Here is a 72089-nt window from a genome sequence, read left to right as displayed (position 1 = left end):
AGGTAGAAAAGCGCTATACAAGGACAACCCATTTATAATTTTTTTACCTTGTGATTGACTGCTCACTTGGGAGTAGTGTGTGTATAAAGACCCGAAAATGGCACCTATTAGCGACATTATCTGGTGTTTTGTTTTGCAATATTATGCAAACTCAACTTGTTTTACCTATTGTTTCCTGCTGCGGTGTATTTGAGATCTGCATAGGTCCGGAAAATTTGGGCGAATCCGCCATTGTAGTCCATGGCGTGGTCAATAAACTCCTTTTTATTTTATTTTTGTTGTGGGGCATTCATCCTGCGTTGTTGCCATTCCCAAAACGAATGTAGATTACAGTTTTACCTTATATATATCAGTAGATTCTCTACGGAAGCACTAAAAACTAGCGGTACTACGGGGAAAAGACGCTGTCGAAGTGGAGCCACAACCGGCGCATACTGAAGAGACGGTCACAAAGCGGCTCGAAGATGGTCTGTAAAACATAATCTATGCAGCATTTGGATCGAACAACTACCATTTTACATGTTCTGTAGACCAGTGTTTTTCAACTAGTGTGCCGTGAGATACAGTCTGGTGTGCTGTGGGAGATTATCTAATTTTACCTTTTTGGGTTAAAAATATTTTTTGCAAACCAATAATTATAGTCTGCAAATGATGTGTTGTTGTTGGGTGTCGTTGCTGTCGAGAGCTCAGCAGAGTAACCATGTAATACTCTTCAATATCAGTAGGTGGCAGCCGATAGCTAATAGCTTTGTAGATGTCGGAAACAGCGGGAGCCAGTGTGCAGGTAAAAGAGTGTCTAATGCTTAAACCAAAAATAAACAAAATGTGAGTGCACCTAAGAAAAGGCATTGAAGCTTAGGGAAGGCTATGCAGAACGAAACTAAAACTGAACTGGCTTCAAAGTAAACCAAAAGAGAATGCTGGACGACGGCTAAGACTTACTGTGGAGCAAAGACAGCGTCCACAAAGTACATCCGAACATGACAATCAACAATGTCCCCACAAAGGAGGATAAAAACAACTGGAACATTTTTCATTGCTAAAACAAATTAGATGCGGGAAATATCGCTCAAAGGCAGACATGAAACTGCTACAGGAAATTACCAAAAAAAGGGAAAAAGCCACCAAAATATGACCGCAAGACAAGAACTAAGACTACAAAGGAAAACTCCAAAAAATTCAAAATAATACACGGCGTTATGTGACAGGTGGTGACAGTACACCTACTTTAAGACAAGAGCTATAGTGATGTATGCTTGGTTATGCTTCAAAGTCATATCCAACAATTTTCACTTTTTACTTTTTACCGTCAACGGAGTTTTGTTTTTTAATGATTTCTGCTGGTGGTGTGCCTCCGCATTTTTTCAAAGCAAAAAATGTGCCTTGGCTCAAAACAGGTTGAAAAACACTGATAAAGACCACGAGGAAGTGTTTTCCATTTAGAAAAAAAAAGAAGTCATATCACTCCTTTAGTGCACCTTTTGTATGAAATTAGCCCTTTAGACCAGTACGCCTTACATTCCAGTGCACACTGGGGTCCGAAAAATACGGTACTTGCAAATTATTATGCACTCACCAGCACTTGTGTTCTAATCAGATCCAATACAAGGACCAGAGCAAACATTCAAAAACGATTCAAACAAAATATTTTTTAAAAGGACTTTAATATTATGTTACATGCTGCTCCAGTCCTGTTGGTGGCAGCACTGTACATTTACACATGGTGCCAACTGGATAAGAACGGAAATTTAATGTGTCCCTCCAGGTCACTACTAGTCACTACTAGTAGTGACCTGGAGGGCTCCGCCTCCCCAAAACTGCTGCGCCCTACTTTTTGTCTGCAGGCGTGACACAGAATGAATGACTAAATTATGCGTTTGTACGCAGAGGAATGGTTTGCACGGATGAATACTTGGCTCGATCTAAAATTGTGTAAATAGAAACGTTTTCAAATAGAAGGGTTCTTAAAACGAGATTGCACTGTATTCATATAAACTAAAATCAATTGCAACTTGAGGGATTAAAGTTGAGGTGGGAATCTTTGGGCACCTCACGTTCGATTCTAATTCATTGAGTTACGATTCAATTCAGAATTGATTTTCGAATCAACACGATTCTTCTAATGTATATAAATGATATTAAAACATTTTTAAAACAGGTTACAGGTTAAAAAAGCTCCTCCTGGCTGCTGATAAACGACTTATACGCGCAATGTGGGGTCTGTGCCGAGGATGTTGTGCAGCCCTTTGAGACACTTGTGATTTAGGGCTATATGCATATAGTGAGATTGATTGATTGACGAATGTTGGCCTTAAAATCTTATTTTTAAAAATATATTTAAAATATTTAATTTACAAAATGCACGTAATGCAAGCGGTAGAAAAAGGATGCATGGACGTAATGTTTATCAATGCAATAAAAGAAAATGGAGCAACTCCAACCTAATCCCAGCTTTTCAATACTTAAAGAAAATTAAAAAACAAATGAGAAATCCTACAAATTGTCACAAAACTGGAACGCAGCTTAGTGGCGAGACCCAAAGATGCATGGAGGCAGACAGTGAGTAAAATTATATTATTTTATATATTTTTTAAAAAGGGCGCACTTACACGGAGTGGAGAAAAAAACTGAAAACTCACTCACAAAATCAGTGGGACTTCTTTTGTATCAGGAACATGTGCACGCCAAGCATGAGGTAATGATCTGACTGAAATAGGAGACTGATTGGCCACCGGGTACAGGTGTGTCCCAGTTTCCAATCAAGCACCAAGTGTGGAAGCTGCTACAAAAACCTACAAAATAAAAGGGACAGGACAGGAAGTAAAATACCACGCACCAAGAAAAAGCAAAAACAAAAGTCCTAAACAGTTACAAGGATGTAACACAAACACAATACTTCTTAAATACAATACTAAAAAAAAACAACCTTTGTGACAGAAAAGCTTCTTTCATCTGACCAGAACTTATTTATGTCTCAGAAACATGGATCCAAACGCTGTAACCCGCAGAAACATGTGGTTCTATAGGTGTGTGTTCAAGATTTCTTGAATAGAATGAGTTACCAATGACCAAGTCCGACACCGAGTCCAGATAGAGAGACAGCTCCTCCAACATATAGAACCTGGCCAGAAAGCAAGTGTCTGGGCAAATTATCCGCAAGGAAGCCATAGAAGATCTCTGGCTCAATGGGAAAATTCCCGGTAAGAAAGCCAGAATAGGACAAAAAATGACAATCCCTGAAGCAATTTCAGCGCCAGAACCATCACTGACACAGCCTCGACCGTTCAAGTTCAAATGTTGTGTAGTTTGTCACGGCCCATATCAGGAATGACAGAGAGAGGCCGAAAACATATTTTAAAAAATATATTTCAAAATGTGTTTACAAAAATAGTTTTTTTTATACAGCACAATCCTAAAACAGACTACTGTCCCCGAAGTGATGTTTACATTAACACCAAGTCATATCAAAATACAACAAAAATCTAAATGTCAATAAGCACAGAACATTCTATATATAAAAGACAGTTAAAATGCATAAAAAAGTGCAAAAAAAACTCAACATATTTTTTTTAAATGTTGAAAAAATAATAATCACAGTAAATACAAAAAATATAAATATAAAACAGTTAAAATGCTTAGAAAAGTTCAAAAACACAAAAGCATAGAAGATAAAAAATTAAAAAATCACAATAAATACAAAACATGCTGTGCAGTTAAAATGCATACAAATAGTGATTAAAAAACTAAAGCGTAGACGATTTTAAAAAATCACAAATACAAAACATTATAAATAAAAAAAGTTAAAATGCATAAAAAAGTTCAAAAACCAAAAACATAGAAAATTTAAAAATATTTAGAAAATAATAAAACTCACAATACAAAACAGTCTATGTATAAAAACACAGTTAAAATGCATGAAAAAAAGTTCAAAAACCAAAAACGTAGAATATAGAAAAATATAAAAAACAATAAAAATCACAAGAAATACAAAACATTCTATATATAAAACAGTTAAAATGCATCCATCCATCCATCCATTTACTACCGTTTTTTCCCGTTTGGGATCGCGGTGGGCGTTGGCGCCTATCTCAGCTACAATTGGTCGGAAGGCGTTGTACACCCTGCACAAGTCGCCACCTCATTACAGAGTTAAAATGCATAGAAATTGTTTAAAAAAAAAAAACTAAAGCGTATAGGAGTAAAAAAAGATAATAATCTAATACAAACATTCTAGGTATACAACAGTTCAAATGTATAAAAAGGTTCAAAATAACAAAAGTGTATACCATTAAATAAATAACAAAAATCACAATAAATACAAAATGTTCTAGATAAAACAGTAAAAATGCATAAAAAAGATCAAAAACCAAAAATGTAGAAAATTTAAAATATATTAAAAAATAATAAAAATCACAATAAATACAAAAAATTCTATACATAAAACACAGTTAAAATGCATAAAAAAGTTCAAAAACCAAAAACGTAGAAGATAAAAAAATATAAAAAATAATAAAAATCACAATAAATATTAAATATTCCATATATAAAAACACAGTTAAAATGCATAGAAATAGTACAAAAAAAACTAAAGGGAAGAGGGGTAAAAAAAAGAAAAATACAAATCACAAGTACAAAACAGTTAAAATGCATTACAAAGTTCAAAATAACAAAAGCGTAGACGATTAAAAAAATAATACAAATCACAATAATACAAAACATTCTCAATATAAAACCACAGCTAAAATGTATAAAAAAAAAGGTTAAAAAGAAACAAAAGCCTAGATTTAAAAAAAAATTATACAAATCATAACAAATACAAAACATTCTATATATACATACAACACAGTTAAAATGACAAGAAGGTGTCTTTGGAGGTGGGCGGAAGGGAACCCTCACAGTCACAAGGGAGGACATGCAAACTCCACACAGAAAGATCCCGAGCCCGGGATTGAACCCAGGACTACTTAGGACCTTCATATTGTGAGCCACATGAACTAACCCCTGTAACACCGAATCGATTTAGAATCGGAATAAATGAAAATGGATTAGTCAATTTTTTCGAGCACCCCTAATATGTATGTTGTTTTTTTTTAGCTTTTAAAAAATTGGATGCACATGCGCCATGGCCAAATATACAAATTAGACAATGAGGTCATCTTTATCTGCCTGGGTCGATGTGAAAATGATGCACGCCTCCGTGGGCTGTCATGACTGATGTTACCATGCCAACGCCCGTCCTCCCACTCCTCCTCCCCCTTGCACCACCACCATCATCATCATCATCATCATCGCTCTCTCAAGTCTCACGTCCTTGCCTTCATCCTTGACTCGTGCCGAGACCTCATCAGTGCCACACGCCAGTCCCAGCTCGCAATAACCCCTTCACCTCCATTAGCCCGCCAGGATCGCTGCTAAAGACTGTGGCTAATCTGTGTCTCCCACTTCTTTGTACACAGGTGAGCGAGGACTGGAAGTACGTCGCCATGGTGATCGACCGCCTCTTCCTGTGGATCTTTGTGTTCGTGTGCGTGTTCGGCACTTTGGGCATGTTCATGCAGCCGCTCTTCCAGAATTACACGGCCAAGAGCATCCACATGCCCGGATGAGCGGCGCCTCACGCGCATACACACACACCTACACGCACACACATGGCGAGCACGCTGACGGGACAGTGCCCCGACCCGCCCCCGCTCCACCCTTTGAGTCAGAGGTGCGAGAGGGGGCTTTTATTTGCTCAAAAAGGGACAGGATGTGAACGGCAACTTTCCAGAAACTTGCTTTTGTCTCTTAAGAGAAAAGGTGGTACTCTTACCTTTGATGACCCCCCGCCCCCTGCTCGCTCTTCCTGCATCATAGCCCCCCCCAATTAGGGAGAAAAGTTGGAAAATGTAATTCAATTGGTGAATGAATCCACCATGAAGTGACCAGCAAACGCGATACCTTCTGTCTATATTTCAGAATAAAAGCACGACAGATTGTTGTTGAGTCTAAGAATGTTAGCAGGAAGTAAAAAAAAAAAAGAAAACCTTCCAACCTCAGGACCACACCTCATGATGATGATGATGATGATGATGCACACGAAGATGAAGCTCAAAAATAATATAGAAGTTATTTACTTAAGTTGTCATCGTTGCTGTCAACTTCCTGTTGCCATCTTTCTTTCCTTGCCATGTCTCCTAACTCCTCCACTTGTCCTATCCTCTTTCTTGTCTTCCTTTTCCTGCAACACATTTTCCTCCTTTCCTTCCAAATCAGGGGTGTCCAAACTTTTTTTTAAAGGAGGGTGTTACGGTTGCAAAGGGGAAGAAGACGGCACAGAAAGGAGGGACGTCATTTTAGCTCTCTGTTTGTTTACATATTTGGACAGTGTATATAATAGGAAATAATAGTAATAATAATAATAATAAACAAGGGAATGGAGTGTGACTAATGCAAAAGTGTATGGTGTGCAACTATGCGTAGGAATTAAATGAGCAGTCTGGGGTCTGTGAGCAGATGTGAAGTCGAGGGGAGGAGAGAGGCGTCAAAGTCCGTGTCCAGGCGGAAGGTCGAGATCCAAGAGGCAGCCAGGGAAGTGAAAGGGAATACGGGGAGACGAGACACACTGCTCGTGACGTGGGAACGAAGGTAGCCGGCAGGGAGGCGACAAGGAGGAACAGGAGACAAATGAACACATCAGGGGAGAAAGACAGAGAGGGAAAAGGTGCATAGAGCTTCCTAGGTTGGGCTTACTGTACAGGACAGGTCGCTACGTTCTGGCCCAGAATTGCTGGTTGTGCTGGCTTAAGAAGGCAGGTCTTCTCATCAGTGACGGGTGTGTTGATTGCTGATGATTGAATTCAGCTGCTTGCTGCAGCCGACATGGAGCCCCTGGAGGTGCGCCCAGCGCAGCGCACAGATGAAGGTGCAATGCAAAACAAAGCATGCGGGGGCCATTTTGATATTTTTCACTTTCAAAACCAATATGTAGATTTTTCTATAACCTTTAGGGCTCCCCTTAACAATTTCCCTTGGGAATCATTAAACTTAGTCTCAGTCTTAGTGTTGAAAATAAGTCATATATATATTTTATTTTTATTGATTTAATGCTTAAATCTCTAGATCAGGTGTATGTTCTACAATGTTGTATGCCCTTTTCGTCCAAACCCTGTTTTTTTATGTCAAAATTACAAACCATGCAATATTTCCACCTAGAAATAATTTCCAAGTGGAATGTTTAATATCATGTAATCAGAGCTTTGAATAGGTCAATGAATTATATTAACATTGATTATCAATTAATTATATTTGTTTTTAGCAATGACAGTATCTACAAAAAAATGTCCCACGAGAATTCTTGGGGATCCAATAAAACGGCCCACTCATAAAAGTGTTAAATATGATATTTTTTTATAAAACATTTTTAATATATTTTTGTTTGTTTAATGTCCTTTTTGTCAAAGAAAAAAAATATCACATTTAAAATATGCAATGTTTTAAGTGGAATGTATATGTCAGGTAACTGGAGCCTTGAATAGGTCAATAAATATTTTTTGATCAGTGACAGTATTGACAAAAAAAAGGCCCACTAAAATTGGTGGTTATTCCAAAAAACAGCCCACTTATTAAAGTGTTAATAAGGATCATTTTTATTTTTTGTGTCAAAGAAAAAATGTTTTAGACTCAAAATATGTAATATTTTAAGTGGAATATTTGATGTCAAGTAGTTGGAGCCTTGAATAGGTCAATCAATATTTTAGATTTTTGATCAATGTCAGTATTTTGAAAAGAAAAGTCCCAGTAAATTTTGTGTTGATTCCAAAAAACGGCCCACTCATCAAAGTGTAAAAAAAATTTTTTTTTAAATTGTTTTTTCATGTTTTTGTTTGTTGTATGCCCTTTTTGTCAAAGACAAAATGTTTTAGACTTAAAATATGAAATATTTTAAGTGGAATTTATTATGTCAAGTATTTGGAGCCTTGAATAGGTCAATACTTATTTTTTGATCAGTGTCAGTATTTACAAAAAAAAAATTCCCACAAAATTTGTGGCGATTCCAAAAAACGTCCCATCACAAAAGTGTTAGAAATTATACTTTTAAAAATATATATTTTTTCATGTTTTTGTTTGTCCCATGCACTTTTTGTCAAAGAAAGAAATATATTCGATTTAAAATATACAATGTTTTAAGTGGAATGTATATGTCAGGTAATTGGAGCCTTGAATATGTCAATAAATATTGTTTGATCAATGACAGTATTGACAAAAAAAGCCCACTAAAATTGGTGGGGATTCCAAAAAACAGCCCACTTATTAAAGTGTTAATAATGATAATTGATTATTATTATATTTTTGGTTTGTAGTATGCCCTTTTTGTCAAAGAAAAATGTTTTAGACTCAAAATATGTAACGTTTTAAGTGGAATATTTGATGTCAAGTAGTTGGAGCCTTGAATAGGTCAATCAATAGTTTTGATATTTGATCAATGTAAGTATTTAGAAAAGAAAAGTCCCAGTAAAATTTGTGGTGATTCCAAAAAACGGCCCACTCATAAAAGGGTTAAAAATTATATATTTTTATTATTTTTTCATGTTTTTGTTTGTTGCATGCCCTTTTTGTCAAAGAAAAAACATTTTACACTTAAAATTTTAAATACTTTAAGTGGAATTTATTATGTCAAGTATTTGGAGCCTTGAATAGGTCAATACATATTTTTTGATCAATGTCAGTATTTACAAACAAAAATTCCCACAAAAATTTGTGACGATACCAAAAAATTTCCCACTCACAAAAGTGTTAGAAATTATACTTTTTAATGTTTTTTTTTCACGTTTTTGTTTGTTGCATGCACTATTTGTCAAAAAAAAAACTGTTATAGACTTAAAATATTTTAAGTGGAATTTTTGATGTGACGTAATTGGAGCCTTGAATAGTTCAATAATTCATAACATTGAATTTGATTCATTATTGTTTTTCGAACATCCATCCATCCATTTATCCATTTTCTACCGCTTGTTCCTTTTGGGGTTGCGGGGGGATGCTGGAGCCTATCTCAGCTGCATTCGGGCGGAAGGCGTCGTACTCCCTGGACAAGTCTCCACCTCATCACAGGGCCAACACAGATAGACAGACAACATTCACACACTAGGGACCATTTAGTGTTGCCAATCAACCTATCCCCAGGTGCATGTCTTTGGCGGTGGAAACCCACGCGGTCACGAGAGAAAACATGCAAACTGAATCATAAGGTTCATGAATTTTGACGTGAGCTTGTGCAAACCGTGTGGTTCAGTCTTTGTTTTTTCTGTCCTGCCTAGGACTTATACCTGGGTCGCCGGCATGGGAGACGAGCGTGCTAGCTACCGAGATTAAAAACCTGTTTTTGGAACAATGACAGCTTAAAAAAACGGCAGCTTTGAGTTAACATTGCAACATTTTCTTGATACATTTTACTTGGTTGCTCCTCTATTCCACTTTTCCAAGCATGCATCACTATAGCTGGCTCCGCTGTGAACGGGACTCTCGCTGCTGTGTTGGATCCACTTTGGACTGGACTCTTGCGACTGTGTTGGATCCATTAAGGATTGAACTTTCACAGTATCATGTTAGACCTGCTCGACATCCATTGCTTTCCTCCTCTCCAAGGTTCTCATAGTCATCATTGTCACCGACGTCCCACTGGGTGTGAGTTTTCCTTGCCCTTATGTGGGCCTACCGAGGATATCGTAGTGGTTTTTGTTGTGGTTTGTGCAGCCTTTTGAGACACTAGTGATTTAGGGCTATATAAGTAAACATTGATTGATTGATTGATATAGCTCTTGTCTCAAAGTAGGTGTACTGTCACCACCTGTCACATCACACCCTGACTTATTTGGACTTTTTTTCTGTTTTCCTTTGTGTAGTGTTTTACTTCTTGTCTTGCGCTCCTATTTTGGTGGCTTTTTCTCTTTTTTTTTTGGTATTTCATGTCTTCCTCTGAGTGATATTTCCCGAATCTACTTCGTTTTTGCAATCAAGAATATTTCCGTTGTTTTTATCCTTCTTTGTGGGGACATTGTTGATTGTCATGTCATGTTCGGATGTACATTGTCTTTGCTCCAGAGTAAGTCTTTGCTGTCGTCCAGCATTCTGTTTTTGTTTACTTTGTAGCCAGTTCAGTTTTAGTTTCATTCTGCATAGCCTTCCCTATGTTTCAATGCCCATTCTTAGGGGCACTCAAATTTTGTTTATTTTCGGTTTGAGCATCAGACACCTTTTTTACCTTCACGCTGCCTACCGCGGTTCCAGACATCTAAAAAGCAATTAGCTACCCACTACCACCTACTGATATGGAAGAGTATTACACGGTTACTCTGCCGAGCTCTAGACAGCATCGACACGCAACAACAACACATCATTTGCAGTCTATAAATACTGGTTTGCAAAAAATATTTTTAACCCAAATAGATGAAATTAGATCATCTGAAAACACTGCAGTAGTGGACCATGGACAGTTAAAAATTTAGTGGGACACTTTGGACACCTGTGTTGTAGACGTTACATTCTGTTTTCTTCCTTTCTTATCTTTCCTTGCCTATTTTTCTCCTCTGTTGTCTCGTTTCCTCACCTACCTTTCGTTTCCTTTACCCCTCGCCTCCTTGTTTCCTTCCCTTAGTTGCCTCAGTTTCCTTGTTTTCCTCTCCCAGCTTTTTTCCCCTTCTCTGTCCTTCCTCTGCATCTCTTTTCTTGATCTTTCCTTTCTATCCGTACACAGTCCGAAACATACGCTCCCCGCCATCATCTTTCATATCCTCTCCTCTGGAAGAAACATTTCATTCTGTTGGAGATCCACACTGCTCACACGCCCTGCCGCATACCAGCCAAAGGCTTTTTTCGGGCTCGCGATGTCAGGGGGGAAGGGAGCGCGGCTGAATGAATTTTTCAATAAAGGACGAAGAGATGTGGACTGAGTCACTAGCATCAGCAGGAAAGAGGATGCAAATTGTATGGTTATGATACACCGTGATCAATGATATCATGCGGACCTCCAGCAAGAGCACAAGTCCGCTGTTGCTTATTTTTACACTCACACGAAATCTGAAGAATCGGACAATTTGCAGTCGGCCCCTAAAACGCGTCTCTTTGACCTCTGACCTGTCCACTCTCTGTCTTTGTCGTCTCACTGATGCAAACATGACACCCCCTTCCTCCTCCCCAACTGTGGCAGTCCAATAAAGGTTGTAGGTTCAGCAGGGATGTGTTTGTGTCATGGCCGCATGCAAGCTTACACCACACCACCTCTCCAAGTGCACGGGCAGGAAGTCGCTTTGGTGCGTCGCCCTTTAACCCTCAGATGCACTCACTGACCCCATTGGTTGTTATTCTTCAGAATCTTTCAAAGGAAAAGTTGCAATATATTTATATTCCAGGTGTTCCTCATCAAACATGTTTGTGACATGAGGCCATTTGCATGTTTATTCATTTTTTTCAATAATTTTAAGAAATGGAAGTTTTTCTGTCATTACCCCACTCTTACTCTTCAAAAATGACCCCAAGCTGTTCTTATAGAAACTTCGATAAAACCTTTCATTCTTAGAAACTCTGACTGTCCCACTAACACATCTTATGCAACTTTGACTGTCAATACTGTCACACATTTGATGTAATCTCTCAGATGGGATGCAACTTTGACTGTCAAAACTGTCCCACTTACACATCTGATGCAACTTTGACAGTCAATATTGTCCCTCTTACACACCTGATGCAACTTTCACAGTCAATACTGTCCCACTTACACATTGATGTCATCTCTCACATAGGATGCAAGTTTGACCGTCAATACTGTCCCACTTACACATCTGGTGCAACTTTGACAGTCAATACTGTCCCACTTACACATTACACATCTGATGTAACTTTGACCGTCTATAATGTCCCACTTACACATCTGATGCAACTTTGACTGTCAATACTGTCCCACTTACACATGTGATGCAACTTTGACAGTCTATACTGTCCCACTTACACATCTGATGCAATTTTGACCGTCTATACTGTCCAACTTACACATTTGATGCAATTTTGACTGTCAATACTGTCCCACTTACACATCTGATGCAACTTTGACTGTCAATACTGTCTCACTTACACATCTGATGCAACTTTGACTGCCAATACTGTCAAAATTTCACATTGGATGAAACTTTGACTGTCAATGCTGTCCCACTTACACATCTGATTTCATCTCTCACATCTAATGCAACTTTGACCATCAATACTGTCCCACTTACACATCTGATGTAAGTTTGACTGTCAATACTGTCTCACTTATACATCTGTCATCTCTCACATCTGATGCAACTTTGACTGTCAATACTGTTCCACCTACACATCTGATGTCATCTCTCACACCTGATGCAACTTTAATCGTCAATACTGTCCCACTTATACATCTGATATTATTTCTCACATCTGATTCAACTTTTACTGTCAATACTGTCTCACTTATACATCTGATGTCATCTCTCACATCTGATGCAACTTTGACTGTCAATACTGTTCCACTTACACATCTGATGTCATCTCTCACATCTGATGCAACTTTAATCGTTAATACTGTCCCACTTATACATCTGATATTATTTCTCACATCGGATGCAGCTTTAACTGTCAATACTGTCCCACTTACACATCTGATGTAATCTCTTCACATCTGATGCAACTTTAATCGTCAATACTGTCCCACTTATACATCTGATATTATTTCTCACATCGGATGCAACTTTGACTGTCAATACTGTTCCACTTACACATCTGATGTAATCTCTTCACATCTGATGCAACTGGCCATCAAACTGGCAGGAGTGAAAGATGACTAGTTGTGTTTGCGGGACATGTTGGCAGAGAAGTCATCTGGAATATGAAAATATTACAACTCTTCATTTTAAAGTATAACAATCCAGTTTATCACATTGATTTTAATTGGGTAGTGTAGACATTGATAGGTTGCGTATCCAACGGTTAAAAAAGAAGAAACATTTTCTTATGCTATTGATTACAAAGTTGTCTCTGCACTTTTGACTGACATTTCCTGTTATAATTTTCCATCTACACTCCTCAAACTTTACACAGCGCTTATTTCTTCTGTTGTTTCAAGCTTGTCTGCTCCTGCTTGCTCACGGTGTGTAAAATGTTTAGCACGGTCTTAATACTCAATAATGATACTTTAGATTCTAAGAAATGCAGCTCATTTTCTCTAATGGAAGTAATTATTATTAGCTTGGGGGAAAGGCTACACAGTAAGCTGCTAGTGAGTCAACCGGGGGACTATAAAAAATAAACAGTGTCAGCCGGTGGGTATCCATGTTTGTGTTTACCATTAAAAGGCATAAGTCGGCAATGGTGATCACATACATGAACATCTGTGGATACTGATCAGTGGTCAATCGTTCATCACATCCCGAGTTACCATCTGTGGAATTTGCTTTCCTGTGGCTCCTCCTGACCACCAAGCATCTCCAGGCGAGCCCGTTCCATGGTTTAACATACAGTTTTATTTTTCCGTTCAAGTCTCTGGTTTACTTTTTAGCAGTCTCTTTTTCAGCTCTCGCTCTGGCTCGTGCTCTCCCTCCGGATTCAACCCTCTCTCTCCTCCCGGTGTGCTGCTTATACAGAGCGACAGGTGATTAGATAAACGCCCAGGCAGGGCGTCTACGCACCTGTCGCTGACTTCGAGGCCGGTCCTGGCGCACCCCGCCCCGCTGCAGGCCCGCAGGCCACACACCCCTCCACACCATCTATTTGTTTTTGTTTTTTTGCTTTCAGCTTATTGTGCAAAGCAGCCTATATATATATATATGTGTATATATATATATATATATATATATATATATTTATTGGATTGGATTCCAAGATGGCGGCGCCCGGACGGGCTGCGCTATCGAGGAGCTCCTGCTAAAGATGGAACATTTGGCAGAAATACCGGACAATTCCACAAACTTCATGGCTGGCTCGCATCGTGGTCACTCCGTGATCACGTACGACCGCCAGACACTTCTGGATATGGACATATCGGGCCGTTTTGGACTGATAGACGCGGGCGTGCTAAACATGCTAACTAGCATGGGAATACAACGGCGGCTACATCCAGCGGCCTGTGAAGCAGGGGAGTCTAGTAGCAGCGGGGGCCGTCTACGGAGCAGACGCCAGCGGTGTGATCGGAAACGCGGATGCCGAGCGGGGCTAAAAACAAAGCAGAAGGCTAATCCCCACAGAACACCACTTTCCTCCATCCCGAAGACGGATTTAGATGGAAAATGCGAGACTACTGGTCTGGGTAAGGAGTCAGTTAAATTAGAACAAGTTTTTTCTGCTTTGAGTGTTTCAGAGTTGGACATGTGTGTTACTGAGGTGGCTAACTATGATGCGTGCAGTTTATCAAAGCAACAAACAAACAATCGGAAAATCCCCGTTACTGAGGTGGCTAACTATGATGCGTGCAGTTTATCAAAGCAACAAACAAACAATCGGAAAATCCCCGTTACTGAGGTGGCTAACCATGATGCGTGCAGTTTATCAAAGCAACAATCAAACAATCGGAAAATTCCTGTCGTATCAATTCCTAGATATGGTCGTAACTATACTAAATGCACTGGGCATAATAAACACAACATTATTAATATTGCTACTACGGATAATTTGATCAAAAACTCCCTAAAACAGCCCACTACCTATAATATAGGTTTTTTAAACATAAGATCATTGTCTCCTAAAACGTTGTTAGTTAATGATATTATCAGAGACAACAATCTTAACGTCATCGGTCTCAGCGAAACCTGGCTTAAACCAAACGACTTTTTTGCGCTAAATGAGGCATGTCCTCCTAACTTTACACATGCGCATATTGCCCGTCCGCTCAAAAGGGGTGGGGGGGTCGCACTAATATACAACGAAAACTTTAACCTTAGTCCTAACATAAATAATAAATATAAATCGTTTGAGGTGCTTACTATGAGGTCTGTCACACCGCTGCCTCTACACCTGGCTGTTATCTACCGCCCCCCAGGGCCCTATTCGGACTTTATTAATGAATTCTCAGAGTTCGTTGCTGATCTAGTGACACACGCCGATAATATAATCATAATGGGGGACTTTAATATCCATATGAATACCCCATCGGACCCACCGTGCGTAGCGCTCCAGACTGTAATTGATAGCTGTGGTCTCACACAAATAATAAATGAACCCACGCATCGCAACGGTAATACGATAGACCTAGTGCTTGTCAGGGGTATCACCGCTTCCAAAGTTACGATACTCCCGTATACTAAAGTATTGTCCGATCATTACCTTATAAAATTCGAGGTTCAGACGCATGTTCGTCAAACTAATAATAATAATAACTGCTATAGCAGCCGCAACATTAATACAGCCACAACGACAACTCTTGCTGACCTACTGCCCTCGGTAATGGCACCATTCCCAAAGTATGTGGGCTCTATTGATAACCTCACTAACAACTTTAACGACGCCCTGCGCGAAACCATTGATAACATAGCACCGCTAAAGTTAAAAAAGGCTCCAAAAAAGCGCACCCCGTGGTTTACAGAAGAAACTAGAGCTCAGAAATTATTATGTAGAAAGCTGGAACGCAAATGGCGCACGACTAAACTTGAGGTGCACCATCAAGCATGGAGTGATGGTTTAATAACTTATAAACGCATGCTTACCTTAGCTAAAGCTAAATATTATTCAAATCTCATCCACCGTAATAAGAACGATCCTAAATTTTTGTTTAGTACGGTAGCATCGCTAACCCAACAAGGGACTCCTTCCAGTAGCTCAATCCACTCAGCTGATGACTTTATGCAATTCTTTAGTAAGAAAATTGAAGTCATTAGAAAGGAGATTAAAGACAATGCATCCCAGCTACAACGGGGTTCTATTAACACTGACACGATTGTATATACGGCGGATACTGCCCTCCAAAATAGTTTCTCTCGTTTTGAGGAAATAACATTAGAGGAATTGTTACAACGTGTAAATGGAATAAAACAGACAACATGTTTACTTGACCCTCTTCCTGGGAAACTGATCAAGGAGCTCTTTGTATTATTAGGTCCATCAGTGCTAAATATTATAAACTTATCACTCTCCTCGGGCACTGTTCCCCTAGCATTCAAAAAAGCGGTTATTCATCCTCTTCTTAAAAGACATAACCTCGATCCTGACCTCATGGTAAATTACCGACCGGTGTCTCACCTTCCCTTTATTTCAAAAATCCTTGAAAAAATTGTTGCGGAGCAGTTAAATGAACACTTAGCGTCTAACAATCTATGTGAAACCTTTCAATCCGGTTTCCGGGCAAATCACTCCACGGAGACAGCCCTCGCAAAAATGACTAATGATCTATTGCTAACGATGGATTCTGATGCGTCATCTATGTTGCTGCTCCTCGATCTTAGCGCTGCTTTCGATACCGTCGATCATAATATTTTATTAGAACGTATCAAAACACGAATTGGTATGTCAGACTTAGCCCTGTCTTGGTTTAACTCTTATCTTACTGATAGGATGCAGTGTGTCTCCCATAACAATGTGACCTCGGACTACGTTAAGGTAACGTGTGGAGTTCCCCAGGGTTCGGTCCTTGGCCCTGCACTCTTCAGCATCTACATGCTGCCGCTAGGTGACATCATACGCAAATACGGTGTTAGCTTTCACTGTTATGCTGATGACACCCAACTCTACATGCCCCTAAAGCTGACCAACACGCCGGATTGTAGTCAGCTGGAGGCGTGTCTTAATGAAATTAAACAATGGATGTCCGCTAACTTTTTGCAACTCAACGCCAAAAAAACGGAAATGCTGATTATCGGTCCTGCTAGACACCGAACTCTATTTAATAATACAACTCTAACATTTGACAACCAAACAATTAAACAAGGCGACACGGTAAAGAATCTGGGTATTATCTTCGACCCAACTCTCTCCTTTGAGGCACACATTAAAAGCGTTATTAAAACGGCCTTCTTTCATCTCCGTAACATTGCTAAAATTCGCTCCATTCTGTCCACTAAAGACGCTGAGATCATTATCCATGCGTTTGTTACGTCTCGCCTCGACTACTGTAACGTATTATTTTCGGGTCTCCCCATGTCTAGCATTAAAAGATTACAGTTGGTACAAAATGCGGCTGCTAGACTTTTGACAAGAACAAGAAAGTTTGATCACATTACGCCTGTACTGGCTCACCTGCACTGGCTTCCTGTGCACTTAAGATGTGACTTTAAGGTTTTACTACTTACGTATAAAATACTACACGGTCTAGCTCCATCTTATCTTGCCGATTGTATTGTACCATATGTCCCGGCAAGAAATCTGCGTTCAAAGGACTCCGGCTTATTAGTGATTCCCAAAGCCCAAAAAAAGTCTGCGGGCTATAGAGCATTTTCCGTTCGGGCTCCAGTACTCTGGAATGCCCTCCCGGTAACAGTTCGCGATGCCACCTCAGTAGAAGCATTTAAGTCTCACCTTAAAACTCATTTGTATACTCTAGCCTTTAAATAGACTCCCTTTTTAGACCAGTTGATCTGCCGTTTCTTTTCTTTTTCTTCTATGTCCCACTCTCCCGTGTGGAGGGGGTCCGGTCCGATCCGGTGGCCATGTACTGCTCGCCTGTGTATCGGCTGTGGACATCTCTGCGCTGCTGGTCCGCCTACGCTTGGGATGGTTTCCTGCTGGCTCCGCTGTGAACGGGACTCTCGCTGCTGTGTCTTGGATCCTCTTTGGACTGGACTCTCGCGAATGTGTTGTATCCATTGTGGATTGAACTTTCACAGTATCATGTTAGATCCGCTCGACATCCATTGCTTTCCTCCTCTCTAAGGTTCTCATAGTCATCATTGTCACCGACGTCCCACTGGGTCATTATTGTCACCAATGTCCCACTGGGTGTGAGTTTTCCTTGCCCTTATGTGGGCCTACCGAGGATGTCGTGGTGGTTTGTGCAGCCCTTTGAGACACTAGTGATTTAGGGCTATATAAGTAAACATTGATTGATTGATTGATATATATATATATATATATATATATATATATATATATATATATATATATATATATATATATATATATATATATATGGTGCCATGGAAGGTCTGGGCAGGTATTTTGACTTGGTGGCCAAATATGTGTCCGGGAGCCGGTATGTCTATTTTTAGGAACATGAATAGAAAACCTCACAATAATGTCTGATTGAATGCTAAAAACATTATGAGAAACCGCCTTAAAAAACAGAATTTGTTTGAATTGTTTTCACTGAATGAGACTCCCAGAATGTACATGACTATAAAGAATGTGGGATTTACAATATTAACTATGAAAGATAAAACACTGAAAACTGACAACATATGAACGTCACACACCATTTCCATCAACATTTTTTCCAATCAAGCGAAACGCAACAAAACTGCAACAAACGCAGCGGAATATGAACATCAAGGATAAAATACAAACCCACCTACTATCTGATACATCTGATACATCACTAAGTTTTAGAACGTTCTTGTAAAAATCTCCACACGCGAATTTCAGCTGCTGTGACTCAGATGACCATAGTAACTAATTACATGACCATAGTAACTAATTAGATGACCATAGTAACTAGTATATCATGCAAAAGCGAAGATTCCAACAATTGAAATACTTTGTGTTGTTCAAGACTTATGCTCATTTGAAAACATCACTGCACATCATGATGGCAGCTACACTTTCCATCTTAAAGATCTAAAAAAATATTTGGGGAATGTCTGGCTGGCCAGATTGAAAAGCTTAACGGACCGCATGTGGCCCCTGGGCCGTAATTTGCCTAAATGTGTTGTATGGTCATCATTACACTTTTCCTCTTTGCCAGGACCCTTGTTTTGGTGACATCGCAAAGAAAAATCTTCAAACACTTTTTCAGTCAAATACTGCTATTTGTTCAGAAGTCCCGTCATCGGGTGTACCTAATGAAGTGCCCAGTTAATGTAAACATAACAAGATAGTGAACGCAAATCAACTTAATCAATGGAAACTGTTGGTTTGCCTATTTATGCAGCATCATAAACAATTTATTTTATTAATTTTTTTATTTTTTTACAAAATATCATTATTAAGTGAGAAAAAACTCATTTATCATCCAATACCAGTGGAAAGTATATGAAGACATGCTCATTCAATAGCAAAGTACAGATACAGTATATTTCCTGTAAAAAAATGTATGTAAGGTGGGGTCCTATATGTTTTTACTTTTCCCCATGGTCCCTGGAATTCCCGACTGCACCCCTTGTTGACGCCGGTACAGTAAGTACAGTAAATACTGTTAGAGACTGAGGGGTTTTTCCCGCAATTCCCATTAATCTTCTACCACAGGATGGAATGAAAGAAAGAACCTTTTCCTGCCTTTATAATATGGAGGCTGCGAAGCTTCCCCTTTAAACACACACACACACACACACACACACACACACACACACACACACACACACACACACACACACACACACCGCAGTCGAAAGTTTCTCATTTAGCAGCATTAAGAAAAACATGGAAACTTTTGTCCTGCTTCTTGCAATCATGTCAAAAATGCTGCAAGATACAACTGTTGGTACGCAGGCTCCCTCTAGTGGTGCTTAGGAACATGACAAAAGCAATTGCATTCAACAGCTTCACTGTATTGTACCACTTGGTAGTTTTTGTTAGTAAGTTCCAAATGGTCAAACAAAAATAAATCATTAAAAAAAATATACGTAATCGCAGAAATATGAACAAACAACCTGCCACTTGCGAATTATTTTGGCCCCATGTTAGATTATTTTGCAGTTATTCAATAAAACAGGGATTCTCAACCCTTTTCCACTACAGAGGGGCATGGGTCCCAATCAAACATTAACACTGAATTAAATGTTACTCTTGATTGTATTCAATAAGTATAGCTACCCTACTTAAAGTTTAACAGAGAAAACCCTTAAAACAATATGAAGGCATGTGTGATAACAAAGATTACTATCAGACTGATACCAAAAAATAAGGGAGAAGAAGTGACTTACATACAATGAGGCAGTGCTGAAAAAAACAAATCCAAACTAGATTAATAATATATAATGATAATATTATACATATGAATGTTTCATAGACAAACTGCCAATAAAATAAAAGTGCAAACAACGATACAGCTTCACCAATTTAGTCATACTTTTTGCCCTTAAGAAACTTCTCTATGAGTTTAGCTCCAGACTTATTCTGTTTGTTTGAGGCTATCATTACTGCCACAAGTGGTGGGAAAGTGTATTACAGCTGAGTACCGCTGCAACCAATAATGACTACAGCTGAAAAACAAATACATTTTAGCGGCCCTTTAAGGGGGCACTCAAAGAAACACTGAAAAAAAAATTTTAATGTTAATTTGGATTTAGTTGACAACGAGTAAGAATATTTGTTTGGCTGGATGATAACTGGATGATAACTGTTAACCACTTTAAAATGATGTGACGGACCACATTAAATGACATGGCGGGCCAAATTAAAATGAAGTGGCGGACCACATAAAATGGTTTGGCGGGCCACATTAGAAGGATGTGGCAGGTCACATTTGAATTATTTGACAGACCACATTAAATGACATTGCTGGCCACTTAAATTGAAGTGGTGGACCTCATAAAATGGTTTAGAGGGCCACATTTAAATGATATGACAGACCACGTTAAACGACATTGCTGGCCACTTAAAATGAAGTGGTGGACCGCATAAAATGGTTTGGAGGGCCAATTTAAAATAATTTGACAGACCACATTAAATCACATTGCTAGCCACTAAAAATGATCTGGTGGACCACATAAAATGGTTTGGGGGGCCACTTTAAAATAATTTGACAGACCTCTTTACAATTATTTGACAGACCACATTAAATGACAATGCTGGCCACTTAAGATGACGTAGTGGACTACATAAAATGGTTTGGAGGGCCACTTTAAAATTATTTCACAGACCACGTTCAATGACATTGCTGGCTACTTAAGATGATGTAGTGGACCACATAAAGTTGTTTGGAGGGCCATTTTAAAAAGATTTGAAAGACCAAATTGAATGACATTGCTAGCCACTTAAAATGAAGTGATGGACCACATAAAATGGTTTTGGAGGGCCAGTTTAAAATGATTTGACAGACCACATTAAATCACATTGATAACCACTTAAAATGAAGTGGTGGACCACATAAAATGGTCTGGCGGGCCACATTAGAAGGAATGTGACAGGTCAGGTTAAAATTATTTGACAAACCACATTAAATTACATTGCTGGCCACTTAAAAATAAATGGTGGACCACATAAAATGGTTTGGAGGTCCACTTTAAAATGATTTGACAGACCAATTTAAATGAAATAGCTGGCCAATTAAAATGAAGTGGTGGACCCCATAAAATGGTTTTGAGGGCCACTTTTAAATTATATGACAGACCAGATTAAATGACATTGCTAGCCACTTAAAATTAAGTCGTGGACCACATGAAATGGTTTGGAGGGCCAAATTAAAATGATTTGACAGACCTGATTAAATTACATTGCTCGCTACTTAAAATGAAGTGGTGGACCATATAAAAGGGTTTGGCCGGCCACAATAAATTGAATGTGGCAGGTCATGTTAAAATGATTTGACAAATGACTTTAAATGACATTGCTGGCCACTTAAAATGAAGAGGTGGACCATATCAAATGGTGTGAAGGGCCACATTAAAATGACATGACAGACTACATTAAATGACTTGGTGCACCACATGAAACAATGTGGTGGCCATGTTAGAATTATGTGGCGTGTCACTTTAAAATCATTGGACGGGCCACGAATAAAATTATGTAGCGGGCCACGATAACACGATGTGGCAGAACGCTTTAATGAGTGGCGGGCCAGATAAAATGATTTGGTGGTGTACATTAGATTTAAGTGGGGGGCCACTTAAAATTAAGTGGTGGACCACGATAAATCGATGTGGATGGCCACATAAAATAAAGTGGTGGACCACGTAAAATTGTTTGGGGGGCCACAATAGAAGGACGTGGTGGACCACATAAAATGATGTAGTGTTAAAATGATGTGGAGGACCACCTTAAAAAGATGTGACAGACCACTTTAAATGACGTGGTGTGCCAGTTTAAAATCATGGGACGGCTACAATAAAATGAAGTAGCAAACTGCACACCGTGGCGGGCCACTGTAAAATGATTTAGCTGGACACAATAAAACTGCGGCAGAACGCTTTAATGACGAGGCAGGCCACGTAAAATCATTTGGCGTCCCACAGTAAAACTAATTGGTGGACAACAATAAATGTATGTAGCAGGCCACAATAAAAACATATGGTGAACCACGTAAAAAGGTTTATGATAGGTGAATAATAATTATAATTATAATAATGCATTATGATTGTTATTATTATCATTAGTGCATCTAGTGGGTGTGAAGCCTCCCCTGTCTTTAAAAACTAGTGACGACCCTTTATTCAAGATTCCTTGAATGCACCACAGTTATGTGCCATGAGATGCAAAGGTGAAACTTAAAAGTTTTGTCCATTGCTACCACAAATAGATTTACTATATCTTTACCTTTCTTCTATCCCCTCATCCTGGTTACCAAAAGTTGGTCCTGTGTGAAAACAAATAAGCTACATGCTAACAGTGAAGTGTTCCATGCTCGGTTTGCAGCAATCAGAAGGAATGATTTGATTCAAACAACTTTATTGTTGAGCTTTAACAACATGGATTTTATGTTTACTTTTATTATGTAATATTTAAATTGAAATTAATGGAAAAAAAAATCTCTAAAGAGATTGTAATGATGTATATATATATATATATACACATACATTTACCAGTGGTGTGCCATCAGGGCCAGCAAGGCCTTCTCTGTTGGCCTAACATAACCAGAAATCATGATCATAATTAAAGATAAAATGAGTTTTTTATTTACTTTCCTTAAATATCTCAAAGTATTCATATTCTCTTCATGTCATATTATGCTCCTTCCAATGCTGTTGTTTTTAGTTTTAGTTTGTATCCAATCAGAATTCAGCTATCTTATGTTGTCATGCTGTACCAAATCTGCCAGGGGCATTCAAAATCAACAATGCGGGCGTCCGTGCACTGAAAGTGAACATGCACATAGAGTTGATAGATAATTGCGATAGTCAATCAGATCAGGAGTTGTTCTCAGTAAGGCCTTCTAGATGACCTCACGTTGAACGTGACATTTACGCGTCCTGTGATTGGATACTCATCATGATCGTTAGCGAATCAATTTAAGAACACATAAGTTAAACAGAAAAAATTACGGTATATGTTTTAATTGCTGATGCCTTTTAATTGATTTTAAATGTGCCAGAAAATAACCCGTTTTGTAAACTGTTGAGCTGTTCAATACTCAGTACGGCATAGATGTGTTCCTGTATAGTATTTCTCTAGCAATGGTCATGTGGTGACATCAATTATGGTATTTTGAGAGGTAATCATTGAAGTCGGAGATCACAGAAAGGCCTATGTGGGAAATGCATGGCCTGCCACTGATATATAAATCAATCCATCCATCCATTTTTCTACCGCTTGTCACTTTTGGGGTCGCTGGAGCCTATCTCAGCTGCATTCGGGCGGTAGGCGAGATACAGCCTGGACAAGTCGAGTGTGTATATATATATATATATATATAGAGAGAGAGAGAGAGAGAGAGAGAGAGAGGTGTATATATATATATATATATATATATATATATATATATACTGTATATATATATATGTATATGTATATATATATATATATATATATATATATATATATATATATACATATGTTTTTTAGAATATATTTTCAAGTATCGAGATATAAATATCTATCTGCAGTGTATATATATATATATATATATATATATATATATATATATATATATATATATATATATATATAGGTCCCTAGTGTATGAATAGGAGTGTGAATGTTGTCTGTCTATCTGTGTTGGCCCTGGGATGAGATAGCGACTTGTCCAGGGTGTACTCCGCCTTCCTCCCGATTGTAGCTGAGATAGGCGCCAGCGCCCCCCGGTAGCAGTAGAAAATGGATGGTATATATATATATATGACAATCATGGGTACTTTAACTTTAATATACAGTGTGTGTGTATATATATATATATATATATATATATATATATATATATATATATATATATATATATATATATATATATATATATATATATAAATATATAGTATTTTTTACAATTGGAACAAATAATATGTGCATCAATTTTTATTTCTTTTACCACCCTCAGCTTTCTTTTGTCACATTTTGTAATTCAGGGGTTCTGAACCTTTTAGACCTCGGGCCCCGTGACTCCGAGACGGGAAATTGATGGATGGATATCAAAATAACTTACAGTTCAATAGGATAAATCTTGTCAAATAATATGAAAGCTAGTGTCAATCACAAAGATTACTATCAAGGCGAAGGTCAGGCTCGTTCCAAAAGTAAATGCAAATTGCATAAGAAGGGACTTATTAAAACTGATAAATAAATGTACATAAAATTAAGCACTGCTTAGGTCACAAATAATAATAATGTTTTGTTTTTTTAATAAACCATCAATACAATTTAAGTGCATATGAAAATACAGCTGGATCACTTTAGTCATTGTTTTTGCGCTTAATAATCTTCTCAATGACTTTAGCTCCAGACTTCTTCTGTTTGTATGAGATTGTCATTACTGCCACAAGTGGTGGAAAAGTGTATTACAACTGAGTACCGTCGCGACCCTTGAGAAACAAATATTCCTGGGCAGGCCTCTGGGGGGCTTCAGAAACACAGTCCTAAGTAATGCGAAACAAAAAGGTCCACTGCAGAGGACGTTCATTGAGGGCTACTTACTGCCACCTGGTGGGCTTTCATTGCAACAAATGACAGGCAAGACTGGCGTCGCTTGAACAAAGACCACTTTTATTCTTCCCAGGGAGGACTCACAGCTGGAAAGTGCTACAAAACAAAAGACAGACGAACGTCAACACGGAGTCAAAAGAGACTTATCTAAGACAGGCGCCTGGTCCTCTCTCCCTCTCCTCCCACATGCTTGCCCTCCCTGGAGTGTTGCGTCACGTGCAAACGCTGCAGCCGGAACGCCGCGCTCACTTCTTAGCAGCGGGCTTGTCGTTGTATTCCAGGAAAAAGTCGTTGCACGCCACGGTGAGGGCGCCCACCAGGATGATGAACTCGGTGAAGTCCACCTCGCCGTCCCCGTTGGAGTCCAGGTCGCCCATGACCTTGTCCACCGCCTCCTTGTCTTGGGCGTTCTGCACTTGCGAGACAGGAAAAGGTCACTTGGATGGTAACCCCCACATCCCCCCACCCCACTCCGTAGTGGCCATTACGTACCCCCAAGTAGTTGCCCAGCTCCGCAGTCAGCATCTCTTTGAGCTCGGCCCTGCTCAGCGTGTATTTGTCGCCCTCGTTGCCCGAGTACTTGTGGAAGGTTTGGATCATGAGCTGCATGGCGTTCTCCAGGGTGGAGGCGTTCTCCGAGTTGGGCAAAGACATTCTGGGCAGAGAAGAAAGACCGGAGTGAGGCGAAACGTTCCGAAGCGTTCCAGCTGACACGCGAGCCCCTGGGAGCAGACAACATGATCCCTGCAGGACTGCAAAGGTCCTGGGAAACATTCTCACTCAAAACAGGTGAAAAGGGCGTCCAAACTTTTGACCAGCGATCGTCGTCTTACCTGACCGGAGGGCGAGGACAGGCTGGAGGTTCAGGTGCCAAGAGAACGACTGGTGAAGACGAGGAGCAGGACCCCCCGTCTTAAATACAGCTTCCACCTGCACCCAATCCCTCCCTCTTCCCCGCCTCCTCCCGTGGAAGCATCAGACACCTGTTGAGTGGACACAAAGAAGATGTCCCCTGGGACAAATGAGCATAACTGTTTTCACACACCCCGAATTAACAAGGGTGCACAACAACAAATTGATCCTTATTCATCACAATTCTAAATCGATTCATAGTTCAAAATTGATTTTATATATATACATACATATTGTAGCTGAGATAGGCGCCAGCGCCCCCCGCGACCCCAAAAGGGAATAAGCGATAGAAAATGGAGATATATATATATATATATATATATATATATATATATATATATATATATATATATATATATATATATATATATACACACACAGAAGTTTACCCCACAATTTGTTTGGAAGAGAAAAGGTGAGGCCTTTAATCCCAGGAACATTATTCCTACTGTCAAGCATGGTGGTGGTAGAATTATGATCTGGGCCTGTTTTGCTGCCAATGCAACTGGTGCTTTACAGAGTAAATGGGACAATGAAAATGAGGATTACCTATGTGTGTATGTATATATATATATATATATATATATATATATATATATATATATATATATATATATTGCATACATATTGTGATTTTCTCCTATCTATATATACACACACACACACACACACACACACACACACACACACACACACACACACACACACACACACAAATACATACATACATACGTATATATATATATATATATATATATATATCTCACATGAAGGCATGTGTTGATCACAAAGATTATAATTAATCAAGGCTTAGGTCAGGCTGATTACCAATAAAATTAATACTCAAATACTCAAATATACTGCAAAGGAAAAGACTTACATACAATTAAGCAGTGCTGAAATAAACAAATCCAAACTAGATTAATAATATATAATGATAATATTATATATATATATATAAAGGTTTCACTAATAAACTGTGAATAAAATAATATTGCAAACAATTATACAGCTTCAAGCTTCACCAATTTAGTCATTATATATACCGTATTTCCTTGACTTGCCGCAGGGCATATAGTATGCGCCTGCCTTGAATTACTTCCGGGTCAAACTCGCTTCGCCAAATAATTAGCGCATGCTTAGTAATACCGCCTGGTCAAACTCGTGACATCGCGAGTGACACTTCCCCTGTCATCATTTTCAAAATGTAAGAGGCTGATTTCAATACCGGTAATTTGAAATTGCAAAAAGGGAAGAAGATTAAGAGCTATTCAGTAGGATTTAAGATCCAAGCTTACATCACGCTCATTTTTTTACTGCATGCCTTTGGTAAGTGCCGGAGTGAAAAGAGGTTTTAAAATAATTAGCGCATGCTTACTTTTACCGCATCCCTTTGGTAAACGCAGGAGTGAGAAGAGGTGTTTTAAATTAATTAGCGCCCCGGCGGCAATTGAAGTAAATACGGTATGTGTATATATATATATATATATATATATATATATATATATATATATATATATATATATATATATATATTAGGGATGTGGGAAAAAATCGATTTTGAATACGAATCGCGGTTCTCACGTTGTGTGATTCAGAATCGATCCTCATTTTTTTTTTAAACCGACTTTTTGGGGGGATTTTTATTTATTCAATTTTTTTTTATCAATCCAACAAACCAATACACAGCAATACCATAACAATGCAATCCAATTCCAAAACCAAACCTGACCCAGCAACACTCAGAACTGCAATAAACAGAGCAATTGAGGAGAAACAAACATGACACAGAACAAACCAAAAGTAGTGAAACAAAAATGAATATTATCAACAACAGTATCAATATTAGTTATATTTTCAGCATAACAGTGATTAAAAATCCTTCATTGACATTATCATTAGACATTTATAAAAAATAAAATAAAAAAGAACAATAGTGTCACAGTGGCTTACACTTGCATCGCATCTCATAAGCTTGACAACTTGACACTGTGTCCAATGTTTTCACAAAGATAAAATAAGTCATATATTTGGTTCGTTAATGGTTAAAAATGTTTTACATTATTGCAATCAGTTGATAAAACATTGTCCTTTACAATTATAAAAGCTTTTTTTTTTTAAATCTACTACTCTGCTTGCATGTCAGCAGAGTGGGGTAGATCCTGCTGAAATCTAGTGTCAATCACAAAGAAATCGTTTTGAATCGGAAAAATATTGTTTTTGAATCGAGAATTGTATTGAATTGAAAAAAATCGATATATAATCAAATCGTGACCCCAAAAATCGATATTGAATCGAAACGTGGGACACCCAAAGATTCGCAGCCCTAATATATATATATATATATATATATATATATATATATATATATATATATATATATATATATATATATATATATATATATATATATATATATATATATATATATATATATATATATATATATATATATATATATATATATACATACATACTCTGGGTCGTTCTCCCAAGAATGCGGAACGGACAACTCCGGGCTGAAGGTAGGAACATAATTTAATCCATAAATTATACACAATGTTATGATTTTGGACTCTTCCATTCCTTAGTTTGAGCACTTCCTGTTTTATATCGTCTCCATGGTTTCACATTGGTCCCACCTACTCTTGTTTCTACGCACACCTGATTCTCATTTGATCGCTTGTGTATTTAAGCCCGCTTGCAACCTCAGTTCTAGCTGGATGGTTTGTTTGCTACATGCAACATACACGTTGGTATTTCTTTATTATCTTTACTAGTTACTAAGTCTCGTCTTAGCTTTTCGTGCGCTCGGCACGCTTGTTTCGGACTCTTTGAACCCTGCTAAGTTTTAGCTTAGTTTACCGTGCGTTTTTTGAGGAACTCAACATGTGATGTCACGCAGTGAAACTCAGAGTTGCAACAGCACAGTCCTTCAGTTCTTGCAACAAAAAAATAAGACAACTTGTTTTCAGGAAAACTACGTTTATGTTTGGAATTTTGTCATTTTTACGCACACTTATCATGACTTCTTTGTTTTGATGAAAAACATTAAATAAAATCAAAACAAATTGTTTTATTAATTTTTTTGTAGGTTTTTTTTTTGTGTTTTTGTATAGTGCGCCCCTGAATAATGTTGCCAATCAATTATATATTTTTTGAGGGTTGTTACATTTTATTTTTTCATTATCGAATGGTTCAAATCTGTAAAAACAACAACAACAACAACAAAAAGTTTAAAATAAGATTTTTATTTTTTATTTTTTTTAGGAATTTTAGGAATCTTTTCTGTGGAGCTAAAAAATTTATGTTAAAAAAAGTTTATCTTAATGCTTTTCTTTTTTGTTTTCTGTAATGATGATAAGGATACAAAGTGGTGCAGAGGTGTACTTAAAACAATTCCATAGACAAATTACATGCAAAATGTTTTCTTTTTATAGGGGGGGTGTAATGGAAAATAGTTGAGCAACATTGACTCAAACAAACGCTAAAATGTAAGGAAATGTTTGAACACGCCATGTTTACAAGCGTGTGTATGTGTGTGTGTGTGTGTGTGTGTGTGTGTGTGTGTGTGTGTGAGTATAGTGTTGCACGTGGAGCACAATGGGACGTCTCCTGTGTGCCAGGGTCTGGTTGCAAAGCTCGATGCACCAAAGAGCTGCTGACTTGGATCATCGGGGACGTCACACCAAGCTAATTTTAGCTGGAAAGTACTGTTGCACGTCACAGGAAGCACGCCACACACACGCACACACGCACACACGTACACACACACACGCACAGGTAAGCATACACACAAACCCTATCTAGATATAAAAAGATTTGTCTTTACAACATTAATAATATATAACATACCATCGTATATAAAAAAGTTTGTTGTGAAAATGAGTTGGAATTTAACAAGAAAAAGGTCACAATTTCACAAGAAAAACTTGGAAATTTGGCAGTATTATAATAAAAATCGTCATTTTACTCACCGCAAGTCAAAATTTTACAATAAAATATGAACATATGTGCAAAATTACGATAAAAGGTGGAATTTTACTCAATGAGAGTTGCAATTTTACAAGAAAAGCTTAAAATTTTGGCAACTTTGTGAAAACAGTCATCAATTTCTTTACCCAACAAAAGTCACAATTTTAAAAGAAAACTTAAACACTTTGGCAAAAATATAATAACTATCGGAATTTTACTCAAAAAATGTCACTATTTTACAAGAACAACAACACAATTGGCAATGTTGGGACAAAAGTCAAAATTTAACATGATAAATGTGCATTTAATGTGCATTAAAAAGTAATAATTTTACAGAAAAAGGAATAATTTTACGAGAATATATTGCAATATTACCGAAACAGAAAGTATATGAGAAATTGTTCCGGATTTTATGAGAATGAAATCAAAACATTGTGAGAAAAAGACTGCTTTTCGTTTATTTTTTTTTTTTTAGAATTTTGGGTTTGTAATTGGTTTTCAATCTTCATTATTTACTTCAAATTATGACAGTATGTCTATTTTTTTGGCCAAAGTGAAGTGAAGTATATTTATATAGCACTTTTTCTCTAGTGACTCAAAGCGCTTTACATAGTGAAACCCAATATCTAAGTTATGTTTAAACCATTGTAGGTGGCACTGGGAGCAGGTGGGTAAAGTGTCTTGCCCAAGGACTCAACAGCAGTGACTAGGAGGGTGGGAGCGGGGATCAAACCTGGAACCCTCAAGTTGCTGAGTGGGCCACTCTACCAACCGAACTATACCGCCCCAGAGGGCGCGCATTTTATTTTCTCACACACACTTGTTTTTACATATGTTGGCCAGAGGGGGTGCATTTAAAAGTTTTACACACACTTGTTATTTCATTTGTTAACCAAAAGGGGAGCACTTTTAAAAACAACTCAAAGTCAATTTGAAAAAGCCCTTTTTTTTGGGGACCACCCTAATTTTGTCAGCGATGCTAACTTGTCAGCCACTTCTTCAAAAGACTCCTTTTGAACACTCCTCGTACATTAACACATCAAAAGGCAAACAACTGCTCTGTTTTTTGACCTGCAAAGTATGATTTTGAGGTGGAGGAGTCTGCTCGGGTGCTGGTTAGCTTGAAGCTAACAGCTAGCCTGTCTCCATCCTCGAACGATGTGGATCCAGCGGGAGATAAAAGTGAAGTTTCCATAGTCTCACAAATACTAAAATAACTAATTTACTGGAGTTAAAAAATGTTGACTTTACACTCACCATAGTGTTTACCAAGAAGTTTATTTCCTTTTCCCGGCAAAACTCGAACCAACACTTTCTGTCAATAGCGTCACTTCCCTAACTTTCCCGGAAGTCCCGCCCCCCAGCCAAAGCCATTGGCTAACACCCCGGAGCCAGCCGCTACAATATTTACAGCTAGAATTCACCAACTCGATCGAGTATTTCATACATACTAACATACATACATATATATATATATATATATATATATACATACATATATATATATATATATATATATATATATATATATATATATATATATATATATATATAAATATATATATATAGTGGGGCAAAAAAGTATTTAGTCAGCCACCGATTGTGCAAGCTCTCCCACTTAAAATGATGACAGAGGTCTGTAATCCCAAGAACACCAGACCTACTGTGAAGCATGTGGGTGGAAACATCATGCTTTGGGGCTGTTTTTCTGCTAAGGGGACAGGACGATTGAGCCGTGTTAAGGAAAGAATGAATGGGGCCATGTATCGTGAGAATTTGAGGCAAAACCTCCTTCCATCAGTGAGAGCTTTGAATGGTTGACCAAATACTTGTTTTCCACCATAATTTACAAATAAATTATTCACAATTCGTACAATGTGAATTCCTGGATTTGGTTTTCTTATTCTGTCTCTCACAGTTGAAGTGTACCTATGATGAAAATTACAGACCTCTGTCATCATTTTAAGTGGGAGAACTTGCACATTCAGTGGCTGACTAAATACTATTTTGCCCCACTGTATATACGGTAACTTAACCCTGGACTTACATTGAAAATACACAAAACCCTAATTCAAAATGCCGGACATTTGACGCATTTAAAAAAAACCCGCCCGGACACCCCAGACACCGCCGCAAAAGAGGACATGTCCGGGGAAAAGAGGACGTATGGTCAGCCTATCATATGGAAGGTACTTGTCCTTGTCAATGTCTCAAGAAGGGTGAAAATACGATAACACACACATGACAGACAACACAAGAAGTCAATCAGTATGAAGCGTTTATTGGCGTTGTTGCTAGGAAGTCCTTCAGCACGGAGGGAACATTGACTACATGCTAGCATGATGAGTTAGCTGCATTTTTAAAAGCAATTCAAAAGGAAACATCAAAAAAAAAAAAGAGAAGCCGTCTACGAAGCCACCGCGTTGGATTCAGTCTTGACCTGGCTGATGGACTTGGCCACGTAGCCAATCAGGGTGAGGTATTCCTGGAAGCTGACCTTGCCGTCGCTGTTCTCGTCCAAGCCGCGCTGCATCTCCTTGATGGCCGCCGAGCTGTTCGTGTCCTGCAGTGGGGGGAGGAGTGTCAGCGGGAGGAATGTCAGAAAATGGTGAGTCGGGGGCTTTCACTTACCTCCATGACGCCGCCAAGTTGCTTCTTCACCATCTTCTGGAAGGCCTTTCCATCCAGGTTCTCCTTGCCTCGGCTCGATTTCAGGAAGGTGGTGACCACCGTCTGGATGGCGGACTCCATGTCTGAAGAATAAATACAAAATCCTACTTCATTATGAGATAATGATTATTTATGTATCTAATTATTTACGTATTTATGGTTTATTTATTTATGTATTCACTGTTCTGTTACAAAGAGAAAATGGGATAGACCAGCTGTGATATGAAAAGGGTTAGGATTATCAATCAATCAATCAATGTTTACTTATTAAGCCCTAAATCACTAGTGTCTCAAAGTGCTGCACAAACCACAACACAAACCACTACGACATCCTCAGTAGGACCACATAAGGGCAAGGAAAACTCACACCCAGTGGGACGTCGGTGACAATGATGACTATGAGAACCTTGGAGAGGACCACATATGTGGGCAGCCCCCCCTTCCCTCTAGGGGACCGAAAGCAATGGATGTCGAGCGGGTCTAACATGATACTGTGAAAGTTCAATCCATAGTGGACCCAACACAGCTGCAAGAGTCCAGTCCAAAGCGGATCCAACACAGTAGCCTGGGGAATTATTCCCTGCGTTTGTAAACATAAACAAACACCAACTGTTGTTCAATTATCCTATCCCCAATTCTTACTTATCTATTTGCTAACTTCCTCTTAATATATAATTTGCTGTAAAGTGCTTCCATTTACACTTCTTAAACTTTACTAACCATTTTTTCTTCCGTTGTTTTGAATTAGCTTAGCTAACAGGTAAGCTAACCCCTCTCAGTGTGTAACATTAAAGTTAAGTTAAAGTAGCAATGATTGTCACACACACACTAGGTGTGGCGAAATTTGTCTTCTGCATTTGACCCATCTCCTTGTTCACCCCCTGGGAGGTGAGGGGAGCAGTGGGCAGCAGCGGTGCCGCGCCCGGGAATCATTTATGGTGATTCAACCCCCAATTCCAACCTTTGATGCTGAGTGCTAAGCAGAGAGGTAATAGGTCCCATGTTTATAGTCTTTGGTATGACTCGGCCGGGGTTTGAAATCACAACCTACCGATCTCAGGGCAGACACTCTAACCACTAGGCAACTGAGTAGGTGACCTTGTGGACCTAAAGTGACCTTTAGCGATAGTGATAATAATACTTGACAACGACACTTAAAATGCGAAGGAAAGCATTATTTATTTGCCGCGAGGCAGGTGATTTATATCAACTATCGGGAGCGAAAGAGAAAGTTCGTGTGACGACGTGTTCAAGTCGGAAAGGTGATACAAACTGCTGATGTCAGCATTCTGTATGCAAGGTGCAGGATCGAGGCCTGCATGCTCGCTTATGTCAGAAGGCGAGAGAGAGCGGGGTTGGAGATGGAAGAGGAGGAGGAAAAGGAGAAGGAAGAGGTAAGCACAATGTGAGCTGTGATCTCTGACGGAGGACATCTGATCTTGAAGATGCTAGCGGCAGGGTGTTCGGGGGATGGGCGCACTGGTACTCAGATTACAGCCTACCGGCCTTCTGCTGGGGCTTCACGGTGGCAGAGGGGTTAGTGCGTCTGCCTCACAATACGAAGGTCCTGAGTAGTCAGGGTTCAATCCCAGCCTTGGGATCTTTCTGTGTGGAGTTTGCATGTTCTCCCCGTGAATGCGTGGGTTCCCTCCGGGTACTCCGGCTCCCTCCCACTTCCAAAGACATGCACCTGGGGATAGGTTGATTGGCAACACTAAATTGGCCCTAGTGTGTGAATGTGAGTGTGAATGTTGTCTGTCTCTGTCTATCTGTGTTGGCCCTGCGATGAGGGGGCGACTTGTCCAGGTACCCCGCCTTCCACCCGATTGTAGCTGAGATAGGCACCAGCGGTAGAAATAAGCGGTAGAAAATGGATGGATGGATCTGCTGTACTCTGTGTATTGTACTGTATTGTTTACCGTACTTGTATACTGTACTGCATGTGGTCACCTATTGACATACTACAGATTAGCATTATTGATTTTACATGGCGATTTCAACACCTCCAAGTTTGCTAATGAAAACTATAACTTAGATGCACGATCACGAACAAACAGCTGGAGTGTAATGACTATGATTCCTACAGTATAAACACTTTGTAGGACTCAGCAAAAGACAAAACTTGCACATTGAGCTTCAAATGGTAAATGGTATAGCGCTTTTCTACCTTCAAGGTCCTCAAAGCGCTCTGACACTATTTCCACATTCATCCATTCACACACACATTCACACACTGATGGTGGGAACTGCCATGCAAGGCCCTAACCACGACCCATCAGGAGCAAGGGTGAAGTGTCTTGCTCAAGGACACACGGACATGACAAAGTTGGTAGCAGGTGGGGATTGAACCAGGAACCCTCTGGTTGCTGGCACAGCCATTCTCCCAACCAAGAGTTGCAAATTTTTTAAAAACTACTTCCTGCTAATGGCAACAGAGCGTCTAGCGTGGGGGTCAGCAACCCACGGCCCTAGAGCCTTTGGCTCCCTGGACCTCTTTCAGAGATGTGTGAAAATGGAAAAAGATGAAGAAAAAAATAATTTTTTGTTTTAATATAATTTCTGTTGGAGAACAAACATGACACAAACCTTCTTAATTGTTAGAAAACCCACAGTTTATGTTATACATGCTTCACTGATGAGAGTATTTGGCAAGCATCGTTTTGTCCTACTAATTTCAGCGACCCTTAAACTCACCGTAGTTTATTTACATGAATAACTTTCTCTGATGCTCCCACAAAAAGACGTGTTTTATGCAACTCCTTTGTCTCATTTTGTCCACCAAACGTTTTATGCTGTGCGTGAATGCACAAAGGTGAGCTTTGTTGATTTTATTGATTTGCTGGAGTGCTAATCAGGCATATTTGCTCACTGCATGACTGCAAGCTAATTGATGCTAAATGCTATTTAGGCTAACTTGCATCATTACGCCTCATTTGTAGGTATATTTCAGCTCATTTCATTTCTTTCACTTATGTCCTCGTTATATTTTTTTATATTTGCATGACACATTATCTGTGTGTAATATTGGCTGCATTTATTATAGTTGTTTGTGTGCCATGTTGTTCAAGACCACAGCAAACGTTACCCAACTTGCAAAGATTGAACTTGGATACATACATCTATACCGTTGGCCATTCTGAGCCAGACATTTCCAGAAATAATCTCATCCTGTGCTTGCAAATAATAATATGATGATAATTTAACAAGATATAACAAATGGACAGCAGTTATCATAATCAACTAATTTTTTAAATGTTGCAATAAAAAATGAGATTTTATCATCAAAAACAGTTATTTATAAACAGAAAACAAAAGTACTGAACATTGGTACTGTTGAGTATCCCTATCTTGAAGGAACTCTCCTGAAGGAATCAAAAAAGTACTCTCTATCAATCTATCTATCTATCTATCTATCTATCTATCTATCTATCGGTTCCGAGGTACCGGGAGTTGATACTGTATCAGTGCAAATGTGAACGGTACCCAACCCTTGTCCTGGTCTTGAGACATGTTTGCATAACCTCTTGTTGCGAGGCAGAGCATAAACTCAAACAACCAATCATACGCATGTAACGCACAATGCCTCACACAGCAGACGAAGGCAAAAATGACACACAAAGGAAATGACTGTAATACAACACTGTGAGTTGTGTGTTTATTTAGCTGATTGTTGCCTCACATGACTGAGAGAAGACAAAGAAGGGCGGTAAGAACAAAGTGATTATGTGCTTGTGTAAACAAATTAATTAATCAAATTGGGGACGTGGGTTATGCTGCCTCACAAAGCACCAGAAGGACAAGGACAGCGGCAAGAACACAAAAAACGATTGGGAAAACTCCAGTTTTAAAGTACTATTAGGCTTATGTATTTAATCCGGGTTTCTGCAATGCAACTTGAAACATAATTCAACATAATTTGTATCGTCGATCGTCTATATCGCACAAACATAGTAAGTCACGTCTAAAGATGTCCAATAATATCGGGCTGCTGATAAATGCTTTGAAATGTAATATCGGAAATTATCGGTATCGGTTTTAAAAAGTAAAATGTATGACTTTTTAAAACGCCGCTGTACGAAGTGGTACACGGACGTAGGGAGAAGTATAGAGCGCCAATAAACCGTAAAGGCACTGCTTTTGCGTGCCGGCTCAATCACATAATATCTACGGCTTCACACACACACACAAGTGAATGCAACGCATACTTGGTCAACAGCCATACAGGTCACACTTAGGGTGGCCGTATAAATAACTTTTGTTTGTACGGCCACCGTCAGTGTGACCTGTATGGCTTGCATTCACTGGTGTGTGTGAAAATCCATAGATATTACATGATTGGGCTAGCACGGAAAGGCAGTGCCTTTAAGGGTTATTGGCGCTCTGTACTTTTCCCTACATCCGTGTACCACTCTGTACAGCGGCGTTTTAAAAAGTCATACATTCTACTTTTTGAAACCGATACCGATAAATTCAGATATTACATTTCAAAGCATTTATCGGCCGATAATATTGGCAGTCTGATATTATCAGACATCTCTACTTAAAATCATTTATTTTCCTTAAAACTCGACAGTGCGCCTAATGTAAGGAATACATTTGGTTGAGCTTACCCACCTCAAAGCTGTTTTATTTTGTAAAAAGTGTAATGATAAGTGTGACCAGTAAATGGCAGTCAAACATAAGAGATAAGTGTATATTGCCACTCTGATGGTAATATGTCTCAAGTAAACAACACCAACATTTTATATGTTGGTGTTGTTTACTTGAGACGTATTGCCATATTGCCATCAGTGTGTTCCCACTGCCGTGGGATCTCACTCCTCAGCCTTCCCGGTAAGGTTTATTCAGGTATACTGGAGAAGATGCTACGCTGGATAGTCAAACCTCTGATTCAGGAGGAACAGTGTGGTTTTCGTCCTGGTCGTGGAACTGTGGACCAGCTCTATACTCTCGGCAGGGTTCTTGAGGGTGCATGGGAGTTTGCCCAACCAGTCTACATGTGCTTTGTGGACTTGGAAAAGGCATTCCACCGTGTCCCTCGGGAAGTCCTGTGGGGAGTGCTCAGAGAGTGGGGTATTGGACTGTCTTATAGTGGCGGTCCGCTCCCTGTACGATCAGTGCCAGAGCTTGGTCCGCATTGCTGGCAGTAAGTCAAAAACATTTCCAGTGAGGGTTGGACTCCGCCAAGGCTGTCCTTTGTCACCGATTCTGTTCATAACTTTTATGGACAGAATTTCTAGGCGCAGTCAAGGGGTTAAGGGGTTTTGGTTTGGTGGCCGCGGGATTAGGTCTCTGCTTTTTGCAGATGATGTGGTCCTGACGGCTTCATCTGGCCGGATTCTTCAGCTCTCACTGGATCAGTTTGCAGTTGAGTGTGAAGCTACCGGAATGAGAATCAGCACCTCCAAGTCCGAGTCCATGGTTCTCGCCCGGAAATGGGTGGAGTGCCATCTCTGTGTTGGGGAGGAGACCCTGCCCCAAGTGGAGGAGTTGAAGTACCTAGGAGTCTTGTTCAAGAGTGGGGGAAGAGTGGATCGTGAGATCGACAGGCGGATCGGTGCGGCATCTTCAGTAATGCGGACGTTGTACCGATCCGTTGTGGTGAAAAAGGAGCTGAGCCGGAAGGCAAAGCTCTCAATTTACCGGTCGATCTACGTTCCCATCCTCAGCTATGGTCATGAGCTTTGGGTCATGACCAAAAGGATAAGATCACGGGTACAAGCGGCCGAAATGAGTTTCCTCCGCCGTGTGGCGGGGTTCTCCCTTAGAGATAGGGTGAGAAGCTCTGCCATCCGGGAGGAACTCAAAGTAAAGCCGCTGCTCCTCCACATGGAGAGGAGCCAGATGAGGTGGTTCGGGCATCTGGTCAGGATGCCACCTGAACGACTCCCGAGGGAGGTGTTTAGGGCCCATCCAACCGGTAGGAGGCCACAGGGAAGACTTGGGACACGTTGGGAAGACTATGTCTCCCGGCTGGCCTGGGAACGCCTCGGGATCCCCTGGTAGGAGCTACACGAAGTGGCCGGGGAGAGGGAAGTCTGGGCTTCCGTGCTTAGGCTGCTGCCCCTGCGACCCGACCTCGGATAAGCGGAAGAAGATGGATGGATGGATGGATGGATTTTATATGTTCCATTGAAAATAAATAACAATGCACACGGCACTCAAAAATCTATCCAAAGAACCACCATTACATATTACGGCATCCACAAGGAAGTGTTTTCAATTTAGATTAAAAACAAATATATGACTCCTTTAATGCGCCCTATGATTCGGTGTGCCTACTATATAAAAAAATATTTTGAAAAATAGACTATTCATCGGCAGTGCGCCTTACAACCCGGTGCACCATATGGCCCGGGAAATACGGTAGTTGGATTTGTAAATCAGGATGTTAATGTCCAACGTTGAAGCCACGTTGTTGGTTGGGAAATGACCAACTTTCAAAGGTCAAATCAGTGTCAAAATATAACATTGGACAAATGTTGTCAAAAAGTATGTTGTTTCAATGTTGTATTTGTGTTGCAGAATCTTCATTGGGAAATCACTAGAATTCAACGGTCATATCAACGTCAGGACCCAACACTGATTAAACGTTGTCAAAAAGAATAGAATAGAATAGAATAGAATAGAATAGACTTTATTGTCGTAATATTTCACGAGATTAAAGACTCCAACTTAAGGTGCAGTTGTAGGAACAAATATGGGGTAAAATAAATAACACAAGAGGTAATAAAGGAAGCAAGTTGCTTTAACGTTATGTTGGAGTTCCTCAACATCAGGACCTCATTCAACAAGTTCTCAACGTTGTTTCTAATGTCTTGTGCCTGTTTGGAAATGTTCTTCATGTTCACCGATGCCATGGACGCAGAGATCATGCTTAAGTTCCTCTCCAAGGCAGCTGCCGTGGTTACCACTTTGGAGCTGATAATTATCCCTGTCTTGCGGTCCAATTTCCAGAGGAGACTGAAAGCGGGTAAGACCAAGCGGCACGGTCAATAATGTCTGCCTGGAGCCTCGGAGTTGTTGCTGTTGTTGACGCGGTCGCTTAGCAACACTGCTAGAAGGTGATAAATCTGCATGTGACACAGAAGTCACACTGAGCACACTGGGACACACCCAAAGAGCAGTTTATGGGGGTACGAGGAGGTCATCCTCGCAGTTCCGGCTTGTGTGGGAAGCGGCCTAAATGTCCACAGGCCACACACGCACACACACACACACACACACACACGCAACAATTAGGAGTTTGCTTGCATTAACCTAATTACTGAGCCAGAGAGGTCAACCACAAATCAGGATTGTGTTTCATGTGGCTCTACAATGCCAGCACACACACACACACACACACACACTTTTCCTACATACTAGTGAGCATCTGTCACCATCTTTTTTTCAATTATTTAACACCTTACTGATTGTTCCAACACCTTTGGAACAACAGCAGGACAACGGGCAGTGTGGGTGTGTGGGTGTGTACACAGGTGTGTCTTTAAGTGTCCAGGTCATACATTCTAAAGACTGACAGGCCGGCGCTCATTAGCGTCTCCTTCAGGTGTAATGAGACAAACATGAAGCCATACCGAAGACGCCCGTTGTCCAAATGGCTTGGTTAGTTTGTAGCGTTGGCTTAACAAGAGCACGAGGACAGCCTGCTTGTGTGAGTCAGCACGTGGTTTGCCCTGAGGCATGACTCACAGGACTTGTGCAAGGCTTTGTTAGTTTTGCTTCTTCTTGGAATTTGATGCAATAAAAAAAAAAAAAAAATGTTAATGGTATGAAGTCGGTGCCAATTATTCAACAGTTAGGGTTAAAGGATGCAAACATGTGTCCTTAAGGTCATGGTTCTTTTTAAGTCCATCCATCCATTTTCTACCGCTTATTCCCTTTTGGGGTCGCAGGGGGCGCTGGCGCCTATCTCAGCTACAATCGGGCGGAAGGCGGAGTGCACCCTGGACAAGTCACCACCTCATCACAGGGCCAACACAGATAGACAGAGAACATTCACACTCACATTCACACACTAGGGCCAATTTAGTGTTGCCAAGCAACCTATCCCCAGGGTCTTTTTAAGTGCGACACAAAAACCGACATTATAGAATTGAATAAAGAAGACTTCCTGAAAAACGTGTTTTTTTGGAGAATTTTTGTGGTCCACTCACCATATGAACTAACAATCTAGTCAATTGATACTGTTCTTTATTTTTCTACAGATGCAGCGCCTTCCTTGAGGTCTTCTACCGTAAAAAAAAAAAAAAGTTTTCTGTTCCGAAAACCCCTGCATAGATGATTGAATCAGCGGATTTGGAGGATGTTCATTCTCTTGTTTAACCTCTAAAGACATGCGTGGACAGCACTTTTAGAGGCCTACTGAAACCCACTACTACCGACCAAACAGTCTGGTAGTTTATACATCAATGATGAGATATTAACATTGCAACACATGCCAATACGGCCTTTTTAGTTTACTAAATTGCAATTTTAAATATCCCGCGGAGTTTCTTGTTGCAAACGTCGCGGAATGATGACACGTGCGCGTGACATCACGGACTGTCAGGAAATATTAGCGCAGCACCACTTGCGGCTAAAAGTCGTCTCTTTTCATCGCGCAATTAAACAGTATTCTGGACATCTGTGTTGCTGAATCTTTTGCAATTTGTTTTTTTAATAATAATGGAGAAGTCAAAGTAGAAAGATGGAATTGCAAAGTTTTAGCCTTTAGCCACACAAAAACACGGTGATTCCTTGTTTAAAATTCCCGGAGGTGAAGCTTTACAATGGATCAGAGCGGTCAAGCAAACATGGATCCCGACCACATGTCAACCGGCAGGTTTCGGTGAGAAAATTGTGTTAAAAAGTCGCCTCTAACCGGAGATCTGTGGACTTTGCTCCGTCCTTGTATCTGCCGTGACTTTCCTCAGACACTGGCCTCAAGACACCCGGGGCCACACCCCTCCGACTATCAGGTACTATTTAATCTCACTAAAACACTAGTAACACAATAGAAAGATACGGGATTTCCCACAATTATCCTATTAACTGTGTCTAAAAACATCTGAATCCATCCCAATGCAATCGCCTTTTTTTTTTTTACTTTTTTTTTAATGATTTTTTTTTCTAGTCCTTCGCTATCAATATCATCATCCACAAATCTTTCATCCTCGCTCAAATTAATGGGGAAATTGTCATTTTCTTGGTCCTAATAGCTCTTGCTGCTGTAGGCTCCCATTAAAAACAATGTAAGGAGGCCTCACCCTTGTGACGTCATCGTCTGCAACTTCCCGTAAAGGCAAGGCTTTTTTATCAGCACCAAAAGTTGCGAAATTTATTGTCGATGTTCTCTACTAAATCCTTTCAGCAAAAATATGGCAATATCGCAAAATTATCAAGTATGACACAAAGAATGGACCTACTATCCCCGTTTGAATAAGAAAATCTCATTTCAGTAGGCCTTTAAAGCTCTTATTTCCAAAATTGTGCACACTACTGAATTGGGGTCTTATGCCGACAAATGGACACCTATACTGCTATCTGGTGGTGTCAGAAGAGTATAACATACAATGGAAATTGTAAAAAAAAAAAAGTAAAAAAAATAGCATGTCACTACACATGAAGTACACGTTTGTGTACCTATTGATTAAGTACATCATATAAAATGATGATTTTTAGTTGTTATTCTAATTAGGGTCCAATAAGTCCAAATAGCAAAGAGAAATAATTAAAAAAAAAGCATATCAACAAACAGATTTGGCCTTAAGAGGTTAATTTTGTGGGGGAAAAAAGCATATAACATAAAACTATAGTCATTTCAGATGGCAATCTTTGGGCTTTAAGAAACACTAAAAGAAATCGAGAATATAAATTGTGGTTGTCGGTAAATGTTTCATTTTTAGATCAGGCAGAGTGGAAAATGTTATGGAATCTTTAAAATCTGAGGAAATTTTGGAATCATGCAGAAAAAAACAGAACTACGTAGACCACAGCACTAGTACTTTGTTGCACCACCTCTGGCTTTTATAACAGCTTGCAGTTTCTGATGCATGGACAAAGAGAACTCTCCATTAATCTTGCTCCAACTTTCTCTGATTGCTGTTCTCAGATCAGCTTTGCAGGTCAGAGTCTTGTCATTCACCATGTTCTTCAATTTCCACCAAACATTATACATTGGAATGAGATCCCGACTCATTGAAGGCCACATCATTGACCTTGTGAATCTTTCTTCAAAAAACGTTTTTACAATTTTTGCCCTATGGCAAGATGCTTTATCATCTTGAAAAATGATGTCATCATCCCCAAACATCCTTTCTATTGATGTAATGTTAAACACAATGTAAACGTGTTCATTTATTGAAGATGTAATGACAGCCATCTCCCCAGTGCCATTACCTGAAATGCAGCCCCATATCGTCAAAGACTGTGGAAATATGCATGTTTTCTTCAGGCAGTCGTCTTCTTAGATCTCATTGGAATATCACCAAACCAAATTTCCAGCATCATCGCCTTGCCCAATGCAGATTAGTTATTCATCACTGAATATGACTTTCATTTAGTCAGCCATATTGCTTTTCTTTAGCCCATTGGAAATGTGTTTTTTATGTTTAGATGTTTTGCTTTTCTGTAGTTGAATCCCATTTAATACAGTTGGCTCACAGATGGTGATTCCAGTTTCCGCCCATTTGTTCTTCATTTGTTTTGTTGTGCATTCTTCTTTCAAGAGATATTGCTTGAAGTTTTCTGATGTTTTCCTTGTTCTACCAGTATGCCTGCCTTTTACAACCTTGTTTGTCCTTGATCCATATTTTGGACACAGCTGACTGACTGTGAACAATCAAAATCTTTTGCAACAATGTGTGATTCTTTACTTTCCTCCTCCTCACCCACAAAGCCATCCACGACCAGGCCCCCCTGCTACCTCACCAACCTGCTTCACCGCCATACCCCTTCACGCAGCCTCCGCTCCTCTGATGCCAACCTCCTCTCCCCACCACTCAGAACCAAGCTCTGGACCTGGGGTGATAGAGCCTTCTCCATTGCTGCTCCCACCCTCTGGAACACTCTTCCAAAACCCATCCGTGCCTGCCCAGACCTTCCCACCTTCAAAAGCCTTCTCAAAACACACCTCTTCAGATCTGCTTTTAACTTGGTCCACATTAATCAATTCATGGATAGAACTGTGAATCTTTGGGCACTACACGATTTGATTCGATTTAAATCTTGTGGGTAACAATTTGATTCAGAATCGATTCTCGATTCAAACTCCATACTTTTTAAATAACATTCGGTGCCAGTTTTATGATTAACTAAATTCCTCTAAAAAGAAAATAGATAAGCAGCTGTGATACATTTCTATTATACCTAAAAGAAAACTAGTTCTGTTCACTAAAATTTTACTCAAACATTTAGTTAAGTCAAATACAAATATGGCTCCTACCGTTGATGTTGACATGTGTCATGTATGTTTTTTTAAAAAATATGTTTCTTATATATATATATATATATATATATATATATATATATATATATATATATATATATATATATATATATATATATATATATATATATATTATATATATATATATATATATATATATAGTATATATATATATATATATATATATATATAATATATGGGAAAAATCACAAGACTACTCTTCATCTCGAGAGAACTGTTTCATGAGGGGATGGTAGATAGGAGCAATCGTCAGGAGATTTTAATCTCCTGACGATTGCTCCTATCTACCATCCCCAGCATGCCCACAACACTAGTAACTTAGATCTGATATCAGGCAAGCATCGTTTACTGGCTTGTACCGTTCGAAGTGTTGTATGCAGGGGACCAAAGATTTGGAACCAGCTTAATGAGAGCCTCAAGATGCTGTATCCATTCTCCAACTTCAAAAAGAAACTGACAACTTATCTATTAACCACGTATCTTTAATGCCTCATGTAGGGTAGACTACTGTTGGGTTTTGCATGGTTGAATGAATGTATGTATGTATGTGTATGCTTGCTTTGGTACTATTATCTTGTGTTTATCATATAGCGTTGTTGTTGTTTTTGTTTTGCTTGCTACCATGTTTCATGTTCCATCATTCCATGTAGGTATATATACTGTCCTCTGGACCCCCTGTCAAAAGCTTCTTTTAGCTTATTTAGGGGACCCTTTCACGTACCGACATCTTTAATTGATGATATTCACTACTATTGAAATTGTTTTATGGTAATGTGAACAAACTTGAACTTGAACTTGAACTTGAACATTAACCTGGATTTTACCAAAATGGACACATTGATTTAGTGTTTTCAGATTTTTAACCGCAGAAAGAAAGATGTACTAAAGTTATATGGTTGTAGTCGTCAAGACAAAGTCAAACCTGGCCTGTGAAGTTAGTAAAGCTACTGTTAAGATGGCAACATTGAATACATTTGACATGTGGAAAAGGGTGCAACATTCTGGCCCCACCCCTTTTAAAAAGGATGAAGCCAACTTTTGCCTCACACGTATTAGAATGTCATCAATGCAATTTTTAAACGACACCTTGCGAAGCTACTACAGCCGAGTGTCCTGGGTTCGCATATTCTGGGTACTGATAAAATAATAAAAGGGAGTCATGAGAGCAGGTCCGGTCTCCACCACTTCTTTATTGTTCCCTTCTTTACACCTCTCTCCATATACCTCACCTTCTTCAACAACCCACCTTTATGTAGACCTCTTACGTCACAGCCCTACGGCAACACTGGAGGGACACCCTGAACTGTTTGTTACACTACCGACGAATATGAAAAGGCGTTTGTGTAACTTATTTTTGTAAGTTTAAAGAAAACCAGAAGAAGAGCTGAGCATGTTAAAGGCGTCAGAGAGTCTTTCAGGTGGAACAGTGACTGCTGCAACTAGAAAGTGTTACGGTTAGAACCCAGACAAGTAGAAACCAGTTCTGGGCCTTGACTGATTTGCAACGCTCCTACGCACCTCATGAGGTGATTTCGTACAGTAAATAAAGCAGGCACTGGAATACACAAAAGTGTTGACAATACACCTCGACTGTACTTGACATAAAACTGCTGGAAAGTTTTAAGCAAAATAAAATACGCGTATTTAAAGTGGAACTGCGCTTTTTGGGGGAATTTTGCCTACCGTTCACAATCATTAGAAGAGACAAGAACACAAAAGGTTTTTTGTTTTTTTCCCCACTTTTTAACATATAAAAGTCCTCTTTCTTGGTGGCTAGCAATACAGTTAACAGGAGCAACCACTTCTACCTCTAAATCACTTTAAAAAATGCATTCAAAAACCGTCAACAATACTTACTTTATGTTCGGTAACCTGTATAATAACTGTAGGGACGTTGTTTTTGTTTGAGCGAACACTGAGGAACTCTTTTTCTAGCGTACTAACACATCGGCGACTGAAAAACATGAACAATCATATCACAGTATCTGTAAAGTATTTCACGTTTTTTTGTACACAACCAGGCCAGACAGCATATGTACCGTATTTTTCAGACTATAAGTCGCTCCTTAGTATATGTCGCACTGGCCAAAAATGCACAATAAAGAAGGAAAAAAACATATATACGTCGCAATGGAGTATAAGTCGCATTTTTTGGGGAAATGTATTTGATCAAGAATAGACATTTGAAAGGCAATCTAAAATAAATAAAGAATAGTGAACAACAGGCTGAATAAGTGTACGTTATATGACGCATTAATAACCAACTGAGAAAGTGCCTGGTATGTTAACGCAACACATCATGGCAAGAGTCATTCAAATAATTATAGCAGGGGTCTCAAACACGCTGTCCGCGGGCCAATTGCAGCCCGCGAGACGTTATTTTGAGGCCAGCACCTTAAAATTAAAATTTAATGTTAGTGCGGCCCGCGAGTTTTACATGAATGGCGCTTTACAGCGTCATACTTTTAAACCCTCGATTTTTCCAGGAGGCTCCCAATGTCAGTGCCCCACCAGGTATAATCATTCTTTTGAATTTCACCAACAAGATTAAGAGGGCACCGTGGAAGCACTGCTTTTAGCGTCCTCTTCCACCTGTACCAACAGCGTGCCAGCCCAGCCACATGTTGGAGTCAATATTACTAGACGCAGTAAGCGACTGCAAGACATAGTTAATCAACAGCCATACAGGTCACACTGAGGGTGGCCGTATAAACAACTTTAACACTGTTACAAATATGCGCCACACTGTGAACCCACACCCAACAAGATTGACAAACACATTTTGGGAGAACATCCAAAACACAACACAAAAAATACCCAGAATCCAATGCAGCCATAACTTTACAGTACGGCCACCCTCAGTGTGACCTGTATGGCTGTTCAATAAGTATGTCTTGCAGTCGCTTCCGTGGGTCTGCAGAAGTCTCATACAATGTGTGACTGGGTCTGCACACTGTTTATATGATGGAAAAGCGGACCAGATGGCTGTACGTAGAGAATGTTAAAGGCAGTTCCATCACAACATGCTCTTATAATTGTTGTTCGGGTGAAAAGCGGGAGATTTACTGGAGGGGCGCTGATATTCGGGTGTTTCCCGGAAAAATCGCGAGAGTCGGCAAGTATGTTGCTATTTGCTAGGGTGGGACAGCCATTCAAAGAAGGTGAATTCATCAAAAAGTACATATTAGATTTTTATGAGAAAAATCACCCAGTTTCTGCATCCAGTGAGACCCCTGAACTATAATATATAGAACATGCTATACTTTTACCAAACAATCTGTCACACCCGATCGCTATATCCGATGAAATCTTCTTCCTCGGTGTCGCCTCTGGTATGTGCCCCGCTAGCGTCCTTTCTTTCTGCTGCTCGAATGCTGTTCTCTGCAGCATATTTCACTACGTTCAGTTTGTAATCTGCAGTATATGATTTCCTTTTCGGTGCCATTTTAGTTCAGTCCTTCTCAGTTTTTATAAGTTACCGCCAATGTTGATGTGATCCATCTTAATAGCTCCGGCAGTAGTGTATAACATATAGCATTTAGCACTTCTGCCATGACCCGTCCCCGCCAAATTCTTATTGGTTGGCGTGTGAGTGACGATTGCTGACGTGTGTGTGACGATTGGGGACATTTTCTTCGTCGCTCACACGAATGAGATAAATAATATTATTCGATATTTTACGGTAATGTGTTAATAATTTCACACTTAAGTCGCTCCAGAGTATAAGTCACACCCACGGCCAAACTATGAAATAAACGTTGTCCGAAAAATACGGTACTGTAGTTGTATTGACACACATGACGTGCTGCATGTGTCATGATCAATATACAGTCTGACTCATTAGATAAATTGTCTGTTGGGGGCGGTATAGCTCAGTTGATAGAGCGGCCGTGCCAGCAACTTAAGGGTTGCAGGTTCGATTCCCGCTTTCGCCATCCTAGTCACTGCCGTTGTGTCCTTGGGCAAGACACTTTACCCACCTGCTCCCAGTGCCACCCACACTTGTTTATATGTAAAAATTTGATATCGGGTTTCACTATGTAAAGTGCTTTGAGTCACTAGAGAAAAAGCGCTATATAAATGTAATTCACTTCACTTCACTGTTGGGTCCATCTGGGCAGGGACATTTTACCCCGGTTAATTATGGGAAAGCACTTCCATCCATCCATCCATTTTCTACTGCTTATTCCCTTTGGGGTCGCGGGGTGCGCTGGTGCCTACCTCAGCTACAATCGGGCGGAAGGCGGGGTACACCCTGGACAAGTCATCACCTCATCACAGGGCCAACAGATAGACAGACAACATTCACACTCACATTCACACACTAGGGCCAATTTAGTGTTGCCAATCAACCTATCCCCAGGTGCATGTCTTTGGAAGTGGGAGGAAGCCGGAGTACCCGGAGGGAACCCACGGGGAGGATATGCAAACCCCACACAGAAAGATCCTAATCCCGGGATTGAACCCTGACTACTCAGGACTTTCGTATTGTAAGGTAACCCCTCTTCCACTGTGCTGCCGGGAAAGCACTTCATTTATGTCAAAATAGCTTGGCTTCAAGTTCCACATTTTGCAGCTCACTCTCTCGGCTTCCGTCTGCACCAATGTCTTACTCTTTCTTCGCGCTCGCTTCTAGAAGCAGCAGTTCATCCTCAATAAATTCAGCTTCAAAAAGAAAAGGTTGTGAATCCTCACTTGTCTATCGTCTTTGTTTTTTGTTACCAAGTCTGCCATGATTAGAACATACACAAGCGTTTTGTATCCGGAAGTAGGAACACACATTGTTGGACCACCATATTATTTACCTTGGCCCACACTATCATTTAATGTGGCTCACTACGCAGTGAGAGGCCAGAGGGGGATCGTGTGACCCTGCGGAACATGCTTTATCAGTACCATGCGGTGTTATGCTTTAAAACCCACTTCGAAAGTTCATTGTAGCCATTAATCCTGACGCCCTCATTTTTATTTATAAAGAAAATTGCACAAATGTATTTATTCAACCATCCATCCATTTTCTATCCTATCTCTGCTGCATTCATTTTTGTTTTATAGGTGAAAGTGTTTTATATATTTTGCTCCTGAGTTAATGTTGCTGCTCCATTTTAATTCATAATCATTGAGTCTACTGAATTACATTTTAAAGTATCAAATGGTTTAAATCGGTCAATAAATGTTAATAGTTTAATAACTTTTTTATTTTTAATTTCAGGCAATATGCTGCGTTAAAAATCTTTTCTGTTACAGACTAAAAAACTATGTGTGGAGAGGCGGAGCCGACGGGCCGACGGTGGGGCAGAACACGCTTTGGCCCTGCTCAAGATGGCGGCCAGGAGGCGGAGAATGCGGCGGAACGAAGAGGCGGGGCGTGCCGGGAGCGACGCCGCAGCAATCGAGATCAGGTGCGTGGCTCACACACCGGTTCACAATCTGCCTATCTCCTCAAAGTGTATAAAAGGGGAGAAGGAGGAAAGATCAAGAGAGAAGAGGTGGAGTGTCCGAAGCAGATACAGCAGTGCCGGAAGAAACAAGAACGATCCGAGAATGAGCCCCGGACGAGGACGACGACAACGGCAGCTGAAGAGCCGACCGGAACGAGCAGCGGAGGAGGAGCTGAAAAGCGACCTGATCGACACAGAGGCTTTCTCATTTGAAAAAATAAAGGAGTCAAACCTGCTCAACCAGATGTCCTTCCTGGGTGGTCCCCGCAACCCGCACAACGACGGCAGGAGTCTGTCACAATATGTTAATAAAGTTATTTTTTGTTGTGAATGGATCTATATTTATTTCTTTTTTTGATGTTTTTAGTGTTTACAAGGATATAATTTTAGGCAGGGGTGTACTTATAACAATTTTATAGGCAAATCATATTATCTATAGCCGCGGTGGAGAGTTGGGTGTGCGAAATGTTTTCTCCTTCCTAGGAGAGAGCGTAACAAAAAATTTAGAAGCACTGGTTTGATGCGTTGTATGTCTTTCTTTTGGTGTCATTGAATTTCCCTTACCTAAAATTTGATGACCTTTTTCGTTTTTGGACGGTCAAACATCACACTTAACAAACCAGTCCAGATCCTCGCAAATCATTTCCTGCCCAAAGAATCCCACGCCTTTGGGTTTTTTTGTTGTTTTTTTAGTACAACTGTAAAATAAGACACCGTGGGGCCCAAAAAAGTTGTGAGTGCCATCACTTTGTTAACCAGGTGAGAAACACTATTGAATTCAACAAGGAAATATAAAGGTTGCAACAGTATGACTTTCCATTGAAATCTTCACTAAAAGTAAAATATTTTAACGATTAATCACAGTATGTACATGGATGTGAGTATCTCTTTGAGGAAAAAAGTTGAACATTGAGAAAAATGAAGACATTTACTGTAAGGGCTACCACGCAAACACTGAAAGAACATTTTAAAAATCAAGACTACATTACCTGCAATTGGGTGCATTTCCACTCTATAATTTACCTTTATATTTATTCTCATCCACCAACCTTTTTGAGACTGACATTTCCCATGTGATGTACCACAATTTTTTTTTTTTTAGCAGCTAATTTACTAACATTATTATTAATGAAAATATAATATAAAATTATATAATATGCATGCAAAAAACTCCTCTCTGAGCTGCCACCTTATCGTAGTAGGGGTGTTTGCGTGTCCCAAGGATCCTAGGAGCTATGTTGTCCGGGGGCTTTAAGCCCCTTGGTAGGATCTCCCAAGGCAAACAGGTCCTAGGTGAGGGATCAGACAAAGAGCAGCTCGAAGACCTTTTATGAAAAAGACATATCGAGGACCCAGATTTCCCTCGCCCGGACGCGGGTCACCGGGGAGCCAGGCCCGGAGCCAGGCCCGGAGATGGGGCACGATGGCGAGCGCCTGGTGGCCGGGCCTTTTCCCATGGGGCCCGGCCGGGCACACCCTGAAGAAGCAACGGGGTCCCCCCTCCAATGGGCTCACCACCCATAGCAGGGGCCATAGAGGTCGGGTGCGATGTGAGCTGGTCGGCAGCCGAAGGCAGGGCACTTGGCGGTCCGATCCTCGCCTACATAAGCTAGCTCTTGGGACGTGGAACGTCACCCCAATGGGGGGAAAGGAGCCTGAGCTAGTGCGCGAAGTAGAGAAATTCCGGCTGGATGTAGTCGGACTCACTTTGACGCACAGCAAGGGCTCTGGAACCACTTCTCTCGAGAGGGACTGGACTCTCATCCACTCTGGCGCTGCCAGCAGTGAGAGGCGACGGGCTGGGGTGGCAATTCTCGTTTACCCCCCACTAAAAGCCTGCACGTTGGAGTTCAACCGAGTGGACCAAAGGGTAGCCTCCCTCCGCCTTCAGGTGGGGGGACGGGTCCTGACTGTTGTTTGTGCTTACGCACCAAAGAGCAGTTCAGAGTATCCACCCTATTTGGGTGCTCCCTCGGGTGATTCCCTTGTCCTACTGGGGTACTTCAACGCTCATGTTGGCAACGACAGTGAAAGCTGGAGAGGCGTGATTGGGAAGAATGGCCGCCCGGATCTGAACCCGAGTTGTGTTTTGTTATTGGACTTTTGTGCTCGTCACAGTTTGTCCATAACAAACACCATGTTCAGACATAAGGGTGTCCATATGTGCACTTGGCACCAGGACACCCTAGGCCGCAGTTCCATGATCGACTTTGTAGTTATGTCATCGGATTTGCGGCCAAAAGTTTTGGACATTCGGGTGAAGAGAGGGGCGGAGCTTTCTACCGATCACCTCCTGGGGGTGTGTTGGCTGCAATGGTGGGGGAAGATGCAGGACAGACCTGGCAGGCCCAAACGCATTGTGAGGGTTTGCTGGGAACGTCTGGCAGAGTCTCCTGTCAGAGAAAGTTTCAATTCCCACCTCCGAAAGAACTTTGAACATGTCACGAGGGAGGTGCTGGACATTGAGTCCGAGTGGACCATGTTACGCACCACTATTGTCGAGGCAGCTGACTGGAGCTGTGGCCGCAAGGTAGTTGGTGCCTGTCGAGGCGGTAATCCTAAAACCTTGCGGATACCAGCGGTGAGGGATGCCGTCAAGCTGAAGAAGGAGTCCTATCGGGTCCTTTTGGCTCATAAAGGTCCGGAGGCAGTGAACCGATACCGACAGGCCAAGCGGTGTGCAGCTTCAGCGGTCGCGGAGGCAAAAACTTGGACATGGGAGGAGTTCGGAGAAGCCATGGAAAACGACTTCTGGACGGCTTCGAAGCGATTCTGGACCACCATCCGCCGCCTCAGGAAGGGGAGGCAGTACACTTTCAACACCGCGTATCGTGTGGATGGTGTTCTGCTGACCTCAACTGGGGATGTTGTGGATAGGTGGAAGGAATACTTCGAAGACCTCCTCAATCCCACCACGTCTTCCTATGAGGAAGCAGTACCTGGGCAATCTGTGGTGGGCTGTCTTATTTCTGGGGCTGAGGTTGCCGAGGTAGTTAAAAAGCTCCCCGGTGGCAGGGCCCCAGTGGTGGATGAGAACCGCCCGGAGTTCCTTAAGGCTCTGGATGCTGTGGGGCTGTCTTGGTTGACAAGACTCTGCAGCATCGCGTGGACATCGGGGGCGGTGCCTCTGGGTTGGCAGATCGCGGTGGTGGTCCCTCTCTTTAAGAAGGGGAACCGGATGGTGTGTTCCAACTATCGTGGGACCACACACCTCAGCCTTCCCGGTAAGGTTTATTTATGTGTACTGGAGAGGAGGCTACGCCGGATATTCGGACCTCGGAACAGCATGGTTTTCGTCCTGGTCGTGGAACTGTGGACCAGCTCTATACTCTCGGCAGGGTGCATGGGAGTTTGCCCAACCAGTTTACATGGGCTTTGTGGACTTGGAGAAGGCATTCGACCATGTCTCTCGGGAAGTCCTGTGGAGAGTGCTCAGAGAGTATGGGGTATCGGACAGTCTGATTGTGGCGGTCCGCTCCCTGTACAATCAGTGTCAGAGCTTGGTCCGCATTGCCGGCAGTCAGTCGGACACGTTTCCGGTGAGGGTTGGACTTCACCAAGGCTGTCCTTTGTCACCGATTCTTTTATGGACAGCATTTCTAGGCGCAGTCAAGGCGTTGAGGGGTTCCGGTTTGGTGGCCACGGAATTAGGTATCAGCTTTTTTGCAGATGATGTGGTCCTGATGGCTTCATCTGGCCGGGTTCTTCAGCTCTCACTGGATTGGTTCGCAGCCGAGTGTGAAGCGACCAGAATGAGAATCAGTACCTCCAAGTCTGAGTCCATGGTTCTCGCCCGGAAAAGGGTGGAGTACTATCTCCGGGTTGGGGAGAAGACCCTGCCCCAAGTGGAGGAGTTAAAGTACCTAGGAGTCTTGTTCACGAGTGTGGGAAGAGTGGATAGGGGGAGATCGACAGGCGGATCGGTGCGGCGTCTTCTGTAATGCGGACGTTGTATCGATCCGTTGTGGTGAAGAAGGAGCTTAGCCGGAAGGCAAAGCTCTCAATTTACCGGTCGATCTACGTCCCCATCCTCACCTATGGTCATGAGCTTTGGGTCATGACCGAAAGGATAAGATCACGGGTACAAGCGGACGAAATTAGTTTCCTCCGCCGTGTGGCGGGGCTCTCCCTTAGAGATAGGGTGAGAAGCTCTGCCATCCGGGAGGAACTCAATGTAAAGCCGCTGCTCCTCCACATCGAGAGGAGCCAGATGAGGTGGTTTGGGCATCTGGTCAGGATACCACCCGACCGCCTCTCTAGGGAGGTGTTTAGGGCACGTCCAACCGGTAGGAAGCCACGGGGAAGACCCAGGTCACGTTGGAAAGACTATGTCTCCCGGCTGGCCTGGGAACGCCTCGGGATCCCCCGGGAAGAGCTAGACAAAGTGGCTAGGGAGAGGGAAATCTGGGCTTCCCTGCTTAGGCTGTTGCCCCCGCGACCCGACCTCGGACAAGCGGAAGAAGATGGATGGATTGATGTATGGATGTATGGATGGCATGCAAAAAACTCAGGAAAACATTTCTCATTTGGTAACTTTATCCTGTATCCACGCCCCCTTGGGTAATATACTCCCGGTATGGTGACCTCTGTTTACAATCTGTAAACGTCAAAAATACACCTTGTCATTGGCTCCTTATAAATGACTGTAATCATCCAAATATGATTAGAAGTTAAGTGGACAGAGAGAATGGAGGCAACAACAAATAAGCTAGCTTGATGGTTTTCGGTGCTGCTGATTGTCTTTCTGTCCTGCAACTCAGTGCGGTGTTCAGGCAAGAGGAACCACGAGTCCATGCAGCTGAACAAATTTAGTTAAATTTTTCTTCTTTTTTTTTTTACATTTCATTTTAAAAACGTGGAAGATCTATTGTTATAATATGTATACGTCACTTACATATACATACACACATATATATTGTACATATACACACATATACATATTTATATACATACATATATATATATATATACGCATACATACATACATACATGTATTACGCATGCATGCATACATACATACATATATATATGTATATATATATATACACATATACACATATATACATATATGCACATATATATATACGTATATACACACATACATAAACATACATACACACAAACATATATATATGTACATACACATATATATATGTACATACACACACACAAGCACACACACACACACATGTATATATATATATATATATATATATATATATGTACATAGATACATACATACATATAGATATATACATACAGTATATACACAAAAATAAATATACATTCAAACACATATATATACATACATACACACACATATATATATATATATATATATATATATATTCATATATACATATATGTATATATATACACACACACACATTAATGTAAAACTAATTATTCTCTAAAAAAAAATGTGTTCTGTGGTATTATTTTTGGGGTCTGGTTGTCGTATCATTGGGTCTTCATCAGACCTTTTGGAGTAACAGCTGAGGACGAAAGCTAGCAGGAAAAAGGTGTGACTGTTAGACTTCCTGTTCGCAGTCATCACCCATGCACGAAAAGAATAACAACATCATTCACACTGATAAGACCAAAAATCTGACCTCCATTACACGGGTCACATGTGCCAATATTGCGTGACGGAGACAATGTCGGGGCGAGGGGGGCTGGTGGGGGGGCCTGCCCCTGCCCCACATTGAGCTGTGGCCCAAAGTATTGCTGACAATTTGTCCAATGCCCACAGGACGGAGTGACACGGGGCTCATGAATTAGTGAACGCGACACGGCTTGGGTTTCCCCAGACGTGTAAAGAGACGGGGGGTTCGTTTACAAGATGGAGAATCTGATCCGGCAAGATAGTTCAGCAAGAAAGTCATGTAACATTCATGAGAAATGAGCTACAGTTAAATCATAAACATGCATACAATAGAAAAACATCAGAGTCACACTCACCAAGAGGATTGAGGGTTTTTGGAGGAAAAGCTTCAACAATAGGAGCAGCTTCTTCTTCTTCTTCTTTGCTGTGAGCTACAAGAGGCAGCAACACATATCTTTTCCGTGATTTAACTTCTCCACCAAGCCAACTTTTTTTCACTGTCACAGGGCGTGTGCAAGCGCGGGGGAGAAGGAATGTGCAAAAGGGGCGCTGCTGCTGCTTGAGCAACTGTTCAAGTCTGCAGCCCTAGACTAAAACACACTTTTTTTCATTTTTTTAAATTTCAAAACTGTGTCATTACAGCTTTTAACATGTAGGAGCTAGTGTGTGTGTTTGTACACAAGGGCCACACCCTGGAACTTCACTCGCTTGTGCAAAAGAAAGGGAAGAACCGTTCTGGCTAGGGAGTAAACCCTGCACAAAGAACACTAAGACAGCTACCAGGGAGACAGTGAACGCCTCACAGTGCATTCTCTGAATAGTTGAGAATTAAAGCACACAGATTGTTCTCCTTGTGAATATGAACAACACATTAGTAAGACTTATAAGCACTTGCAGCTGTGCGTTGTACATGGGAAGTATGAGTAACAAAAATAATAACATGATGTCAATAAACGTGATAACTAAGGGCTCAAATGTGTCACCTGCAGCAGGTAAATGAGGGCTCATACAAAGAAGGGGATTGCTGGAGACTCTGGCTCCACCCAGTGGTTATTTGTCTGAACTGCATGTATATGTAAAAAGAAAAAAAAAAAAAAAGAAGAAATTTTCCACTCTTGGAAATTCTTGAGAGAGCCTCAGGAATTACTAATATCCGTCGTTTTACTGTGGACCCACACGAGTACAATGAAAAAACAAGCCTTCTTTTGTGTACACACACAGGAGAAAAAAGTACACTAGTGAGGACACACCCCTTACAGAACAAGAATGAAACAAATGTCTGATGACTATATAAGTAAATGATGTGAGTCACCAGTTGTGGGATTGTTTATTCTGGCAAAATACTGCTTATTGTTTGTGCTGGTTTGTGTAGTAAAAAAATTTTTGTCCGTGTCATTACGTTTTTTTAATTAATTTGTACTATGTTTTTAATGCAATTTTTTGGGGGAGGATCTAATCAAGTTGTAATTAGCGAAGTCCGATAAAGGCTTTTTTGCTGATATCCGATATTACGATATTGCCAAACTCTGATTCCTATATCAACCGATACTGATATATACAGTTGTGGAATTAACACATTATTATGCCTAATTTTGTTGTGATGCACCGCTGGATGCATTAAACAATGTAACAAGGTTTTCCAAAATAAATCAACTCAAGTTATGGAAAAAAGTGCCAACATGGCACTGCCATATTTATTATTGAAGTCACAAAGTGCATTATTTTTTTAAACATGCCTCAAAACAGCAGCTTGGAATTTGGGACATGCTCTCCTTGAGATAATCCTAATACCCACTTCAACTATGGGAAATACTATACTTTGACTTTCACAAAGTGCATTATTTTTAATTTTTTTTTAAACATGCCTCAAAACAACAGATACAAAAACAATGAAGGCACACAGCTTCAGTCCAGAGTACACCAAAGTAATAAAGTACACAATAACATAGCTTTTGCCACACTGCGTGCGTTGTCCCTGACCACAACGTGGGCTTTCGCCCTGGGGTGGTTTTTGTTGTATTTTTTTTTCTTAGCGGAGTCTTTAGGCGACAACTGTGTGGTACTACTTTTTTTCGGTGTTTGATTTTCATCCATCTTCCGCTTGTATTCATCGTGTATCTCCTTATGATTCTTGAAGAAGTGGGAGGGACGACGTGGCGCAGTGAAAGAGTGGCCGTGCGCAACCCGATGGTCCCTGGTTCTATCCCCACCTAGTACCAACCTCGCCACGTCCGTTGTGTCCTGAGCAAGACACTTCACCCTTGCTCCTGATGGGTGCTGGTTAGCGCCTTGCTTGGCAGCTCCCTCCATCAGTGTGTGAATGTGTGTGGGAATGGGTAAATGTGGAAATAGTGTCAAAGCGCTTTGAGTACCTTGAAGGTAGAAAAGCGCTATACAAGTACAACTAATGTATCATTTATCTAATTGCTCGTATTGAAGGAAGACATCTTGGTTCCTCCTCATATAACCAACTTTTTGCAGTCATTGCAAATTGCCAGTTTTTTATCCATCAGAAAAACTTTAAAACAATCCCAAACCATATACATGGTGTCGTTAGTCAGTCACAGAGCTCGCTGGCTTGTTAGCCAGGCTACAACACCGGCAACAACACACTCTTGTCGTTGTTGTTGTTAGGTTTGATGAGGTCATCAAGTGCCGTCAGAACCTCTCATGCTGCAGTTGTCAACTCCTGTGTTGTGTGTGGGAGACGGTAGAGGGGAGAGGGGAGAAGCTGCTGACTGGGAGACGCAACTGCTCTATACTACTCCCTACGTCCGTGTTTTACCGGATATGTACCGCTCTGTACAACGGAGTTTGAAAAAGTCATTGATTTTACTTTTAGAAACGATACCGATCATTTCCGATATTACATTTTAAAACATTTATCGGCCGATAATATCGGCAGGCCAATATTATCGGACATCTTTACTTCCAATGCTATTAAAGTATTAATTTTCATACCAAGCCCATTCACCTTGTCACAATCACCCCAAACTTGTCCCAAACTTCTGTGCTGTATTTTTTGTTTAACTATTATAATGTTGATGTTATTAAATATTTTAGTTTTTATTCTATTACAACATATTTGTGGAGAGACAGAGCCGACGAGCCGACAGCAGGATAGGATAGACAGCAGTCCTACCCAAGGTGACGGGCAGGAGGCGGAGCATGCAGCGGAGGGGAGAGGCGGGGCACGCTTGGAGCGACACTGCAGCCATCAGAGGCAGGTGCGTAAACGACACACCTGCTCTCAATCTCTGCATCTTCTGCTGCAGCAGAAAATGGGAGAAGGAGGAACAATCATGGCAGAAGTAGGAGAGGAAACACGAGACGATGAAGACGACGAGAGCGACCAGGACAGAGATGAGGCCCCGCGGAAGATGCAGCCACCGAAAGGCGCCCCGCGACGAGCAAGAAGAGAGGGCGCGCTAGAAATTGCCGCGACCGACTGGCAAGAAAACTTGGTTATTGAAATAATAAACCAAAGTCAACCCTTCTACAATGCGTCTTGCATCGATAGTCACTGCAACCCACACGATGATGGCTGGAGACCTGTCACAATATTATTTTTCCCTAACCAGTCCCTCCACATAGTTAAAATCTCCCCAAACCTTTGTGTTATGTATGTGCTGCAAATGTTGTCTCGCTATTACAGTTTTTATTTAATTTTCCTTTATTTAACTAGGTAAAAAACACATGTTGAGATTAAAATGTCTTTTACAAGCATGACAGGTTTCATCAATACATAGAACAACAACAAACAGTAGCAGTCACACTAGTTAAAAGTATGAATTACTTACAACATTAACATAAAAACACGCAATAGGTTGAAAAAATTGTATAATAATTATTCAATAAAAAAACATTTAAAAACATTTACAGTGCCCAATAGAAACAGCTCTTTTAAAATGGAATGAAATTCCCCAAAGTGATGATTTCAGGCAGCCTAATATTCTTTTGTAATTCATTCCATGACCTTGGAGAATCAAATCTTAATGTTTTGTTTTTTTTATCAGGACTTGTGTTGGCTCTAGGAATTAACACACCAAGAATGTCCTGTGACCTTAAACTGTAGCAACTGAACTCACCACACATAAAACCCCAGACCGCAGAGCAAGAACCATCCATCAAGAAAATCTACAGATTGATAAGGATGGACAGTTTGCTTTTGTATACAAAGTGTAAAGGTGGACAAGGTTGCCACAACCAGTAAAAAAAACATAAGGAAGGCACAGTGTTATACAGTATCCATTTTTTTTTCAAGTAAGTGTCGGGTGCATTTCATAAAAATAAGTAATAAGTAATAAATAATCTAGAAAAAGGCATAAAGTGGTCAGAATGAAGTGTCTCCTAACTTGTAGGGAAAAACACGACCTGTTTCAAACAAAAAGTTAAAAGTTAAAAAGTTTAAAAAATGTAAGTTAAGCTAGAAGTTTTCTACGTTTGATTTAAAAGACAAGTTCTCATCAATAACAATACCCAATTGTTTTACGTTTAGAAAATAAATCATAATATGACCCCTTTAATGCGCCTTATAATCGGTGCGTCTTTTGTATGAAAATAGACTTGAATAGACACGCTGATCGACAGTGCGCCTTATAACCCGGTGGTCCAAAAAAAATACGGTACTTATATGTCGCGACCATTTTAAGTTCAATCTTACGAGCAGTTGATATTTTTGGTGGGTTCAAAGGCAGTAGTTTTCCATTTGACGATAACATCACCTTAGATTTCTCTGCACTTAGCACTATTCTTATCTGAGTCACCTGGGACTGAACAACATCAAAAGCAGACTGCAGGAGCTCAAAATTTTGCGCTAAAGCAGGGAATGAACAACATATGACCGGGGCATCTGCATTAAAATGGAAGGCTGCATCCGCCACATTATCACAGAGATTATTTACATAGATGCGGACTGGACACTGGCCGAGAGTTGGTTGGCGGCCGAGAGTGGAGTCGGCTCTCTTGGTTGCTTTGTTGGGTCTGCTCCTGTCTCTGGCCATGCTCCCTCCACCCCAGCAGACGATGGCGTGGAACACCGCATAGGCCACCACGGTGTATATGTTTATTTTACTTTTTATTCATAGCTGTATGTAGAAGTGGCTGGTTGTATCCGCTGCTTTAAGTTTTTTAATGTCCTTTGTGTTCTTTGATGTTTCCCTCTTACACACATGTGAGAGCGATGTGTACTATGGCTATGAGTTGTTGTTGTTTTTTTCCCTTGGCCTCAGTCTGGACCACCTCTCCAGAGCCCAGGCTTAGACCCAATTTTTTATTTTATTTTATTTTTATCTTGTTTACCTGTATTTTACCTTTTTTGTAAGGGGCGCTGGAAGCCGGCAGACCCGTCAGCGATCCTGTTCTGTCCCCCTGTATTGTTTGTCTGTACTTGAATGGGATTGTGCTGAAAATGTAAATTTTCCTGAAGAAACTCTCTTGAAGGAATAAATAAAGTACTGTCTAATCTAATCGAGATTTAATATAGGGAGGAAAGACGAGGAGGAACCAACAAACTGAACATAGAAAACCAATATCTAATTCACTACAACATTTTTAACGCCCCACCACCTTGTCAAAATCTCCTTTAAACTTGTCCCAAACATTTGTGCTGGTTTGTGTTGCAAAAAAATGCTGTCTAACTATTATCGTTTTTATGCTTTCCGGCCAAGTTCCCCTCCATCCCCACCTCCCCGCAAACTTAAGAGGGACAAACAGTATGTATGGATGGATGTTAACTTTTTATTCTTCAACACCAGCCCAACCCCCCCACACACACACACACACATTTTGTCAAATTCTCCCTAAATGTCTCCCAAAGGTTTTTGCATCAAAAATGTAAAAGTTTGTAAATCGAAAAAGTGCGCAAATAGAGGGGTTTGTAAATTGAGGATCCACTGTATTGACTTTGAGTTTTTTTGGAACATCCATGCATACAACGTGGAACATCACAATTTCCAGTTTCTCTTTTCAACATGTTCGAAAAGGAGTAGGAAGAAGCAGAGTTTATTTAATCCTACACCTTTTCTTTTACATAGCAGTTGCTAACACTTTTATTCACTTCCTGTTCTCAATTTATTCACAATATACTCCATAAGTAATCACATTAAAACATAAATAAATACAGAATAATTTGTAAAGAAAGTTGTATTTCATACAGTGAGATAAATAAGATTATTAATAGATTCAGAATGTTTATTATAGTTCTTCGTCTTTGTACTTCATGAACACTTTGAGTTTGAAGAATTTTTTGATGTGGATCATATCAGTACATTGTTTTATTTATTTGCTTAATCCATTCCATAATTTAATTCCACATACTGATATAGGAAAGGTCTTAAGTGTTGTACGTGCATACAAATGTTTTAAATACATTTTTTCTCTAAGGTTATATACCTTCTCTTTTGTTGTGAACAATTGTTGTCCACTCCTGGGTTGCATTTTATAGTTAGATTTTTGCATAATTTAGCTGTTTGCGGAATACATTATTGTGGAGCCGTCGGCCCGACGGAGCGGCAGGGCAAGATGGAACCTGGCCCAAGATGGCAGCAAGGAGGCGGAGAGATGACGACCGAGCGGAGAGGCGGGGCGTGCCGGGAGCGACGCCGCAGACGAGAACAGGTGTGTGGCTCGCACATCGGGAGACAATTAACATTTCTCCTCTGGCTGTATAAAAGGGCAGCAGCGGAGAGGGATGGGAGAAAAGGAGGAGGAGAGCCCGCAGCAGCGACTAAAAAGCGACAAAGAGCAGACGACGACGGTGGCTGACAAGCGGACCGTGAGCGAGCAGTGGAGAGGAGGAGCTGCAAAGCGACCCGATCGGAAGACAAAAGCTTATTTGAAAAAATAAACAAGAGTCAAACATGCTCGAAAACCATGTCCTTCCTTGATGGTGTGTGGAACCCGCACGACGACAGCAAGCGACCGTCACAATTATGTTGTGGAATTTCAGTATTTTCGATTCAATGAATAAAGGGTTTGTATGTTCTCTATATCCAACATTATGTATTATTCTAACTGATCTTTATTGTAACACGGTTAATGAATGAAGTGTACTTCTGTAGTTATTTCCCCATATTTCTACACAATAACTCAGATATGGTAACACTAGCGAGCAGTAGAGAATATGAAGTGATTTTTAGTCTAGAACATCCATCCATTTTCTACCGCTTATTCCCTTTCAGGGTAGCGGGGGGCGCTGGCGCCTATCTCAGCTACAATCGGGCAGAAGGCGGGGTACACCCTGGACAAGTCGCTACCTCATCGCAGGGCCAACACAAATAGACAGACAACATTCACACTCACATTCACACACTGGGGCCAATGTTTTGTTTTATTTATTATTGAGGTGTTTCTTGCTACCTTATATTGTATATTTTTTACATGAGATTTCCGGTTCATTTTATCATCAATCATTATACCTAGAAATTTGGTTTCATTTAGTCTTTCAATTTTTATTCCGTCTATTTGTATTTGTGTTTGACTTTCCCGTCTACTGTTACTGAAGAGCATTATTGTAGTTTTACTGAGGTTTAAGAATATTCTGTTTTTTGTCAAACAATCTTTTTACGTTGTTCATTTCTTTCTTTTATTATTTGTATTAACTAATAGAATAGAATAGAATAGAAAGTACTTTATTGATTCCTGGGGGAAATTCACCAATGTGTGTTCTCTCCTGAACAAAACGCTGTTGTATCATCCGTGAATAATACTAACTTTAAATCTTTTGTAACTTTACAAAGGTCATTTATATAAAGATGGAACAATTTTGGTCCAGGTATTGACCCGTGTGGTACGCCACAGGATATAATCATAGTTGTAGACATTTGTTTGCCTAGCTTCACGTATTGTTTCCAGTTTGTTGAGTAGCTTCTAATCCAGTTTAAGACCAACCCTCTGATTGTTATTATCCGTTGCCTGGATCATGTTTTGTTCAGTTAGTTTGACTCCCCCAGCTCTGTTTTCAGCACCCCTGGGTTTGTGTTTTGGTTACCATGGGTGCAGATTAGTTTCTCCAGCCTCTATATAGTGTTCGGGACGCTCACCTGCTCCTGGGCACTAATCAGAGAGCTAATTATTCCCATTTTTCGCCTCACTCAGTCTGGCTGTTTTGTTTACGCTACGCAACAATTACGATGTCTCCCTTTTTGATTCCTATGCCTATTTGTATGCTAAGCTTTCGCGCAAGCCTTTTCCTTAGCTTTACTTCCAGTGCTATCGGCACGCTTGTTTTGTTTATCTGCAGTTCATGCCTGATTTATGAGAAAAAAATCAGTCTTACCTGCACCTTGCCTCCAGAGTTTCCATCTGCATCTCGGGAGAACAATCCAGGTAGTAAAATGCGACCACGACATATCACTGATGCCATACCGTTCTAATTTTTTAATTAAAGTATTGCGATTGTGTCAAATTTAAAACCCTCCCCTTTCTCGACCACTTATTTTACCGCCTCCAGACGAATAAATCTAAAGTTAGATCCATAAACACTATTGAACAACTGACCCATCTAACACAAGATGCGACAGAAGAAAAGTTATACTTCCAAATATTTGTGTGAACTTTTGCTGACTTTTTGTCTCGACCACAGCAACCTACTAATATTTATCTAACTTACTCAGTGGCCTAGTGGTTAGTTTGTCTGCCCTGAGATTGGTAGGTTGTGAGTTCAAACCCCAGCCAAGTCATACCAAAGACTATAAAAATGGGACCTATTACCTCCCTGCTTGTCACGCAGCATCAAGGGTTGGAATTGGGGGTTAAATCACCAAAAATTATTCCCGGGCGCGGCACCGCTGCTGCCCACTGCTCCCCTCACATCCCAGGGGGAGATCAAGGGGATCGGTCAAATGCAGAGGACAAATTTCACCACACCTATTGTGTGTGTGACAATCATTGGTACTTTAACTTTAAAGGCCTACTGAAATGAAATGTTCTTATTTAAACGGGGATAGCAGGTCCATTCTTGATCATTTCGCGATATTGCCATATTTTTGCTGAAAGGATTTAGTAGAGAACATCCACGATAAAGTTCGCAACTTTCGGTCCTAATAGAAATTCCCTGCCTCTAACGTAAGTCGCAGACGATGACGTCACATGTTGATGACTCCTCACATATTCACATTGTTTTTAATGGGAGCCTCCAACAAAAAGTGCTATTCGGACCGAGAAAACGAGAAAAAAGATTTGTGTTTGAGGATATCGATAGCGACGGACTAGAAATAAAAAAAATAAATTAACAAAAACGCGATTGCATTGGGACGGATTCTGATGTTTTTAGACACATTTACTAGGATAATTCTGGGAAACCCTTTACCTTTCTATTGTTTTGCTAGTGTTTTAGTGAGTTAAATAGTACCTGATAGTCGGAAGGGTGTCTCCACGGGTGTGTTGACGCGCAGTGTCTCAGGGGAGTCAACGGCAGCTATGGACGGCACAAGCTTAGCTTTTCTCCGGTAAGAACTGACTTTTTAACCACAATTTTCTCACCGAAACCTGCTGGTTGACATTTGGTCAGGATCCATGTTGGCTTGACCGCGCTCTGATCCATAGGAAAGTTTCACCTCCAGGAATTTCAAACAAGGAATCACCGTGTGTTGATGTGACTAAAGGCTAAAGCTTCCCAACTCCATCTTTCTACCGTGACTTCTGCAATATTAATTGAACAAATTGCAAAAGATTCAGCAACACAGATGTCCAAAATACTTCTGGATGTGGACATATCGGGCCGTTTTGGACTGATAGACGCGTGCTTGCTAGACCTGCTTACTAGCACGGGAATACTTCGGCGGCTACATCCAGCGGCCTGTGAAGCAGGGGAGTATAGTAGCAGCGGGGGCCGTCTACGGAGCAGACGCCAGCGGTGTGATCGGAAACGCGGATGCCGAGCGGGGCTAAAAACAAAGCAGAAGGCTAATCCCCACAGAACACCACTTCCCTCCATCCTGAAGCCGGATTTAAATGGAAAATGCGGGACTACTGGTCTGGGTAAGGAGTCAGTTAAATTAGAACAAGTTTTTTCTGCTTTGATTGTTTCAGAGTTGGACATGTGTTCTACTGAGGTGGCAAACTATGATGCGTTCATTTTATCAAAGCAAAAAACAAACAATCGGAAAATTCCCGTCGTATCAATTCCTAGATATGGTCGTAATTATACTAAATGCACTGGGCATAATAAACACAACATTATTAATATTGCTACTACGGATAATTTGATCAAAAATTCCCTAAAACAGCCCACAACCTATAATATAGTTTTTTTAAACATAAGATCATCGTCTCCCAAAACGTTGTTAGTTAATGATATCATCAGAGACAACAATCTTAACGTCATCAGTCTCAGCGAAACCTAGCTTAAACCAAACAACTTTTTTGCGGTAAATGAAGCATGTCCTCCTAACTTTACACATGCACATATTGCCCGTCCTCTTAAAAGGGGTGGGGGGGTCGCACTAATATACAACGAAAACTTTAACCTTAGTCCTAACATAAATAATAAATATAAATCGTTTGAGGTGCTTACTGTGAGGTCTGTCACACCGCTGCCTCTACACCTGGCTGTTATCTACCACCCCCCAGGGCCCTATTCGGACTTTATCAATGAATTCTCAGAGTTCGTTGCTGATGTAGTGACACACGCCGATAATATAATCATAATGGGGGACTGTAATATCCATATGAATACCCCATCGGACCCACCGTGCGTAGCGCTCCAGACTATAATTGATAGCTGTGGTCTTACACAAATAATAAATGAACCTACGCATCGCAACGGTAATATGATAGACCTAGTGCTTGTCAGGGGTATCACCGTTTCCAAAGTTACGATACTCCCGTATACTAAAGTATTGTCCGATCATTACCTTATAAATTTCGAGGTTCAGACGCATGTTCGTCAAACTAATAATAATAAAAACTGCTATAGCAGCCGCAACATTAATACGGCCACAACGACAACTCTTGCTGACCTACTGCCCTCGGTAATGGCACCATTCCCAAAGTATGTGGGCTCTATTGATAACCTCACTAACAACTTTAACGGCGCCCTGCGCAAAACCATTGATAACATAGCACCGCTAAAGTTAAAAAAAGGCTCCAAAAAAGCATACCCCGTGGTTTACAGAAGAAACTAGAGCTCAGAAATTATTATGTAGAAAGCTGGAACGCAAATGCCGCACGACTAAACTTGAGGTGCACCATCAAGCATGGAGTGATAGTTTAATAACTTAAAAACGCATGCTTACCTTAGCTAAAGCTAAATATTACTCAAATCTCATCCACCGTAATAAAAACGATCCTAAATTTTTGTTTAGTACGGTAGCATCGCTAACCCAACAAGGGACTCCTTCCAGTAGCTCCACCCACTCAGCTGATGACTTTATGCAATTCTTTAGTAAGAAAATTGAAGTCATTAGAAAGGAGATTAAAGACAATGCATCCCAGCTACAACGGGGTTCTATTAACACTGACACGATTGTATATACGGCGGATATTGCCCTCCAAAATAGTTTCTCTCGTTTTGAGGAAATAACATTAGAGGAATTGTTACAACGTGTAAATGGAATAAAACAAACAACATGTTTACTTGACCGACTTCCTGGGAAACTGATCAAGGAGCTCTTTGTATTATTAGGTCCATCAGTGCTAAATATTATAAACTTATCACTTTCCTCGGGCACTGTTCCCCTAGCATTCAAAAAAGCGGTTATTCATCCTCTTCTTAAAAGACCTAACCTCGATCCTGACCTCATGGTAAACTACCGACCGGTGTCTCACCTTCCCTTTATTTAAAAAATCCTCGAAAAAATGTTTGCGGAGCAGTTAAATGAACACTTAGCGTCTAACAATCTATGTGAAACCTTTCAATCCGGTTTCAGGGCAAATCACTCCACGGAGACAGCCCTCGCAAAACTGACTAATGATCTATTGCTAACGATGGATTCTGATTCGTCATCTATGTTGCTGCTCCTCGATCTTAGCGCTGCTTTCAATACCGTCGATCATAATATTTTATTAGAATGTATCAAAACACGAATTGGTATGTCAGACTTAGCCCTGTCTTGGTTTAACTCTTATCTTACTGATAGGATGCAGTGCATCTCCCATAACAATGTGACCTCGGACTACGTTAAGGTAACGTGTGGAGTTACCCAGGGTTCGGTCCTTGGCCCTGCACTCTTCAGCATCGACATGCTGCCGCTAAGTGACATCATACGCAAATACGGTGTTAGCTTTCACTGTTATGCTGATGACACCCAACTCTACATGCCCCTAAAGCTGACCAACACGCCGGATTGTAGTCAGCTGGAAGCGTGTCTTAATGAAATTAAACAATGGATGTCCGCTAACTTTTTGCAACTCAACGCCAAAAAAACGGAAATGCTGATTATCGGTCCTGCTAGACACCGACCTCTATTTAATAATACAACTCTAACATTTGACAACCAAACAATTAAACAAGGCGACTCGGTAAAGAATCTGGGTGTTATCTTTGACCCAACTCTCTCCTTTGAGTCACACATTAAAAGCGTTACTAAAACGGCCTTCTTTCATCACCGTAATATCGCTAAAATTCGCTCCATTTTGTCCACTAAAGACGCTGAGATCATTATCCATGCGTTTGTTACGTCTCGCCTCGACTACTGTAACGTATTATTTTCGGGTCTCCCCATGTCTAGCATTAAAAGATTACAGTTGGTACAAAATGCAGCTGCTAGACTTTTGACAAGAACAAGAAAGTTTGATCACATTACGCCTGTACTGGCTCACCTGCACTGGCTTCCTGTGCACTTAAGATGTGACTTTAAGGTTTTACTACTTACGTATAAAATACTACACGGTCTAGCTCCATCCTATCTTGCCGATTGTACTGTACCATATGTCCCGGCAAGAAATCTGCGTTCAAAGGACTCCGGCTAATTAGTGATTCCCAAAGCCCAAAAAAAAGTCTGCGGGCTATAGAGCGTTTTCATTTCGGACTCCAGTACTCTGGAATGCCCTCCCGGGAAAAGTTCGAGATGCCACCTCAGTAGAAGCATTTAAGTCTCACCTTAAAACTCATTTGTATACTCTTCAAATAGACTCCCTTTTTAGACCAGTTGATCTGCCGTTTCTTTTCTTTTTCTCCTATGTCCCACTCTCCCTTGTGGAGGGGGTCCGGTCCGATCCGGTGGCCATGTACTGCTCGCCTGTGTATCGGCTGGGGACATCTCTGCGCTGCTGATCCGCCTCCGCTTGGGATGGTTTCCTGCTGGCTCCGCTGTGAACGGGACTCTCGCTGCTGTGTTGGATCCGCTTTGGACTGGACTCTTGCGACTGTGTTGGATCCATTATGGATTGAACTTTCACAGTATCATGTTAGACCCGCTCGACATCCATTGCTTTCCTCCTCTCTAAGGTTCTCATAGTCATCATTGTCACCGACGTCCCACTGGGTCATTATTGTCACCGATGTCCCACTGGGTGTGAGTTTTCCTTGCCCTTATGTGGGCCTACCGAGGATGTCGTAGTGGTTTGTGTTGTGGTTTGTGCAGCCCTCTGAGACACTAGTGATTTAGGGCTATATAAGTAAACATTGATTGATTGATTGATAATTATGCCATTAAAGCAGGCGACTTTTAGCTGTGTGTGTGTGCAGCGCTCATACTTCTTAAAAACCCGTGACGTCTTGCGTACACGTCATCATTACACGACGTTTCGAAGACGAAACTCCCGGGAAATTTAGAATTGTAATTTAGTCAACTAAAAAGGCCGCATTGGCATGTGTTGCAATGTTAATATTTCATCATTGATATATAAACTATCAGACTGCGTGGTGGGTAGTAGTGGGTTTCAGTAGGCCTTTAACTTAACTTAACCCACTTTCAATGCCAAAAAAAAGGTCAAGCAGGCACCTTTCAGGACACTAATTAGCTCTAGGTATCCTGATTAATGACACAAACTAACTTTGGACAGTGCAGTTGTTGCTAATTGTGCCAAGTTGAAAGTAGGACACAAGCAGAGTGACGACACAAAGCATCCAGGAGATACAACACGATGGGTTAAATCATTCAGGACGAATGGCAATGAAAAATGCAGTTGGGGCTCATGAAATATTCCCAAATGCCAAAGACTCACTTAAAAAAGAATGTAAAATATTTGTCCATGCGCCCATAAGTCACTAATTACGAGCAATGGAAGTGTACTATCTGCTGCAGGTAAACATATTGCAACATTTGTGCACCAATGTTTGACAGCGGCGTTAATGGACATTTGCCTCTAACGCTGTAGCGAGCAAAAAGAAAGTCATAAAACAGGTACAATTATGTCGGCAAAACTTCTGCGAATGAGCCACTTGGGCTGCAGCGGCTGACGGGCCTTATTAGTTAGGCCTAAAGGCTGACAGGATGTGCGCATTAGGGAGACGCTTCCAACACTAACAAGCTCAGCAGCTTCATCAGACAAATCCTAGTTTGCAAAAGTTTTCAGGTCTCTTCTGAGTCATCGTACAGGCTAAGAACCACAGAAACTACACTCTTTCTTCTGTTTTGTATGTTTTTTTCATATCATGTTTTTGCAAAAATGTTGTCGATAAGTCACTAAAAAAAAAGAGACAAATCATGATCATTTGCTGTTATCCAACCCAATGTGACTCCATACATACAGTAAGTACTTTCTGTATTTTCCGGATTATAAGGCGCAACTAAAATATTTTCATTTTCTCAAAACTCGACAGTGCGCCTTATAACCCGGTGCGCCGAATGTACGAAATCAGTTTGGTTGTGCTTACAGACCTCAAAATTATTTTATTTGGTGCATGGTGAAATGGTAAATGGGTTGTACTTGTAAAGCGCTTTTCTACCTTTTTTTTTTTTTTTTTAAAGGAACTCAAAGCGCTTTGACACTAGTTCCACAATTCACCCATTCACACACACACATTCACACACTGATGGCGGGAGCTGCCATGCACAGCGCTAGCCAGGACCCATCGGGAGCAAGGGTGAAGTGACTTGCTCAAGGACACAACAAACGTGACTAGGACGGTAGAAAGTGGGGATTGAACCAGTAACCCTCAGATTGCTGGCACGGCCACTCTCCGAACTTCGCCACGCCGTCCCCCAAATGATAAGTGCAACCAGTAGATGGCAGTCACACATAAGATATACAAGTAGACTGCAATATGACTCAAGTAAACAACACCAACATTGTGTATGTTCCATTGAAAATATAGAACATTACAAACTGCGGTCAAAAATCTATCAAAATGTTTTAGTACGACTATTGGTAAGCTGTGAAGCCGCACTGCTTGATGGATTGTACTGTGCTTCAACATAGGAGTATTATTATGGTGTGTGTATAAGGTAGGACATATTATCTACCGTTTTGTTTTGCAATATTATGCAAAAGCAACTTTTCTTACCTTCCAGTACTTGTTGATGTGTATTTGGGATCTGCATAAGTCCTGAAAATTTGCGCTCTTCCGCCTTTGAAGTCCGTGCTGACAACGTAGTGGATAATCCATCCGTCCATCCATTTTTTACCGCTTATTCCCCTTTGGGGTCGCGAGGTGCGCTGGTGCCTATCTCAGCTACAATCGAGCCGAAGGTGTGGTACACCCTGGACAAGTCGCCACCTCATCACAGGGCCAACACAGATAGACAGACAACATTCACACTCACATTCACACACTAGGGCCAGTTTAGTGTTGCCAATCAACCTATCCCTAGGTGCATGTCTTTGGAAGTGGGAGGAAGCCGGAGTACCCGGAGGACATGCAAACTCCACACAGAAAGATCCAGAGCCTGGGATTGAACCCTGACTACTCAGGACCTTCGTATTGTGAGGCAGACGCACTAACCCCTCTCCCACCGTGAAGCCCAGTGGATAAGCTTCTTCTTTTTCCTCTATCTTCTTGTTGTGGGACATTTATTCTCCACTGTTGCCATTTCTAATATAAAGTAGTGTAAAGTAATGAAAAGCTATGCAAACGCTAAAACATATACATTATACACGTTTACATTATTCACCCGAGCATCTTTAGTTAACACCCCAAATCCATGCTTACTGCAGTTTTGGATGCCTTTGAAAACTGTGTTTTGACAAGTGGGCCATTTTGGACATCACAAATTGGCGGCTAGCCTCCTTGCCTTCTGCTGAGGTGAGATCGCTGCCTGGAGCCTCGTGTGTCTATCAATCACGTCTTGGGCGCTGAGGCCAAACAAATAAATACATCCAGTTTGAAATTGTATTAGCTGTTGACTTCAATGAAGGAGACATTACTACTTAGTTTGAGTAAACACAATAAATAAGGTAACATCAAGTATTATTTCCATCTAATTGTGACTTTTGCACAACACAAATTTTGAACAGTCTAAAAAAAAAAATTGAGGGATGTTTTTCTTAAACATAGTGCCCAAATGTCTTTCACTGAGGGCCACAGACTGACAAATGAAAAGATACAGGGGCCATTGTGGTATTTTCGCTTTCAAAACCAGTGCAATGCATAGATTTTTTTCAAAATGCTAGGTAAAAATGTTGCGTGAGTTTTCATTAGCCAAAGAGGAACTGAAATGCTATTAGTTAGCATGCTGGCCAGATAGCGTCAAGTAACAAAAAAATGACTAATTTAAGCACACCTGTCGGGGTTTTTGGCGTGATGGTTGTTGAGATGCAGAGGGCCGAGGTAAAAATTATTTAATGCTTAGACAAAATCAAAAGGCAGAGAAAAGCACCGAAGCCTTAGGAAGGTCATAAAAAACGAAACTAAACAGGCTATAAAAAGAACAAAGCGGAATTGCCGGAGAACAGTAAAGACTGACTAGACCAGGAGCGGCCAACGTGTGGCCCGGGGGCCATTTGCAACCCGCAGATAATTTTTTAACGCCAGCGGCACATTTAAAAATACTATTTAAAAAAAACAAACAAAAAAAAGTGGAATAAAAGAGCAAGGAAGTGAAATGTAATGAGAAAAAGTTGCAATGTTGACACTAATAACACAAAGCTGCCATGCAGGCTGTTTTTTTCTATAAAAGATGTCATTGCTCAAAATAGTAATGAATCAAAATCAATGTCATAAATTAATGACTTATATATTCAAGGCTCAAATGACTTCACATCAAACATTGCACTTTAAAATATTTTATGGGGA

The 72089-nt window shown here is 40.7% G+C and overlaps 3 protein-coding genes and 1 long non-coding RNA gene across 6 annotated transcripts in view; 1 reads left to right on the top strand and 3 right to left on the bottom strand.

Moving 5' to 3' along the window:
• Positions 1–2722, bottom strand: part of LOC133539803 (uncharacterized) — a 19526-nt gene extending 16804 nt beyond the window's left edge. The window contains exon 1 of one of the 2 annotated variants that reach the window (XR_009803497.1): positions 2644–2722. This is a non-coding gene — a long non-coding RNA (uncharacterized LOC133539803). The remainder of the gene's footprint in view (positions 1–2643) is intronic. The other variant, XR_009803496.1, reaches the window with a different exon arrangement.
• chrnb2 (cholinergic receptor, nicotinic, beta 2) overlaps positions 1–5980 on the top strand; it is a 97301-nt gene extending 91321 nt beyond the window's left edge. The window contains exon 6 of the mRNA XM_061881990.1: positions 5457–5980. Within this exon, the coding sequence (XP_061737974.1) occupies positions 5457–5606 (150 nt within the window). The 3' untranslated portion in view covers positions 5607–5980. The remainder of the gene's footprint in view (positions 1–5456) is intronic.
• Positions 5981–24954: 18974 nt separating this feature from the next.
• s100t (S100 calcium binding protein T) lies at positions 24955–25915 on the bottom strand. The gene is made up of 3 exons (XM_061881450.1): positions 25749–25915; positions 25408–25570; positions 24955–25325 (listed from the first exon to the last, which is right to left on the bottom strand). Exons 2-3 carry the CDS (start codon positions 25567–25569, stop codon positions 25161–25163), a joined length of 327 nt encoding a protein of 108 aa, XP_061737434.1. The 5' UTR covers position 25570; positions 25749–25915; the 3' UTR covers positions 24955–25160.
• A 6148-nt stretch (positions 25916–32063) lies between these two features.
• si:ch211-105c13.3 (uncharacterized protein LOC325758 homolog) lies at positions 32064–55534 on the bottom strand. Of its 2 annotated transcripts, XM_061881988.1 has the most exons (4): positions 55327–55534; positions 49598–49657; positions 32434–32555; positions 32064–32365 (listed from the first exon to the last, which is right to left on the bottom strand). In XM_061881988.1, the coding sequence occupies exons 3-4, from the start codon at positions 32551–32553 to the stop codon at positions 32210–32212; spliced, it is 276 nt and encodes a 91-aa protein (XP_061737972.1). In that variant the 5' UTR covers positions 32554–32555; positions 49598–49657; positions 55327–55534; the 3' UTR covers positions 32064–32209. The 2 variants fall into 2 exon arrangements, with proteins under 2 accessions (XP_061737972.1, XP_061737971.1); XM_061881987.1 differs by lacking the exon at positions 49598–49657 and having other exon boundaries at positions 55327–55508.
• Between the last annotated feature and the right edge of the window lie 16555 nt (positions 55535–72089).

This window comes from Nerophis ophidion, linkage group LG21 (assembly GCF_033978795.1).
Source record: "Nerophis ophidion isolate RoL-2023_Sa linkage group LG21, RoL_Noph_v1.0, whole genome shotgun sequence".
NCBI lineage: Eukaryota > Metazoa > Chordata > Actinopteri > Syngnathiformes > Syngnathidae > Nerophis > Nerophis ophidion.
Note: the sequence above shows the minus strand (reverse complement) of the source record. Positions and strands in the feature narration are given on the sequence as shown.

Coding starts and splice junctions, on each gene's coding strand:
- s100t (XM_061881450.1), bottom strand. CDS start 25,569: ATGTCTTTGCCCAACTCGGAGAACGCCTCCACCCTGGAGAACGCCATG. Junction 25,326..25,407: donor AGCTGGGCAACTACTTGGGG/GTACGTAATGGC, acceptor TCGCAAGTGCAG/AACGCCCAAGACAAGGAGGC.
- si:ch211-105c13.3 (XM_061881988.1), bottom strand. CDS start 32,553: ATGGAGTCCGCCATCCAGACGGTGGTCACCACCTTCCTGAAATCGAGC. Junction 32,366..32,433: donor AACTTGGCGGCGTCATGGAG/GTAAGTGAAAGC, acceptor CCCCCACTGCAG/GACACGAACAGCTCGGCGGC.